The following is a 71304-nucleotide window of genomic DNA, read 5'->3' as shown; positions in this document are numbered from 1 at the left end:
AGGAAAATTCCCAGGATGACGATGAAGGGAAAGCCCAGAACAACAGCTGTGCAATTGGCTTAGTGAGCAACAGTTAAGATTGGAATGGGAGGAAGATTCCGGAGAAAAAACAAAATAGATGTATTTTACCTGATGAATGAATGGGGATTTACAGTTTGGGGAAAAATGAGTGAGATACGGCATGTAGAATGCTTAACAAAGACCTGAGATAGTGATTAACTCCAGGGACTAGACAGGAGATACAATCATAGTATATTACTCAGACCCACTGTGAGAAGTATTTTCAATGCATAATAATGTAAATTAAAAATTGATTTAACCCACGGTGTGGAGAAGATGAGTGTGTGTGGAGAAAAGGGGACCGAGTCGGTGAGAGACTGGTAAGAGGATACCACATGGAACGGGAAACAGACTGCCCCGTCCATAAACAAAGGACATTTCCCTCAGAAACTGCTCAAGTCTTGGACCCCCTTAGTCTGCGAAAGAACATACAAACGGGGCCAGAAGGGAAAAATGGAGGGCTTGGTTGGAGCGGTTCTTTGGAGCAAGGCTGCGGGATTGTGGACCCCCTCGTCTCCCGAGGAAGGGGCAGGGGTGCAACCCTCGACCCCGAACTCGGGGGCGGACTTCGGGCCGAGTGGCCGGGAAACTCGGAGCCCCGGTGCCTGCCCCGCGCCGGCTGCGACCCGGGCCGCCTCCCGCGGGGAATCCGTGGCCTGGGAGGCCAGCGGCCTGCGGGCGGCAGGGGAGGACTGGCGAGTTGGGCCCGGGCTGCGGCGCCGAGTAGCCGCGGGGACAGCACGGGAGCGGAGGGCGGCGCCCTGTCCGCGGGGCTGCGGCCGCGCTATCGACGGCCGGCAGGAGCCCCCCGAGGGCCACTGCGGCCGGGCAGGGAGGCGCCCGCTCCGCTCCGCCTCGCTTCCAGCGCCCGCCTCCGCCGCCGCGCCCGCTGGGCCCTCCATCCCTGACTCTGATCCTTGTCCCCTGACCCCGGCCCTCGGCCCCCCACCCAGACCTTCTTCGCCCGCTGACCCGGATCATCGTCCCCCGGGCCAGGCCCTGGGCCTCCGACCCTGACCCTTTCCTGCGACCCCAGCCCTCGCCCCCGCCCGATCCTCGCTCACAGATACCGACCGCCGCCCGGAGCCCAGTCCGCAGCCCTCGAGGGGTCTGGGGTGAGCTCGGGCCGGGCCAGAGGAGGCTGACAGCTCAGCCTGCATCCCGGTCCGGGTCCCGATGATGGTCCCTTGGCCCTGGCCAGCCTAGTTACCGCAGCGGAGGTGCTGGAGACTTAAGTGAGCGAAGAGAGGGGCCCCGATCGAATTTCCAAGCTGGGCGGGGTGGGTGACCCCGGGAACCAAGAGCGAGCAGAGGGAGTGGGCGGTAGAGTGGCGTTTTGGTTATACCGTGGTTAAATCTGTGCAACACACGGGTCATGCGTTTATTTAGAAATCTGGCGGTAAACCAGTAGACAGAGCTGAAAAAGTTGCACGTGGTTGCTTGCACAGGCGCGTTAGAATAGGAGAGAGGGGACGTGTGGGGGTAGGGGAAGGCTCTTTTCCTTTACATGTTTTAGAGTATTATTTGACTTTTAAAACTAGTTAGTTCAAAAAAAGGAAAAAAAGATAAAGAACCATTGGTGACCTTTAGTAAGCCTAGATTTCCCAGCAGACTCCCCCACTTACTAGCTGTGTGAACTTGGGCGAGTCACTTCACCTTCTGGAACCTTGGTTTGCTCATCTGTGAAATGAAGCTTCACCCACCCACAGAGTTTCAGTAAGGATTAGTGTGACAGGTAGGCAAAAATGCTTTGTCAGATTCTGTGATGGGCACAAGCTAGTTGTTCAATGAACCTTATGAATGGAGTTATTTTAGAATGAATAAAGGGGTTTGTAGCCAAAAGCAGCCTCTCTGCCACAATACCTGTGTGCGGAAGGGCTGGAGTGGATGTGATCCAATTTGAATGTGGGTTTTTGAGCAGACCAAGGCTGTAAAGGAGAGAGCAATAATAGAGCTGCTTGTGTGAACAACTAGAGGTCTTTTTACATGTTAATTTGTACCTGGACAGCTCCCAGGTTGTGGAAGCTTGGGGTGAGAAGGGGAGAAAAGGGAGCTGGATTTTGGAAAGCGACAGAATATGCCCTCTTTATTATGAGTACCTTATTAGCAAACAGATAGCTTAAGGAGTGAAATTACTCACCTTACAAAAAGTATTCCTCACATGAAAAATGGATCCTAAGTCCCTTAAGGCAGAATCTTCTCTGGTGTTTAAAAACAACAATGTGTAAAGTAAAAGTTGAGGTATTTCAAGCAATTGCTGTGAAGTCAATCAGAAGTTAAGATAAAGCACGTTTTCGTTTTAATATCCCAAATAACCCGAAAAAGATGATGCAGCTGGAATTTTGAACCAGAGTTTGATTCTGAAGCCTCTTTCATTTTTCTTTTCCCTCTATTGAAATGTTTTATTTAAATAAAAATGACAAAAATAATACACCTTTGTTATATTGCTCAACAATATAGTATGGTAGAAAGTCCCCATTCCACTTCTCAGAGGTAACCAATGTGTGAATGGTTTGGTGGGCAATCCTCCTAACTTTTTATTTTGCTCCTAACATGCACATACACACATTTTAAATGGCTTATACAATAACTGCTGTTCTGCAACTTGCCTTTTTTAGATCTAACAACGTGTCATAGGCCTATTTCCATCTCATTACATAACACACCCCTCATTCTCTTTAATAGTTGCATAGTATACCATTGTATGGACGTATTCTAATTCATTTAACCACTTCTCTGATAGACAATGTAGGATCTTTCCAATGTTTTGCTATTACAAACATTGCTTCAGTGACCCTGCTTATATGTATGTGTTCGTGCGTTTTCGTTAGTGTTTCTGTAGGATAGATTTGTAGATGTCAGAATGGCATCAACGGCTGGGCCTTAAGCATGCATGTTTAAAATGTTGGTAGATACTGCCAAAACGTACTCAAAATAACGCTGGTTGTCTTAACGGTTATGCCCCCACTGCCCCTTGAGCAAAGTAGCAAATGCATTTTGAATTAGCTGGCTTCCTTGGGTAGTGGCAGCTGTGTGGACCCATGGGAGAGGGCTACTCATGGAGAAGGAAAAAGAGAAAGATTGTGACCAAGTCTTTGAAGCAGAAAGCACCTTTCCTTGGGTGCTTTGTGTGTACCCAAGCCAATGGTAGTCCCTGAAACATAGCAAGGGAACTTGAGGTTTGTGGCTCTCTTGTGGTTCATAAATCCTCACTATTGAAAAGAATAACGCCTTTGAATTTCTAACAGTATGTGACTTTTCTGATAAAATGAATAAATACAAGATTGTTAAAAGTGACCCCATAATAATCTATTGCTGTAAATCCAGAGTTTCAAATCTGTTTAAAGCAAGGTACATTCACAGTGTAAGTGGATCCTGGCTTGCCACAGGAGGGTGACTTTAAGGGAAACCAAACGGCTCTGAAGAGAACATTCGTCCCTGTGCCTCCTAGTAAAGGTTCAAAGCTCAAAGGGTCAATTGCCAAAGGCTCTGAAGAACATCTCAAGTGTATCATTTGGTAGAAAATACGAAAACGCAATACTCTCACTCTTTGACAGATGACAGCAACTGTATGAACCAAGAATGGTATTTTAGTTAGGTTGAGGGTTGTAAATTACAGAGACAATCTCTTTAAGGCACCTCAAGCAATTGGGCATTATCGTAAGTGACACAGAGAGCAAGAAGGGGCCCAGAATTTCAAGAGTACTGGATTCAAAACAGTTCAAATGGGACTTCAATTGCCGGAGTCTGTGGATCCTCATTCCAGGGCGCTCTTATTAATGGGATTCAGGGACTCTCTCTTAGGTACTGTGTTCCTTCTCCCATCCCCTTTTATTTTGTATGCCTTTTCTATATTTCATAGTTTCTACTTAATGCAGTTTCTGCTTCCTTACAACTTTGCCTTGCCAGGCTCCTCAAGCTCCTATCTTTAATTCTTGGATTCTCTTTTGTTTTAACTCACACGTTCCCATCACGTAATTCTTTCTTATTTTATTTTTAATTAATTAATGTATTTATTTATGGCTGTGTTGGGTCTTCGTTTCTGTGCGTGGGCTTTCTCTAGTTGTAGCGAGCGGGGGCCACTCTTCATTGCGGTGCGCGGGCCTCTCATTGTCGCGGCCTCTCTTGTTGGCAGAGCACAGGCTCCAGACGTGCAGGCTCAGTAGTTGTGGCTCACGGGCCCAGTTGCTCGGCGGCATGTGGGATCCTCCCAGACCAGGGCTCGAACCCATGTCCCCTGCAGTGGCAGGCAGACTCTCAACCACTGCGCCACCAGGGAAGCCCCACGTAATTCTCTTTTTACTTCTTAATTCAGAAGCCAAAGAGGGAGAGTTAAGTTAATTCAATTCATCTTTTCATACCAGAGTACATTATAGGTTTTTGGCCAGCCAATGGATGGGTTGTTCTTGAGTCAGGAGCTTACTTGTGGTCTGAGCAGTAATGGCAAATTGCCCAGGGTCAGGTGGTAAGAAAAAAAGTAGCTGTGGGTAGATCAGTTTCCTGCAGGAAGGGTTTTGGGCATATTAAACTCTGCGAGTGACTCTTAGATAGTATGCATTAGTAGAGTTGTTTCTTTTCAGTGAATGTTTATTGAGTACCTAATGTTTTCCAATGCTAGGTTTTAGGGACTTCGAAGATAAATAAAATATTTGTTCTCTTTGTCATGGAAGTCACAGTATTATAAAGGGTAGACGTAGATTAAAGAAAAAAGTTACAGTACAAACGAAGTAGTAAACTACACAAATATTCATTCATTTATTCAACAAATAGGTAATGAGCACTTACTATGCGCCTAACTCTGGAGATTGAACAGCAAAAAATGTCAGCTCCATGGAGCTTCTGTTTCAGTGTAAGCTTGAGGAGACACAAATAATAAACACTACTGTAATATGTTGGATGGTGATCAGTGATATGGAGGGGAAAAAAAGCAAGAAGGTAGAATTAAGGATTGTTGAGGATAGGAGCTGCAATTTTAAATACGAAAAGTTTCCCCAAGAGAGTGATATTTGAGAAAGATCTGAAGGAGGTGAAAGAATGAGCCAAGAATTTATCTGCATAAAGGAATTCCAGGCAGTGAGAATAGCCAGTGCAAAGGCCCTGCATTGCCCTGTGGAGGGATACCAAGGAAGCTAATGTATCTGCAGTGGAGGAAACTAGAGCGGGTGAGAAATAAGGTCAGAAAGGAAAGGGAGGGGCAGGGCACCAGATCGTAGGAAGTTTCTAGGCTTGTGAAAGAGTTTTAGTTTTTACTCTGAGTCAAAGCCACTGCAGAGCTTTGAGCAGAGGAGTGATGTGGTCCGACTTATATTCTAACAAAATAACATTGGCTGTTCTTAAGAATAGACTCCCGTTAAGAACAGACTCAAGAGGGCCAGGAAGAAAGCAGGGAGACAAGAGTTGGAGGCTTTAGCAATAATCCAGGTGAGGGATAATGGCGGTGTACGCTAGCATGATTGCAGTAGTAATGCTGGGGAGAGGTCATATTCTGGCTATATTTTGTAGAACAGAGAGGACTGCTGACGAATTAGATGTGGAGTCAGGGACAACTCCAAGGTTTGTGGTCTGAGAAACTAGAAGAATGGAATTGCCATTAACCAAGATGGAGAAGATTACAGCAAGAGCAGATACTGGGGGAGAACATCAGTAGCCTGGTTTTGAATGTACTAATTTTGAAATGCCTGTAAGATCTGCAAGTGGAGATACTGAGTAGGCAGTTGGGTATACTGGCATGAGTCTGGAGTTCAGGGGACAGTTATGAACTGGTGGTAGAAATATGGAAGTCACATAGATCTATGCTGTCCAATGTGACAGCCACTAGCTACATGTGGCAATTTAAATTTAAATTAAATGACATTAAAAATTCAGTTTCTCAGTTGCTCTAGCCACATTTCACGTACTCAACAGCCACATGAGGCTTGAGGCTCTTGTATTGGACAGTGCAGATGTGGAACATTCCCATCATCACTGGAGTCCTATTGGACAGCACTGAAAGATGACATCTGATGTTATGGACCTGGATAAATTTCTTGTTTTATGGACCTAGAGAATTAGTGAGAATGGAGAAAAAGAGATTCAAAGACTGAACCCTTTAGTAGAATTCCCTGCAGTCCAGTGGTGAGGACTTGGCAGTTTCACTGCTGGAGCCTGGGTTCAATCCCTGGTCAAGGAACTAAGATCCCACAAGCCTCATGGTGCAGCCAAAAACAAAACAAAATAAAACAAAACAGGAAGACTGAGCCCTTTATATAAATGTATATACATAAGTACGCAAATTGGTGGTGATGATGGGATGGTGGGGCATTAAGAGCAGGCTTCCTTTTTTTTTTTTTCATGAACTAAATTTGCCAAGTGGATAAGGGGGACAAAGACATCCCAGGCACAGGCAATAGTGGGTGTTAACAGAAGTATAAAGCAGCACAGTATAGTTGGGGAACTATAAGAGAGCTGGCAGTTTTGGAGCAAGGCCATATTATTTTAGTATAGTTAAAAAAAAAACACACACACACAACTCCAAACCTCTTCTTTGCTTAAACAGTTTGGGACTGAGCATGTGATGCTGCAGCTAATCAGTCCAGGTCTAATTGGAGGGCAGAAGGAGAAGGGGAAAAAGAATTTTCCTGGTCATTTGTAAACTGTGAAGGGGAATGGATGTAAGAATTAAATTTAGAGAAATGGATACTACCTTGCAATAGATACTACCTGTTTCTTTCAGCGATAAAAATTAAATATGATATTAATTTTCCATCTTTTGAAGATTTGTTCCATAAAGACCTGAAGGATACTTAGCAGGGACTGGGGTTTCTATCTGGATTGGGGGCAAACTGAAAAAAAGTTGATGTAACTCATCAGCTATGGTTTTGATGAAATGTATTCATATACAAACAATCGCCAGGCCCCATCCTGGAAGCCAATCATTTCTGAACATGTTTTTTCAAGATGTTAGTTTGTTTTAATAGTAGGTTGTTATCCTCAAACTACCATATTCTTGGTTTTGTTTTTGTTTTTGTTTTTTTTCGAGTTTGCAAAAAGCAATAACTTAAGCCACAGGAGAGAAACCCCACAAAAATGCTTTTCACCAATTAAAAGAAACTCTCTCCATTTACATGTGTTTTGAACTAGAAGAACCTAAAATTTTTTAAAAGGAGTTCACTAGAATAAAAAAAAACTTTGAAAAGTAGAATCTATTAGACTCTCACGTTGTCATTCTCGGCTCCTGCAGTTAAAGACCATGTCATTATTTCCATTATACTTACCTCCTAATTTTCAGGGCTTATTACCCCGGCTGTAAAAACTTGCTCCAGTTGAAATTTGGCAAGCTGACAAGGCTGCATGCCAGAAGTAATTTACTATCCAGTGTGGTTCACAAAGTAAAAGAAGCTATATATGATAGAAAAAGAAATGAAAAGTTCCTGGTTCCAAATATTGTAATGTGTGTAATGTGTGTCACCTCAAACTTTTCAGCTTTGTTGTTAGCAACGTGAGGAAACATGAAAGGTTTGAAAGGTACAGATGCTTTGCATTCACATCAAACTGAGGGATACGATGTTCTTAGGCATCAAAGACCAGACTCTGTCTATCACTTCTGCTCTGACTTTGAAGTCTACCAGGGTTCTCTGTGTGGGAGAAGCAGACAGGGGACTTTGAACAAGGTAGGGGGATGGGATTCCAGGTGTCTCTCCTCTCAGTGTCACTGAAATTAGGTACTTCTCTTTACCTAATAATAATAACAATAATAATAATGAAAAAAAGAGAGGAATGTTTATTTTTCTGCTGTTGTTGCTTTTTTTCACGCGGCTTCTGGGATCTTAGTTTCCCAACCAGGGGTTGAACCCAGGCCCCAGCAGTGAAAGTGCCGAGTCCTAACCACTGGACTGCCAAGGAACTCCCTTTTCTGCTGTTTTTAACCACTGAGCTGTTGGTGAACTTAATCTTCAGACTTGACAATGAATACTCTAGGGAAGAGTTCAAGTTTACTTTGAAATTAACATTTAAATAATTTAGGGCTTCCCTGGTGGCACAGTGGTTGAGAGTCCGCCTGCCGATGCAGGGGACACGGGTTCGTGCCCTGGTCCGGGAGGATCCCACATGCCGCGGAGCGGCTAGGCCGGTGAGCCATGGCCGCTGAGCCTGCGCGTCCGGAGCCTGTGCTCCGCAACGGGAGAGGCCACAACAGTGAGAGGCACGCGTACCTCAAAATAATAATAATAATAATAATTTGAAGACCATAATAGAAATTTTAACTTGATTTGCAAACATCTGGTTACTGTTCATCTGCCAGACTCCTTAAAAGATTGTCTTGGGACCCTAACTGAGACCCCTCTTTACTATTTTCCAAACTGTCTCGCGAGCATTGCAATGGGGCCAAGTGTTCCTCTAACGTGGGGTGAGCAGGGTACATCTTTCTGGGATTAATCTTACTTGACAAGCTGGAAAAAAACCCCACAATAATTTATATTCAAACAAATACTAATCTATTGTGGGCTAGAATGCAAAATTCAAATGAACTCTTTCAGAGAGGGAGAAGGCTTTGGTCTTTCGTGTTTCAGTATTTTGACCCTGCCACACTCCTAAAAATAATAGTTGAAGCACTTGAAGAGAACAATATCCTCAGAGAGAGAGCTGGTCATTAATTTTTTCTTTTAAAGTATAATTTTCATAAAACGCACGAATCTTTTAAAAATAATTTTTATAACTTAAAAAAATTAATTAATTAATTTTATTTTTGGCTGCGTTGGGTCCTTGTTGCTGCGCGCGGGCTTTCTTTTACTTGCGGCGAGTGGGGGCTACTCTTCGTTGCGGTGCGCGGGCTTCTCATTGCGGTGGCTTCTCTTGATGTGGAGCATGGGCTCTAGGTGCACGGGCTTCAGTAGCTGTGGCACGTGGGCTTCAGTAGTTGTGGCTCACAGGCTCTAGAGCGCAGGCTCAGTAGTTGTGACGCACGGGCTTAGTTGCTCCGCGGCATGTGGGATCTTCCGGGACCAGGACTCGAACCCGTATCCCCTGCATTGGCAGGCGGATTCTTAACCCCTGCGCCACCAGGGAAGCCCCAAGTGCATGAATCTTAAGTGTATACCTCAATGGATGGATTTTTATATACGTATACATTCATATAATGGCCACCTAGATCAGATATAGAAATTTCCAGCACCCAGAAGGCTCCCTTGTGCCCCTTACCAGTCCGTACCTGCTTACTAATCTAACATCTGTGGTGAATTTTAAAGGTCAAGTAAAGGACTAAAGATATGTCAAGCTTTCTGAGGTACACCTTAGAACTCCAGACTCAAGAGCACTTTTTCTCAGGCCCTTGGGTCCCTTACTTAGAAGGTGTGCTCAGCTAAGGATTCTGAGACCCAGTGGCCATTATGCAAACACAGTTTCTTCTGCTGTATTGGTCTTTCTCTGTTAGGTGCCTTTTACCTCTTCAAGAGCTCCTTCTTGTGTTGATATTTTAAAATGTTTGTGATAGGAGTGGAAGAGTTAATATATAAGAAACTTAGAACAGTGCACATAGGAGCTGGGCACATAGTAAGTCCTAAATAAGTGATAGCTATTATTATGAGATACAGAAGAGACACAAGAAGGCTTTGCCCTTATCGTTATGATAATTCCTAGAGCAAGATAAACATAGAAGCTAAATTTGAAAATAAGGGAGGAAAGTGTTTATAGTTGGGTTGATTTGATGTAGTTATCTATCAAATTTGCCTTGAAGGCAAAGATTACAATCTCTCAGAGCTTGCTGACTCCTTTGGACCTAAAGAACATTTAGTACATTTTCTTATTCGGTCATGATTTTACTAATTGAGTGCTTATTATATTTTAGGCATTGTTCTAAGCGCCCAGTTATCGAAGTAGACAAAACAAACAAAAATCCCCTGCCCATATGGACCTTACTTTCTAGTGGCATTCCTGCTCTTACTGTTAACACAGGCCCCTAAGGACTTTCCTGTTACAAAGAAATTCCATCTTTGTTTTACATCCACTTCCCTCATCTCTTAGAGCTGAGGGAATCAAGAATCAAGCCAACCTTAGCCTAAATCCTGAGACCAGTGGAAAGGAAAGGCACAAAGGTCAGGGGTGGAACTCTTGCTAAGCATATATTCCTCTTTAATAAATCACACGGAGGATCAAGGTGCTAATGCCAATGTTGAAGTAAACAAGTCTAGCAAGAACTCCAGCTTTGGTTTTCTAAATCATCTTCCAGAACTTAAAAAGAACTGAGCCATGTAGTTAATATTTTAGGTTTAGTAATTACACCAGCAATGTCACTTTCAAGCTCGGTTGTCTGACGGTTCTCTTAGAAATGCTAAGTTGCTTGGGCAAAGGTTTAAGGAGGTTCTATATCTTATTGATTCTTCTTTGGGTAACTCCCAAACTTTTCAATACCAAGATTCCCTCTTCTAAAAAAATACAGTTTCTGATACCCACCCAGGGCCATATTTTGAAAGATTGCGTCTACAAAGCCAGTATAGTTTTTTAAGTAATAAAAATGTCTCCCCATTTAAAAATTAACCAGCCGTCTAATGGGCACATGGAAAACCAGTATCACACTGGTTTACTAAATCTAGTTGAAAGCAAAGACATAGTGTTTGGGACAGCCTGATCCATTTTAGCACCGCCTACAATTTTCATTACGCCTCAATGAAATGTTTACTATAATTTTATGATATCCTCTATCCTTTCCCCTCGGTTTGTTTGTATTTTTTAAAAAATATTTATTTATTTATTTAGTTGCGCTGGGTCTTTGTTGCAGCAGGCAGCCTCCTTAGTTGTGGCTTGCAGACTCCTTAGTTGTGGCATGCAAACTCTTAGTTGCGGCACGCACGTGGGATCTAGTTCCCTGACCAGGGATGGAACCTAGGTCCCCTGCATTGGGAGCGCAGCGTCTTAACCACTGTGCGACGAGGGAAGTCCCGGTTTCGTTGTATTTTGGTTCTTGGTGTTGGAAAGCAGAATAAAAGGAGACAATATCTTGCAGAAAATGCATTTCACGCCCCTTTCAGGTAACCGCTCTAGACCCGAGGTGATTTTCGCGATCCCAGATCCCGCGCACTGAGCCCCGCCCCCATCCTAGCCCCACCCCTCGACTCCCGTCCTCTTGAGTCCTCCAGAGAAGGGGGCGGTGCTCGCTGCAAACCCACAGTCAGTCGCCAGGGGGAGACAGCGGCTGCAAGAGCCAGGGGTCCCTGTCCAACGGCCAGGCGGCGGAAGCGGAAAAGGCGGGACCTGGGGCGCACGTTACGTCAGCACGTGCGAGCGTCAAGGCCGGGTCGTCGGAATCGAGAGTGGGCTCTTCCTGCGCGTGTTGGCTGTGAGAAGGTCTCTGCCGGGTTGTAGAGTTCGACCTCATGGCGGAGATAATTCAGGAACGCATAGAGGATCGACTCCCCGAATTGCAGCAGCTGGAGCGCATTGGACTGTTCAGTCGTGCGGAGATTAAGTGAGAGAGCGGAGGAAGAGGAAGGGCTGGGGCGGGTAGAGAGGGGAGGCTGGGGCGTGTGTGTGGCGGGGGGCAGGGATAGGGGGCACTTGGGTTGTGTTTATATTTTCTAATGTGGTAGAAGCCCATTTCCAGATTCTGGTGATGCCCAGAATTAATTTCTCATTCATTGCAAGGTGATCCGTCCATTTACCCCTCAAACATACTGACAGCTCTTCATGGAGGAGGTTTTGAGGCTATAAAGGGGATAAAACCAGGATACCCGCCCGTCAAGAGCTAGCTGCCCTGACACAGTATGGTGGGGGAGACAGACAAGTGAAACATTTTGATCACAGTGCAGCGTACTGTAAGTTGATTGTAGTAGAGTACTTCCCTAGAGATGTGAACAGAGAGCCGTGGGAGCCCAGGAGGAGTAGATAATTCTAACAAGACTTGAAGATGGGGATCATTTAATTCGATTTTATATTTTACCCCAGGGCTTAGCCAACAACTAGTATATAGTTGTTACTCATTAATTTGTATAATAGTTTTTAATGGTTTACTGTGACTATTTCTTCATTTTACAATGACTGCGAATGTCGTACTGTGGCTTTGGGAACCTTAAAGTAAACATTTGTTTATGAAACGCAACATATTGTGGACTCTTTAATAAGAGTGAACTCTGTATTTAGTTCATTCCTTAGCTAAATACAGTGAGTCTTCTCCCATAAGCCCTTTGCAGTAGTGGTATAGGTAGAGACAATCTAGGTTTTTTTTTTTTTAATCTACCTGTTGAAAATTCAGAAATAAGAGGAATTTAGGAAAGAAATTTGATTATTATTAAAACCCAAGTGACTTGAATTTGGAGGAAAAGAAATCTCTACTAATACCACATATAAATAATGTAAAGTACTACTTAACAATATTTACTTTGCTAGTGGGAATGTTAGTGGTCCTGGCAATCGATTGAGGTGATTTTCATGAAAAATCAGGTACATCTTCATGCCCTTAAGACCACAGAAGTCCTGAAACTAGTGTATTGTAAATCAACTATACTTTATAATAATAATAAAAAAGAACACAGAGGTAATTATGTAAGAGAATATGGGGACTTCGCTGGTGGTGCAGTGGTTAAGAATCCGCCTGCCAATGCAGGGGATACGGGTTCGAGCCCTGGTCCCGGAAGATCCCACATGCCGCGGAGCAACTAAGCCCGTACTCCACAACTACTGAGCCTGCGCTCTAGAACCCGCGTTCCACGACTACTGAAGCCCGCGTGCCTAGAGCCCGTGCTCCACAACAAGAGAAGCCACCGCAATGAGAAGCCCCCGCACAGCAAGGAAGAGTAGACCCCACTCGCCACAACTAGAGAAAGCCCACAGGCAGCAACGAAGACCCAGTGCAGCCAAAAATAAAAATAAATAAATTTATATTAAAAAAAGAATATGTACTTGCTTATGAAGGATAATTATTTGGGAATTACATATTTTGGCAAATAGATGTTTCAAATATATTAAAAATAAACTTTAAAAATTCCCAAGTTATTTATTTAACTTCTTGCTTCAAGTGTTACATTTTAAATGGCTTTCTCCTTAGGGCTATCATTAAAAAGGCTTCAGATCTAGAATACAGAATACAGCGAAGAACTCTTTTTAAGGAAGACTTTATCAATTATGTTCAAGTAAGTGAATAATTTTATTACTTTTTAATCCCCTCACAAATTTAAAATCAGTTATAGAATAGTGAGCTTGATGTCAGTTTTCTACAAAATTCTGGAACTGATGATTAGGTAATTTTTTTGTGTGTGTGTGGTACACGGGCCTCTCATTGTTGTGGCCTCTCCCGTTGCGAGGCCAATGCAGGGGACACGGGTTCGAGCCCTGCTCCGGGAAGATCCCACATGCCGCGGAGCAACTAAGCCCATGTGCCTCTTACATGTATACCCCCTCTGCCTGCACACAACCATATATACTTGCTATGAGACATAAGTGGCATTTTATATTGAGGTTCTGATTATCCACATTGAAAAAATAAAATTAGATCCCTTCCTCATGCAAAAATAAATGCCTGTGGAATTGATTTAGTTTTCCCACCACATGACACTGATGGGGTACAACAATAAATTAAGCAGACAGAAATAATGGCCTTGAGGAGCTTACATGTTAGTGGTAAAGTTCCTGGATATATCCACAAGAAGATGTGTACAAGAATATTAATTGCAGCTTTTTGTAATAGAAAAATTGGAAACAAATACGCATCACAGGAGGAAGGATAGGTAAATTGCACGTTCGTATAATGAAATGCTATACAGCAGTTAAAATGAATGGACTTGAATTCTACATGACAGCAGGGATATATCTAAAGTCATAATGTTCAGTAAAAATATGGAGTGATGGGTTCAGTACGATACCAGTTGTATAAAGTTTAAAAGCATTCAAGACAGCATTACAATAAAGTTTGAAGTCATGCTTGTGAACGATAAACACCTGAGTCAAGATCATCATTTCCTCTGGAGAGGGAGAAGAGTGGAATCAGACATGGGGGCTTTGCCTTTATTTGAAATGTTTTATTTCTAAAAACGTTTTGAATCAAATACAGTAAAATGTAGGCTTTGACATAGCTGTGTGGTAGCTGCATGGGTGTTCTCTATGCTTCAAATATTTCATAAGACAGTTTTAAAATGAAGCATGCGATCTTGTAAGGTTCTGTGCCTTGTGTCTCTAGTAGTCTTCAAGCTTGGAGAGGAATTATATAGTAGTGGTTTTTAGAGAGTCTTAGAGGTTCTCAGTGGTCCTTTGGAGGCAAGGGTAGGGAGAGCCAATTAGGTGCCCTGTTTCAGCTAGTACAACCCTGTTTATCTGCTTTATTTGCTTGTGCGTCAGCTAAAATTTTTGAATGGTTAGTTTCCTAAAAGTTTGAACACACTGTTGTAGACGAGGAAGTTAGATTGATACTGTAAATCTTAGAAGTCTTAGAGTTTTAGTAACATGCTTTCTTTGTATCTAAGATGTTTAGATGCATGCTAATGTATGTATTTTTGAGTTTTGCAGATGTAAGGTGAATTTTTAGTGAATGCTAGACATTTACTGTAAATTAGGTTTCTTGATAGCAAATTATTTTCTGTTTCATGTTCTTGATTTTTATTTACTTTATGGTTTTGACTAAATGCATCTCCTCTATATAGAAGGTTATACATTTTCTTGTTTTCTTTTTTTTTTGTATGTTTTTCTTTCATAGTATGAAATCAATCTTTTGGAACTGATCCAGCGAAGACGAGTTGTAAGTAGATGATTTTCTGGAAGTTGGAAAAAAATATAGAATTAAATAGTGTGACTGCAAAGCTAGAACTTGGGTTTGGGAAGTAGTTGGCATTGATAATTGTGTGGTGGTGTGCTCATAATGATACTTGTAATTATTTGCTTTCTCTACCAGTACTGTTTAAAGATCAACTGGGAATGCTGCTTTGGATAAATGGGATTAAACTGAGGCTTTTTTTTTTAATGTCCCTTTTTAGCGTATTGGGTATTCATTTAAGAAGGATGAGATTGAAAATTCTATCGTACACCGGGTACAAGGTGTCTTCCGACGTGCGTCAGCCAAGTGGAAAGTAAGTGTTCACAGTGCCCTTAGCTGTAAGGGATGTGAAGATGTGTATTATACGTATTATGAATATGGATATTCAAATGTATGGTTGTGGATTCTTGGGTATCTCAATACTTATTCTAATGATAATATCATGACTTGAAACCACTTAATGAAACCATTAAGAAAATTGATCACATTACCTTAGAGTCAGTCTGTGAGGATGATGCTGAAAACAGTGGATTTGATTCATATTTAAGGATCAGAAAATTGTCTGGGATTTGGATATGTCTCTAAATAAAGTACCCCCAGCTGGGGTACTTGGAGGTGGAAGATAAGGTTAGAGTAGGCGCAGCACCTCAGTAACTTGGTTTTCTTCAAGTTTGATTCTGGGACCGGGATATATTATATGGGAAGTACTTTGGATTCTTGGGAATGACAAATTTTAGTTTGTTGCCTCTGATTGAGACCATTTCAGAAGTGCATTGAACAAATTGGATAGATGACAAATTTTGTCTTAGATCATAGTAGGTGGGAGTGGGGGGACGGAACAAGTTGTCATGGTTAAGAGATCTGAGGCGGGTAAGGAACAGCCTAATAGGCTGAGGGATGTGGCACATTGGATTTTCTGAAATCTGCCTCTGTTGCAAACAAAATTAATGAGTGCAAAGGTGTATTGTATATAAAATTCAAATTCAGGCAACTTACTCCATTGCTTTTCTTGCAGGATGATGTTCAACTTTGGCTGTCTTACGTAGTCTTTTGTAAGAAGTGGGTGAGTATTGGGCAGCCCTGTCTCAGTCCCTCTTTCCTGCTTTTGGTTAGTCTGCATTTTAAACCTCATACTTGACTACTGAACTCCATGTTTTCTCCAAAGGTGTGTAAGGTTAACAAATGGGAAAAGAACCCAAGAAGGCTGAACTTCAATGTAACAACATTTGCATATTTGAATGACTATATAAATGGCTTCCATATCAGCTGAAAAGAAAAGGGTCTTTATGCATATATGTTCAGTAAAGTTGAAAACATTTTTTAGATATTTAAAATGTTTATGTTAAGTGGTTTAGGTAGAAGAGAACCCTGAATGAATCTGTATTTGTTTATATGTCCTTAGCAATAGCAGATGTCGCCTCATTGGAGTTCACAGTTGGTGAGGGTACAGTGCAGATCACTTAGAGTTTAATAGCAGTAACTTTGCTGTGCAGGAAGTAGAATTTTTCTTCTTTTACAGGCTACCAAAGTTCAACTTAGCAAGGTATTCTCTGCCATGTTGGCCCTTCATTCGAACAAGCCAGGTATGGTGAAATCCTTGTCAGTTCTTTTTCTACCTTTTTTGTAGACTCAAGCCATTTTGGAATTTATTTTGCTTGATAAACCTCAGAGAATTATTTTGAGAACTTGAGCATATGAACTTGGCCTCAGCAGTTTTTATTCCTGAATAGCTGCCTCTTAGTTCATCCCTGCTACTGTGAACTAGTTACTGTGCCAGGCGTTGTATCTGTGAGCAAGAAGGACTAAGTTTCTTTTTAGCTGATGGTGAAAGAAACTCTTCAGTCCTTTGAGGGGAATTCTGTTTGGAGGCACTCAAATCTGAGGATTTCAGAAACATAAAGGGGAAAATATTAATATAGATTTTACAAGAGCGATTAGCACAGAGTAGGTACTCAAGTTTTGTAAGAGAAGGACTTCTCTTGTGAACACTGTGTAAGCAGTACGATATTTTATAGTGAAGGTGCTTCAGTGTCTGTTCTGGAGTATTAGGTTTACAGCACACGAGACTCAAAATCGGCTACATTTGGCACCGGTTGATTCCGAAGGATACAACAGGACAGTGTTAGTACTGTCAGCTGTTCGGAGGCTTGTCTTTGGTGGGAGGGCATGAGAGCATGGGGGTGGGCAGAGGAGCCACACTGGCGTAGAGGACCCCTGGGTGGGTGCAGCTTCCAGGTATTGTATCTGTGAACTGTGCTCAGTTTCAGGAGTCACATGCTCAAGAAAGCCCAGAGCAGTGGCTCTCTACCATTCATAGCCCTCCTCGTCCAGACACAGTTACAAACCGTGGGTCATTTTTACCAAAAGCAATCTTGCCTGGTAATAGCTGATCTTTTTTTTTTTTTAACATTTTATTGGAGTATAATTGCTTTATAATGGTGTGTTAGTTTCTGCTGTATAACAAAGTGAATCAGCTATACATGTACCTACATCCCCATATCCCCTCCCTCTTGTGTCTCCCTCCCTCCTTCCCTATGAGCTGATCTCCCTGTGCTATGCGGCTGCTTCCCACTAGATATCTGTTTTACATTTAGTAGTGTATATGTGTCCATGCCACTCTCTCACTTCGTCCTAGCTTACCCTTCTCCCTCCCCGTGTCCTCAGGTCCATTCTCTGTGTCTGGTAATCGCTGATCTTTATGAAGTTTCTAGGGAGATAGCTAGAATGTTACCTCAAGGTTAATTTCTTATGTAGAAGGACAAAGGTTTTTTGTTTGTTTGTTTGAAGACTTTATTCCCAGTAGGTACAATAAAAAATTTACTTTAAAAATTGAGTCATTTGAAAAAAACTTATCAACTACTTTAAATACAGAGAAAAGAGCAAAATAATTTATTTCACTGACTCTAAGATGCACAATTTTTTCCAGCATTTTAAGACATTAAAAATTTGTGTGTGAATTAATGAAGATGTTGACCTTAGATCTGATGGAATAGAGTAACGGGCACATAAGTACCCACTGATGTTAACATTTCCAGATTTGGTTTAGAACACTCTAAATTTTAGATAAAGCAACAATACTTTACAGGCAACCATTAGAAATTCCCTATCTCCTAATCTTCCTCTTTTGGTAAGATTTAAAAAAAAAGATCTTTGGGTATCAAAATTGGAACATTGGTCTTTTCATACCTGACTTGATTACTTTATTGAAATGAAGTCTGATGTTTTTCACTTACAGCCTTGTGGATTATGGCGGCCAAATGGGAAATGGAAGATCGCTTGTCTTCAGAAAGTGCAAGACAACTATTTCTTCGGGCTCTGCGCTTTCATCCAGAGTGCCCGAAACTTTATCAAGAGGTGAGTGTGAACATAAGGTGAGAGAGTCATGTCTTAGTTTGGTGCTCTGGAGACGTATATACTTTATTAAGTTAAATAGGCTTCGATTTATGGAGACTAGGAATAAGTAGGGGAGCTGCTGGGGAAAGGAGGTCAGAAGAGTATTTCTTGGCCAATAGTAGGTGTTGACTTTGCTCATCTTCCAGGTTTTTAGTGAGAGATTGGAACTCCTACCTGTCCATTACCGTGGGGAGGGATAGGGAACTGGACCCTACCTTTCTTTACTTAAGGGTCAGGGTTCAGCCATCTTTATATCTTTGTATGTATGTATTCATTCATTCATTCATTTATTCCCCTCCCCTTCTCCTGCTCTCCCCTCCCATCCCCTTGCTGCTTCTTTCGGCTTCCTTTGCTGTTTTTCCCATTTTCTTCTCATTCTTTTCATCTAGTTTTCTTGAGATAGATATTTCCTTCCCTTCCTGGTGAACTTATTCCCTCTTAGAGGGGTGCACTAGAGCAATGAATGATAGCCAGACTTAATTTAAAAAAAACCCAACAAATGCTAGAAATGACATATTATTGAAACTGCACCCTTTTCTGAGGTATTTGTCAGAATAAGGGAGAAAGTACTGTTGAGCCTTCAAAGGAAAATTAAGCGCTATGTGATGAGGGGGACCCTCATTAAGACCCCTATGTGTGATGGGTCTTAAAGCTAATAGGTTTTGTAGCTGTCTCAACTGTATTTTGGTTTTGTAGTAATTTAATGTTTTATAGCCTTGCGTCCTTTCTCTTCATATTCTGTTAGACAGTTCTTTGTGGCCTTTATTATTTTTGTTGAGAAATATTATAAGAATCAGTCGTCCCTGCTATTAGAGCGCTATTGTATGGTGTTATTGTTTATGTTTTTTGGAGGCTTTCACAATTGCCTAGACTTGTATTTTCTAAAATGGAAATAGATTTTTTGCTTATTCTTATCAAAAGTAAATAGAATTTCTTTATTATAAATGGTTCAGAGAAAGCAGTTTTATGAAAAAAGTAACAGAAAAAGTACTCATAATTTTACCTCCCATACTTTTATGCATATTACAGATATTTAAAACAGGCTTTATTCTGAAAAGTGGGATTCTACTACAGATTTTTGTGTTCTATATATATATATATATATATTTATATTTATACATATATATATATATATATATTTTTTTTTTTTTTTTTTGCGGTACGCGGGCCTCTCACTGCTGTGGCCTCTCCCGTTGCGGAGCACAGGCTCCGGACGCACAGGCCCAGCGGCCATGGCTCACGGGCCCAACCGTTCTGCCGCATGTGGGATCCTCCCGGACCGGGGCACGAACCCGTGTCCCCTGCATCAGCAGGCGGACTCTCAACCACGGCGCCACCAGGGAAGCCCTGTGTTCTATATTTTTACGTAATACATCACGAATATAGTCCCATATTAGTATATATTAATTTATATTAGTGGTATTCAAACTTTTTCGTCTTGGGACCCCTTTACAATCTTAAATTACCGAAATCCCCAAGGATCTTTTGTTATATGGGTTATCTGTTAATTTTTTTTTGAAAATTAAATATTTAATTGAAGTTTAATTTAATTGAAAATTAAAACCAAGAAATCTAAAAATATTCACTTAAAAATAATAAACCCATTACATGTCAATATAGGTTACTTATTTTTAAATGAAAAAAACTCTTCTAAAACAAAGTTTAAAGAGAAGAATGGCCTTATTTTGCATATTTGCTAATCTCCTGAATATCTGACTGAATAGAAGAGAGCTATATTCTCGTCTCTACTTTTGCATTCAGTGTGGGTGATAGCACCCATCATATAGCCTCTGAAAAACCTTAAACTCTTGACAGAATAAGAGTGAAAAAGGCAAATAACATGTTATATTATTATGAAAATAGTTTTAACCTTGTAGACCCCCTGAAAGGGTTTTGGGAACCTCTGGATATCTCCAAGTCACATTTTGAGATATACATTATCTGTTCTGGTAGTTGCATTTGTTAAAAAAAATAAAGATTTTTATTTTACACTCTAAAAGTAATATGTACTTTGTAGAAAATCTTGGGGAAAAAAGCCAGAAAAGCACAGAAAAGGAAAAAGTATGACTGATTGAGGACAAATACTATTAACATTTCTTCATAGGCTTTTTTCCTGTGTACATTTTTTACATAATGGTAATTGTGTTATATGCAAAATTTTATAGCCAGTTTTAAAAACAAAGTAGAATATCACTAGAATTGTGGTGCACCATTACTAAATTATTGTAACGGTTTTATGGCCGCATCACCAGTCTGCTTCTTTTATAATATATTTTACTTTCCCTACTTTTAGGCACTTAGATTGTCTGCATTATTTGCTCTTATACCCTTGTGTATGAAACTTCTAGGTATTTAGGATTATTTCCTTATGATCGATTTCTGGAAGCAGAATTTTTGGGTTACTGAATATAAACATAGTTTTTAAACTTGTCATTTTAATATGTCTTGTAACATAGAATTCAAAGTATTAAAAATTCTGGACAAATCCAACTTTGTATTATGTGTTAACCATATGTTTGTATAGAAACATTCGGGAGAGGGAATTCCCTGGTGGTCACAGCGGGGACCTGGCTTCGATCCCTGGTCGGGGAACTAAGATCCTGCAAGACACATGGCGCGACCAAAAACAAAAAAAAAACATGCCTTGTCAATGTCAGCTAGTTTCATAACAAGATAGATTATAACACTCCCTCCACACTTCCCCAGATCTGATATTTATGAGTAAAAAGAGGCATGTTATATATTTCTAATTAAAAAATTATCTCCAAAGGTTTTCAGTTCATTATTTCCCTTCTGTGTTAGTATTTTAGGATGGAGCTGATGCATGCTGAGAAATTGAGGAAGGAAAAGCAAGAGTTTGAAAAAGCCAAGATGGATGTGGTAAGATCCTAATGTATTGTCACTTGTTAACAAGATATAGCGTTTTGAACCTGCTTAGGAGTAACAAAATCTTTAGGAGCACTGTTCGTGACTTGCCGGTCTGCCCGTGGCTGGCGGGTTCCATTCCAGTGCCACAGCAATTCCAGCACCACGCGACTGACTGCCTGGTGGCTCTTGGTTTCAGGTCTTGGAGACAAAGTGGGAATAAAAAAGAAAACCTTTAGAATGTACTTTTCTTTCCAACTTAATATTTTGAAACTTTTAAATGTCTTGCATTGATTTAATTAAAATGGGCTTAGTATTAAAAATGGAATTTTGTGCTTTAAAAATAGACATTTGGACTTATTGGAGTGGTCCTTGAAATTATTACTGATGGAATGGCTACATACTGTTCTTTATGATCTCATTAAAATGATATATGTTAATGGGTCAAAGGAGCTCAAGAAAGGTTGTGAAACGTGTGATTCCTAGCCTTCTTTCTTTTCCTTTTTATGTAATTTTTTACGTGACAGAGTAAGTTTAAAGAAACAAGTTTAAGAATATTAGAGCTGAAAAAGGAACTTCACTATCACCTGTTATTGTGGTTCCCAGCTCTGAACTTTTTTATCCAAATAAAATCTTACACAGAAGGGTGAACGTGGCATGTAAAACTTGACCTATTCTGGTCTAGGTAGAGAGTGAGGCCTTAAGCCGTGTAATCTTGCTACAACTCCAGGAGCCTGAGAATACAGTTGGAAGATCAGTGATCTTATTCAAGCTGTACATTTTACAAGTGAGGGAACTGGCCCAGAGAGAGACGTGATTTGCCAGAGGTCATGTGGCACAGGTAGTCTAGGATTGTTAATTTTCATTCTAGCGCTATTTCTACTTACTGGCATTACCCGTTCAGTTTTTTAATATCATACTCTTTAGGGGAATCTCGAGTATGCTGAAGAAATCCTTATGGGCGAGTTGGCAAGGATCATCTACAAAAATTCTGTAAACATAATTAAAAGTAGGTATCCTTTGAAAATTTATTTATGGTGGGAAAGTGAAACATTCAATTTATAATGAGGAACCTTTAGCCTATTTTGAAAATTTCTGTTAGAATGTGTATAAAACTCTGATTGTAGGAAATAGTGTCCTGATTCTTTCAGAAAAGGCTTATTTCCCCTTAGATTATAACTGAACATTTCAATAAGTTTTTGAGTACTTAAATCATGTGGGGAGTTGAAAAGAATAAATGATTTAGTACATTCTTTTGTGTCCTAACGATGCTTAGAATAAAGTCTTTAATGAATACTCAAATATTAATAATGACTTTGCTTGTATAGTGGGACCATGGGTGATTTTTTTGTTTTATCTTACTTCCCACTTTATAAAAAAACCAAAACTAACTCCAGGACTTTAAGAAAGTGCTCCTTTAGAGTCTTACTCCCCTCCCCCACTTTTTAACTTTTAGGTGCAGAATTTCATGTGTCACTGCTTTCAATTGCACAGCTATTCGACTTTGCCAAAGATCTGCAAAGAGAAATTTATGATGAGTAAGTAAAATAGTGGAAAAGTGAATATGTCTGTTTTGATCTTGTGGTAAAGTTTTGAAGTTGGATATTTAGGAAGGGGGAAAGAAGATACCATACAAAATCCTTGGAAGAAAGCTGTTTTAGGACTATTGTATAGTATTTTATGTATACATAAAAAAAGTATTTTTGGAGAAGTTGTTTGACTCACTTACTGGCTTCCCTTGGGAAATAGTTTGCCTTTGTTCAATAAGAAATATGTCCTATGGTTTATATAAAAATCTATATTCCTGCTTTCCTGGCATGTCTTTTGTCCTTAAGATGAGAGTTGTACTCATGAATGTTTATAGTTGAGAGCTGCAGGTAATCAGACATTATTCTTTTTTTAAATTTATTTATTTAATTTATTTATTTTTAACTGCATTGGGTTTTTGTTGCTGCGTGCGGGCTTTCTCTAGTTGTGGTGAGCAGGGGCTACTCTTCGTTGCGGTGCACGGGCTTCTCATTGCAGTGGCTTCTCTTGTTGCAGAGCATGGGCTCTAGGCGCGCGGGCTTCAGTATTGTGGCACGTGGGCTCAGTAGTTGTGGCTTGTGGGCTCCAGAGCATAGGCTCAGTAGTTGTGGCACACGGGCTTAGTTGCTCCGCAGCATTTGGGATCTTCCTGGACCAGGGCTCGAACCCATGTCCCCTACATTGGCAGGTGGATTCTTAACCACTGTGCCACCAGGGAAGCCCCAGACATTATTCTTTTAATGTCTGGTTATATTGTTGAAGAATTATTTGCAGCCTACCTTGTGGCTACTTCACCCTTAATAGGACTCTTACTTTCATAGGAGATAAGAGAGAACTGGGATCAGTTTGTTCTGTGGATACCTTTAGGGTATCCTTCTATTAGAGAAAATCAAGAGTCTAGATATGATAAGGTTTTCTTGGGCTCGAGAACCAGGTATCTTGTCAACATACCTGCTGGTTTGACTTTGAGAGCCAACCTACAAGTTAACATTTGTGAATGATGTCTGAAACAATCTGAAACTAACAAGTGTGTGACAGCTCTGATCCATTGACAACATTTACATAGTGAGGGTGAAGACATCTGGGAAGCCTGTTGGGAGATGACTCTTTTGGTGCTGGAATTGTTAAAGGGGTGTCCTGGGTACATTTTCAGAGCATTGGGACTGTCTCTCTGTTTGATGTTCTGAGTTAGTCTCATGTCCTAGGTTGATGTCAGTATTTTTCAGCCTTCAGGCTCTGCATACAGACGACCCCCTCACTTGGGATTATGTGGCCCGGCGAGAATTAGAGATCGAGTCACAGCCAGGAGAAGAGCCGCCCACAACGAAACAAACCAAAGTGGCAGAGGTGGGCCGCCGGGAGGAGAGGTGCTGTGCTGTGTATGAAGAGGCGGTGAAGACTCTGCGTACAGGTGAGCTTCACCAGGCCCTGTGTGCTGAGGAGTAATGGTGTTCCTGAATACGAACCTGAAGCTCCATTCCCATAACCAGAATCCATTTCTGGAACCTCTCTGTGGTAGTTTACAGTGTGCCTGGCTTTTCCAACTTGTTCTTTCTCTTTTATGACCTTCCTCGATAGCTGTGGCATTTGTTCATTTATTTGGGGAAATAAATGATACTTAGGATGTGATCATTCAGAAGGTTGTTTCATTATCATTACTTAATTATCTTCTGTTATAGATTTACTTGATAATTTTGAAATATTGGAAAATAAAGGTAAAGGGTGCATGACATGGATAAGACTTTTAATTTTTGTATTTATGTCACTACTCAGTTGTTTGCCCTCAGTATTTGAGATGTTTGATAGGCTGTAATCAGAATAACTTATATTTTTCACCAGACTAGTTTAAACCCTTCCTCAGAGGAGTTTTCCCTTTAAAGAAAATATGTACGATGACTGTTCAACTAAAAGAATTGCTGGTCTGATCAACATAATCTCTGATTTTTCCAGAGGCCATGTGCAAGTGTTACATCAACTTTTGCATGGAAAGGTTTGCTAAGAAGACAAGCAGTCGGCTCCTCAGAGAGAAGGTATTGACTTTGTTACGTGGTTACAGTGGCTGACTAGAAAGTGTCTTCTGAAAGATGAACATAAGCACAGGTTTTGGGGCTCTGAGACAGCTTCCAAGAACTTGTTGCGTAACCACGCTTTGTCCTGTGAGTGACCTGTCATTCTGAAGGTCTGAGTCTGCTTTGCCCTAATTCTGGCCACCAGGTAAGGAGGTCCTCTCTTACTGGGCTGTGCTTGGGGCCACTGCCCAGATCATGTAATCATAAGCGAAACCACCTCCATCCCTTCTTTCAATTCTCAGAAAGGTGTAGAACTGCTTTCGTTCCTGTCAGAGGCCAAAGACCCCTGCTGGGAGCTTTGTGATGAACTGAGAGATTTTTTTCTGATTTCAGAGGCTGGAAAGAACCATGGTTGCATTCAGGAAGGCACATGATCTCAAACTTGTACCAGAATTCCAGTACAAGCAGTGGGTAAGGACCTGGACAAATTCAGTGTCAATTACACGTACTGAATTCTGGTTGGTTCAGGCTGGTGTCCTGTGTTTTAATGTATATAGTTTTATGACTAAGCACATTTGGAAGATTGGCATGGTAGATGTAGAGGGTGTTTATTATTTGGCTGTCAGTATTCAGTGTGTGCCAGAAATGAAATCTGTACCAGTAGAGGGAGGAATATTGTAATACATAGTGGAAAACACTCAGAACAGAGTCACAACTGGGTGTATTTTGTTTGTCCATCCATTCGTGTTTTCCTGAACCTATGCTTGGCTCAGATTAACCGTTGGTACAATAAAGACAAATTAGATGTGTTCATTGTTTTAGAAGCTGACATTCTAGTAAGAGGCATATTAACCCATCCTTATACTCTGAAATAGGTAAGGATTATTATATAGAGACCAGAATAATGTAGTGTGGGAATACACAGGTCTAGGCTGGGTTTTGTGACTTAATAGGTAGGTAATGGGCAAACCACTTAACCCTTCTGAGTTGGTTTACTTGATTTTAGAATAATGATAGTGATCTTTGTTTTTGCCACCTCACAAAGTTGTTGAGAGCATTCCATGAGATGGCGAATGTGTTAATGTATTTAAATACTTTCTTAGTGGAAAAAAAAGGACAAAAATCTTTATATTTATTGAATGCCTTTTATTTGCATAACTCTTAACCTCTTTTGATTTATATAATTTACACAATTTTTATGTAATTGCAGTTAATGTCTTGCTGTTTTATACTGTGTTGTACTGTTTTTACATTAACATTTTTTCTATACTTTATATGTAGATCGACATAAACTATTGATATATATTAGTAGCGTATTGTATTGTACCACGACTGGGTACCCTTCTTCCATTATGGAATCTATCTGTGAAAAATCCCAGGTCTGATGAGTTCAGCTGCTCTGTTGGAGCTACTGAATGCTGCTGGCAACAGTCCGTCCCACCCTGTAAATTCAGCTGGGCGTGGCTTAGAGTGCCTTGGCAGTCCTGCTCTCTTTCCATTATTAGTTTCTTTTGGCATTCTGAACTTGGATTTCCTTTCGGATCCAAGCTTTCTATCATCTTCAGCTTCTTGCACATGCTGGTGGGAGAGGCTTCTCTTTTCCTGGGGATCTCTGCTTTCACCTAATGCCTGTTCTTCCTTAAGTCTTAGCATAGATGGGGCTTCCTTTCTGGGAGTCCTTTCTCATCACTGCCAAAGATTCTGTTGGGTGCTTCTGCTTTGTACTCCTGTAGCATACGATTCTTTTTCTGTGATGGTACTTATCAGACTCTCTGCTACTAAATTGGAGGCGCTGTGGGCAGTAGGGAATGCACCTGACCTCCTCATTATTGAATCTAGACTGTATAGCGTGCAATTAACATGCTTGCTGGGCTTCCCTGGTGGCGCAGTGGTTGAGAGTCCGCCTGCCGATGCAGGGGATACGGGTTCGTGCCCCGGTCTGGGAAGATCCCACATGCCGCGGAGCGGCTGGGCCCGTGAGCCATGGCCGCTGGGCCTGCGCGTCCGGAGCCTGTGCTCTGCAGTGGGAGTGGCCACAACAGTGAGAGGCCCGCGTACTGCAAAAAAAAAAAAAAAAAAACATGCTTGCTGAATGAATGGATTATATACTGCCATTTACTTGCTTTTTCACAGTTTTGTAGAATTGGATTGGTTTTAGGTTTTTCTTTCCCTGTTACAGTAGTGTGGACAGAAGCATTTTTAAACAGATATTTCCTCCTGTTCATTTATTTGTTGGGTCATATTTGTTAAAGTAAAATTCCCAAGTTTGTGCATGAACGGTCTCATGACTCTTTTCAGAAAAATGGGTACCAGTTTATAGTGTGCCCAACTCTGTTTGAATGAATAAACTTGTTTCTTTACCATCCCACAAATACTGGTGGTGGATGTGGGTTTTATTATAGTGAACTATTTTATTAAAAATACGACTTTCAACCTAAATTATTTAGGCCGTCTGCTTTTCACTTATGTTTTTTTGATAGCCCTTGGGGATAGGAGCAGGGAATGGAGGAGAAATTCCAAATTTTTTACTATGTGCCTGTTTGGCCACCATGGTGAAAGGTTTAGTAGAAAGGCTGTTGAATCTATTGCCTCGCATGAGGTCTTTATTTGTCCCCATTTTCATAGATAATGTAGCTCTCAGTAGATACTTTTCCAATGACCCTTTGTCTTATCCAGAGCGAGTTGTTGCTGCACCATGACTTCCTTACGGAAGCTCTGGAGGTGGCAGGAGCGGGGATGGAATTGTTCAGAGGCTCCGTGATGATGTGGCAGGTGAAGCTGCAGGTGCTGATTGCCTCAAAGAGCCCTGACGTAGCCATGCTTTTTGAAGAAGCCTTTGTGCACCTGAAACCCCAGGTCTGTGAGTTGTGTCTTTTGTATTTCATTCTGTTTGGGAAACCTTTTAAGGCTGCAGCCAAAGCTCATTTGGAGTAGACTTGTCTAAGGAAAGCTGGCCCCAGAGTACATTTGTGATGATGGTTCAGGGATCATGGGTGGAAGAATTACTTCCATTTACCAGCCTATTTCTAATTCATTATTTGAAAGTCGACTAAATTATGTAAACTTTTCTATTCCTGTTTATATATCTTATAAGTGAGAAATACTAATAGAATATTATTTCTAAACTTTAAAAGACTAAACCTTAAAGCTTTGCAGTGAATCTTTTATACTAGTAGGAAAAAGATATTCCAGGAGTTAAAATAGGGGGAAAAAAACCATAGTTATTTTACCGCTCATTTGTATGTGCTGCTGGGACATGAACAAAGGCTAGATAGTTCAGCCTAGATTAGTCAGCACTTGTGTTGTGGTCCTACACAGCAGAGACGTGACCTGGGTAGCTTGGGTCTGACTAGTTTTGGGTTGTTAAGTGCTTAACTTACTGATAATTGATGATAATAACTTTAGGCAGTATTCCCCAACAGGGGAAGTAGAATTAACAGGAGAGTATTGCTTTGGGCAACTGGGTCCGAAGGCTGTCTGTGTTCTGGTGTGCCATTCCTGTCAAGCACTGAGAGTTCCGTACAGTGGGGCAGACTGGGAATGACTCTGTATTGCACATATTGATTATCTCAGGAGGAACCTGTCTTTATAGTGACTAGTTTTCAGAGCATAGTGCTAAGATGTCATTTTCTAACCTTTTTTTTTTTTTTTAAATTGTGAGCAGATTTGTCTGCCATTGTGGATTTCTTGGGCAGAGTGGAGTGAAGGTGCCAAAAGCCAAGAAGACACTGAAGCAATCTTTAAGGTACAGGTCCCCTGTTGTAAGTCTTGTGTGTGGGGAATGAGCAGATAGCCCTGCTAGTTGGCTAGCTTTCAAAGGGTTATTTCTAAAGCAGGTGCTCCTTTTAAAGCACTGTTCATTGCATGGCCTGGGATGGTTTTGGGAAAATTTGTTTTGATATGTAGACATTTCCTCATGTAGCTTGTTTCTCTTTTCTTTTAAATTTTAGAAAGCTGTCTTAGCTGTCACGGGTGGCGACTCAGTCACTCTGAAGGATAAGTACCTGGATTGGGCTTATCGAAGTGGTGGCTACAAAAAGGCCAGAGCTGTGTTTAAAAGGTACTCACAGACACGCATAGCTATTATGAGTCTCTCAACCCCCTTCTCAGCCCCTCGTACCCAGATTATATGAATCACAAATAGATGGAGGAATAAATCCAAGAGCTGTTTAGTTCATACCCATTGTGGAAAATTTTTAAAAAAGAGAGAGGTAACTAATAATTCATTGTAATCCTATCATCAAGAGAAAAAGCGTCTTAATGTATCATTTTAAAATTTGTTTTTCACATATCTGAGCTTATGCTATAATCGCACGTGGTGTACCACTTTTATTGATGAACATTAGACCGGCCTTTTTCCTACCAGTTACAATTCTTCATCAATAACATTTATTAAAAACAGCTATATGATATACCACCCTGTGGACATGCCATGATTTATTTGGCCACAGTAACTGCTTTGATAAACCTTTGTGCCCAAATATTATTTGTCCATATTGGAAATTATTTTCTTAGAATATGTTCTTAGAAATGGAGTTCTTGGTCTCCTTCAAAAAGACCTTGAGATGAAGGAGAGGGAACTTAAAACCCTGAGAGTGAGAAAGAAGAGAACAGGGAGAGAACTGGGTAGGTGTTTGGTGGTGGTGAAGAGTAAAGGCACTGGAGATTGAAAATGGTGAGTGACTGGTGGCCAGGTCCAGTCGCCGTGCTGAACTGCAGCCAGGACTTTATCCAGCTACGTGTGGCGGAGGCACTGGCGCAGGTGTTTATATTCATGCGATGTAAGAGGCTTTCTTCACTGTGGAAGATAACGGTTCCCCCTGTTCCTTTCTAGTTTACAGGAAAGCCGTCCATTTTCAGTTGATTTTTTCAGGAAGATGATCCAATTTGAAAAGGAGCAAGTAAGTGTCCTGTCTATGCACTTTTTGTCTGGGAAAATGGATTAGTGCTAACTAATCTATGGCAGCATTTTGTTATTTAAAAAGCTCTCGTTATAATACAGTATTTCTGGTCCCTTCCTCCAACCCCTTTTTCATAGATGTGGTTTTAGGAATGGTAATCAAGCAAAGAAGAAAAGGTACATGTCTGGAAACTAGACAACTCAGATGTCACCTCTTACAGGAAGTCCTCCCTGCCAGGCTGTGTGAGGTGCTGCTTTTCTGCCTCCAGTGCCCTGTCTGTCTCTTGTTTTGGGTTGTGAGGTAGAGAGTAGGCACTCGTAACTGTTTCTGGTGTTTTTAACTGAACTTGTGAATGAGAAAAAATACAGGAAAGTGTCAGTTAAAAAAAATTATACATGAAAATCCAAATATATCTGTAATCCCCTCGCAATAACACAACCGATCATATTTATTTTTATTTTTGTTGTTTTCTTTAATCCTCATTTACATACATGTGCACAGTTTTGTGACGTTTTATTTCTGACTTACGTGACATGTGGAGGTTCTCACTTTTTTTTCCTTAACATCATTTTGTAAACACATTCTTGTGTTTTTACCTGGCATCATTTTTGTTTTGTTTTGTTTTTCGGTACGCGGGCCTCTCACCGCTGTGGCCTCTCCCGTTGCGGAGCACAGGCTCCGGACGCACAGGCTCAGCGGCCATGGCTCACGGGCCCAGCCGCTCCGCGGCATGTGGGATCCTCCCGGACCGGGGCACGAACCCGCGTCCCCTGCATCAGCAGGCAGACTCTCAACCACTGCGCCACCAGGGAAGCCCTACCTGGCATCATTTTTAATGGTTGTTGTATTATTCTTTTTTTTTTTGGCGGTACGCGGTCCTCTCCTGTTGCGGAGCACAGGCTCCGGACGCGCAGGCTCAGCGGCCATGGCTCACGGGCCCAGCCGCTCCGCGGCATGTGGGATCCTCCTGGACCGGGGCACGAACCCGTGTCCCCTGCATCGGTAGGCGGACTCTCAACCACTGCGCCACCAGGGAAGCCCCTGTATTATTCTTAAACCTGTAGTTTTCTTAACCATTCCATTAGGTTTAGGTTGTTTCTAGATTTTTTGATATTGAAAAACAGCGCTGCAAGCATTTTGCTTATATAGTTTTTTTTTTTTTTTCCTTCTCTTTTGAGGACTGGAGATACTGGCTTTTTTTTTTAAAAAAAAATAAGTTTATTTATTTATTTATTATTTATTTTGGCTTCATTGGGTCTTCGTTGCTGTGCGCGGGCTTTCTCTAGTTGCAGCGAGCAGGGGCTACTCTTTGTTGCTGTGCGTGGGCTTTTCATTGCAGTGGCTTCTCTTGTTGCGGAGCACGGCCTCTAGGCGCATGGGCTTCTGTAATTGTGGCATGCGAGCTCAGTAGTTGTGGCTCATGGGCTCTAGAGCGCAGGCTCAGTAGTTGTGGCGCACGGGCTTAGTTGCTCTGCGGCATGTGGGTTCTTCTGGGACCAGGGCTCCAACCCGTGTCCCCTGCACTGGCAGGCAGGTTCTTAAACACTAGACCACCAGGGAAGTCCCTATACTGGCTTTTTAAATGGTTCTTTACATATTGCCAGATAGTTCTCTAAAAGTTATACTTATTTATAGTGATAATCACCATATATATATATATATCTCAGTATACCTGTTTCCTCCATACCTTCTCCAAGTGTTCAGTTTCGCCTTCTCTCTTTTATTTTGGTATTTTGATTGGTGTTTATTTTTTTACTTTTTTTATTTGCCACACTGTGCGGCGTGCAGAACTTCCTCGACCAGGGATTGAACCCATGCCCCCTGCAGTGGGAGCGTGGAGTCTTAACCACTGGACCACCAGGGAAGTCCAGGGATTGGTGTTTATTATTTTTATTTGAATTTTGAAAAATAAACAGTGAAGTTGAACTCTCATTTTCATAGGTTTGACCATTGTGTGGGTCAGTGATCTGTTCTTGTCTTACAGTATAGGACTTAGTCTAGCATAATAATTCATAGCCAGGCTTTGGATTAATAACACAATGGTTATGTGCCTTGGGCAGGTCACTTAATTCTAAGCTTCTACATCCTTATCTGTAAAGGAGGTTGGAATACCTGTTCCAGGGGTGTGAGGGTTACAAGGCCAAATGGGAGACTGGATGGAAAGGACTTTGCACAGTTCCATGCACACTATGAGCCCTTCACAAAGTGTGATTCTGTTTTTCATGCATGTGTAAGATGTGAGGTTAAACTGGCTTGTTATAAAATAGTACAGTCTCAGCGAAGAGAAATTGGAATGGGGAAATAGTTATTTGACTACACAAAAAGATTTTTAAACTGAAGATGTTAATTAGTCTGCTTTGAAAATGAAACAAAGAGAATACGTTTAAATGGAAGTAGAGACGAAGAGTTAACATTTATTGATTGTAAAGTTAGCACTGACTACTCTGCTTGGTGCATAATTCATCAGCATTTTAATTGAATCCTTGTAGTTGTCCTAAGAGATATTATTGTCCTCATTTTATGGGTGAGGAAACTTAAGGTCTGTCTGATGGGCTCAGAAAACTTCCTGAAGTTCATTTAAGTAGTATTTATATATATTTTGCCTTGATATAAAAAGTTTTAAGGTGGGTATGGCTAACATGTGCCAGAGCCCAGATATTCAAAGGAAGAAATCCCTTACCATAGGGAATAGAACCTTCCCCATTTATTTATTTAAATCCTGCTCCTCCCTCAGGGCTTTCACATATATTTTCCCGTGGAGATGCCCACGTTCCCCCAGGTGAGAATTAATTAGGCTTTTTCCTTGCCACCAGAACAAAGTGCTTTTATCACTGTTTGGCGTTTACTTCACTCTGCCGTGTAGTGTCTTTGACTTTTCTCTGGATAAGTTCAGAGTCAGGCTGTGTTCATTTAAACCTATGTCTCCTCCCCTTCAAATGCCTAATAGTTGATAGCTGCTTAACAATACGTGTGAAATGAATTTGTGACGTTATAAATTAGGCTTTTGAGGCAAGATTGTCTGATTATTTTTGTTAGGAATCCTGCAAGATGGCGAACTTAAGAGAATATTATGAGAGAGCTTTGAGAGAATTTGGATCCGTGGATTCTGGTAAGTAAACTTCAGTTATAGACACATGGGTCTGTTTGCATGTGTGGTCTGTAACCTATGATGGTTAGAATAGTGGTTCTTAACTGCTTTGGGGTCATGGGCCTCTTTGAGGATAAAACTTGGCATCCTTCCCCTGCCTCCTCCCTCACTCAGTGCATAAATGCTGGCAGACGTAATTTTGCTTATAATTTCAAGTTCACAAGCCCAGGTATCCATGGGTCTTCTGTTAAGAACTCTGGACTAGGAGGAGATTCGTTTGGTTTGGTTTTCTTGAAAAATGTGATATTTGTAAGGAAAAGGTTAATAATGTAGGTCAGAACAAAATGGGGTGGGAATTACAGCAGAAGGGTAGTGGGATACTAATTGACAAAGATTGTCATGGGCTGTTGCCACATTGTCTGTGTCTAATTTATAGGACTTGTAAAACATACTTCTCGGTGTAGGTAAGTCATGTAAAGTCTGTTTACTTGTGAACTCAAAAACTGACATGTAGAGTTGTTAAACTCAGATTTAAAATGATACATTAGCTTTTTCAAGGTTTCAGCAGACCTTCTGGTGAAATGAATGAATGTGGCATTTTTACTAACCCAAACAAGTTTTATTAAGCAGGCTGACAAGGTCCTAATGAACTCATTGAGGTCTGTTTCACCTTGAAAGAGACGCAGCAAAATCCTCCCTCTACAATATTTAGTATTTTTGAGTTTATGAAATATATAGACTGTCATGATTTTTTTTTAAAGTGAAAGCAGTTTTCTTGAGAGATACACATTCTATAGTAGAATGTGGGCTGTGCCAGAAGCTGAGAGCACTAGACTGTCACGATCCAAGTGAAGATTTCTACTTTAAAAAAAAAAAAAAGGCTTTGAAATACCATAGTGTAAAGAAGCTGAGAGAGGTACTGTTTTACATAGGGTTCTAGGAAAATAACAGCAAGAAGTTAAGTTTCTTAGAAATCTTGCATTGAATTGATATTAAATAATTAAGTTTATGTAGTAAAGCCTTGTCAGTTACCTAATTGTATGTTTACAGTAATTTTTGGGGTTCCCTTTAAAGATCTTTGGATGGATTACATCAAAGAAGAATTGAACCACCCCCTTGGTAGACCTGAGCACTGCGGACAGATCTACTGGCGAGCCATGAAAATGTTGCAGGGAGAGTCAGCAGAGCTGTTTGTAGCTAAACATGCTGTGCACCAGGCCGGCCAGTTGTGAAAAGAGGAAGAACACAGCCAACTCTGAAATAGTGTTGTAAGCCCTCTGCATAGTTTTGTATTATGCATTCATCTGCAGTTTGCTGAGATGGCAGACGAGGTGGTGTCTGATTTTGAGACATGCTTTAATTTTGTTAATGTGCTAATCTTTAATGCCAGAAAAGAGAGCTGCTGTTTAGTGGCCAGAGGCCAATTGTTGAGGCCAGACCTACCATAGGTCCTAAATGTTTTCCAAAATACATGGAAATCGTATCACTGATCTTCTTTTATTACCAGCGGTCAAACTTGAGTATCTCTAATCTAGACCCAGGGGTCAGTTAAGATAGAGAGGAAAGTACAGTTCTGTTTGTTTATTGTCTCTTTATTATAAAAGCATATGTGGTATGCGTTTGTTGTCAAAAATATGGGCGGAATAGAATAATGTGGAGAAGAAAATAAAAGCATCCTGTAATTTTATCATCTGGACTAAAATCACTAATTTGATTTCCTTTATGAGAATTGGATTTATACTGTTAGATCATTTACTCATTCATTCACTCACTGAGTGCCCATCATAGGCAGGAAAGAAGAGAAGCTTTTTGGGATGGAGGTAAGGGTTGGAGGAACAGAGCTGGATGTCCTGAGTTGGTTGAAGCAGCAGAGAAGGATGCTGGGTATTGGGGAAAAAGTTGTCCTTTAAGAAGATTTAAGCAATTATAAAAGCATGTTCTATCTCTGGGACCGATCTGCAGAGAAGTGTTTACATTGGGGAGGCCCAGCAACAAAAGAAGGGCAGGGGTAGGGAGTAACTCAGAAAGAGAAGGGCTTCAGAGGCGAGGATGGAGGATGGCTTGGAGGAGAGGAGGGCGTTCTGGGAGCAGGGGAGGCAGTTGTTAGTTAGAATTGTACCCCCTGTAGCTTAACATCATGATGCTGTCACTGGGAGAAGCATTCAGTTCAGTTTACTTACTGTTATGTTTCACTTACTAGTGTGTTATTTTTCCATGGCATTAAATAGCCTTAAAAAGATTTAATGAATTCAGAACATGCCATTGTATAGATGAGGCATGACTTATTTTACTAATCCCCTCTGGTTGGACCTTGTCATTTCTAATTTTTTCTTGTAAGTACTGTTGGTGAAGATTCTTGTAAATCTTTGTTAACATCCCTGATGATTTCTTTAGGAGACTGACATCTGACAGTAGAATTACTGTATTAAGGGAAATAACTGTTTTAAAGAATATTGATAAGTATTGCCAATTTGCAATGTATGAAAATACTTTCAAGCACTGCGGGTATTGTATTTCTTATTTTTACCATTTTAATAGGGGAAAAATGATATATCCTTGTTTTAATGTGCATTTCTTTGATATCAGTGCAGTTAATGCATTTTTCCTGGCTCTCATGTCTTTTCATGTTTGACTATTTTTTGACCTTTTTTTTTTTTTTACTAATTTATAAGAGTTTTTTATGTACTAAGAATAGTAATCTTTAGTTCGTCTCTTCTTTTTTGCAAAGAATTTGCCCCCAGCTTTTTTGTGTGTGGTGTTTTTTGAGGTCCAGAGGTTTTTTTTTTTTTTTTTTTTTTTTTTTTTTTGCGGTAGGCGGGCCTCTCACTGTTGTGGCCTCTCCCCTTGCGGAGCACAGGCTCCGGAGCACAGGCTCAGCGGCCATGGCTCACGGGCCCAGCCGCTCCGCGGCATGCGGGATCTTCCCAGACCGGGGCACGAACCCGTGTCCCCTGCATCGGCAGGCGGACTCTCAACCACTGCGCCACCAGGGAAGCCCCAGAGGTTTTGTATATATGATTTCTATCGTTGAAAACCCTGCCTCTTGCTGAGGACAACTCAGTATTTTTTCCCCCATGCAGTTAACTAAATTTTCCACAACACCGTTTGTAGCCATTTTTGTCTCTGCTGATTTGTAATACTACCTTTATTATATATTAAATTCCTATGAATATTAGAGTCTATTTTAGGGCATCTTTATTATGAGCTTTTGTACCCAAAATGGTGTTTGTGTGTCATTTGTTTTAAAATAAGAAAAATCTCCTCTTTCTCCGCTCCGTTAAGTCCCAGGAAGTTCAACATTTAAATCCTTAAAGGGCTTTTTTATTTTAGGAAAGAGATACATGTTGCACATGAGAGATGAGAGTAAAGAGGGTGGTGGGTGATTCCTTAAAGCAGCAGTCCCCAGCCTCTTTGGCACCAGGGACCGGTTTTGTGGAAGAGAGTTCTTCCACGGATGGGGGCAGGGGCGTGGTTTGGGGATGATTCAAGTGCATTACATTTATTGTGCACTTTATTATTATTACGTGGTAATATATAATGAAATATTTATGCAACTCACCATAATGCCGAATCAGTGACATCCCTGAGCTTGTTTTCCTACAACTAGATGGTCCCATCAGGGGGTGATGGGAGACAGTGACACGTGAAGTGTGTGGCTTATGTCCAGTCTACTCTGTAAGATGCAGCTTGTCACTTGCCACTCACTGATAGTTTTTTTTTTTCTTTTTTTTTTTTCCGGTACGCGGGCCTCTCACTGTTGTGGCCTCTCCCGTTGCGGAGCACAGGCTCCGGACGTGCAGGCTCAGCGGCCATGGCTCACGGGCCCAGCCGCTCCGCGGCATGTGGGATCCTCCCGGACCGGGGCACGAACCCATGTCCCCTGCATCGGCAGGCGGACTCCCAACCACTGCGCCACCAGGGAAGCCCTCTGATAGGGTTTTTTTTTTTTTTTTTTTTGCAGTACGCGGGCCTCTTACTGTTGTGGCCTCTCCCGCTGCGGAGCACAGGTTCCAGACGCGCAGGCTCAGCGGCCATGTCTCACGGGCCCAGCCGCTCCGCGGCATGTGGGATCTTCCCGGACCGGGGCACGAATCCGCGTCCCCTGCACGGACTCCCAGCCACTGCGCCACCAGGGAAGCCCTCTGATAGGGTTTTGATATGAGCCTGCAAGCAACTGATTTATTACGGTCTCTGTGCAATCAAACCTTTCTGCTAATGATAATCGTATTTGCAGCCGCTGCCCAGCGCTAGCATCACCACCTCCGCGCCACCTCAGATCATCAGGCATTGGATTCTCATAAGGAGTGCACAACCTAGATCCCTCGTATGCGCAGTTCACAGTAGGTTCCTATGCGAATCTAATGCCGCTGCTGCTGTGACAGGAGGTGGAGCTCAGGTGGTAGTGCGAGCGATGGGGAGCGGCTGTAAACACAGGTGAAGCTTCGCTCGCTGGCCCGCTGCTCACCTCCTGCTGTGTGGCCCGGTTCCTCACAGGCCACGGACTGATGCTGGTCCGTGGCCCGGGGGTTGGGGACCTCTGCCTTAAAGCAAGGCTATGAAGGTGGGTCACCCTGGGGTCATCCCGGTTCTCACCATTGCAGGTAATGAAAATGCATGTAGCCAGTTGACCTAGAGCTGCACTGTTAGGGTGGCTTCCAGCCACGTGTGGGAACTTAAATGTATCGAAATTAGATGATTCAGTTTCTTGTTTACACCGGCCACATTTTCAAGTGTTCAACCAGCTGCATGGTTACCATACTGAACATCACAGATAACAGAACTTTTATTTCCACCATCAAATAAGGTTCTATTGGACACTTGACCTAGATCCAGTTAGATTTGGGGAAACTAACTCATGGGTCAGAACAGAACACACATTGATTGGTCACATTCTCTTCCTTGTAGGAAAGTCTACGTAGAGAAAAAAACGTATGAACTTTTAGGCTAAATTTTTTCAAATGTGTACGTATAAACAACACACTCTTTGAGGGAGATGAAGGAATAGGCTAATGTCTCAGATTGTCATAAGGTGGCCTGGTGAGCAAGGACTCCCAGCTTCCAGCTTTTCTGCTATTTAAAGGTTAACATGAATATCACACCTTGAACAGATTTGTTATTGGAGATCAGACAGTGCAGGGAAGGGCAGGGAAAGCTGTCGTTAGAGTTTGGTTTATCCCTAGCCCAGGCGCTGCCTAACCTCTGCTGGTAGCGGCGCCCAGGTGAGACTGTACCGGCCCAGCACAGAATGTTTAGGGTTACTGTGACCAATTGTCGTAGCCTATAGGGTGTCTGGAACGTTTGAAGAGTTTGTTTTGATCATCCAACCTGGTTTCTAATGGGTTAACTTTAAGAACTGACATTAACTCAAGGTGGGGAATCACTGGGCTCCTGAGTTGCCTCATCCATTTGTGGGTGAGTTATAGTCTTAATTCCAGACCGAGTTCTAGAGAAACCTGTTTAAAGAGTGAAATGGGGTTAGAGCTACAGTTGCATGAAAAGTTTTGAGAGCTGAGTTTTACACACTATCAGGTAGACACGGGTAATCAACTATTCTAACAGTTTTTGAAGCGGAAGCATGCGCAGTGTGGTGGGGTAGGGATAACACAGTATTCCAGACCCAGCTAGTCGTCTAGCCCTGGGATCCGCATCGTCAGGAGCTACAAAAATCAGATTCCGGGACCGGTAGGGAGGGAGTGGGGGCTTTCGCAGTCGGGCGCGCTCCGCCCCGTGCTCCGTCCCGCCCCTTGCCCCGGCCCCGGCTTCCTCGTGACCCCAGCGCCCCGCCCCCCGGCCGGGAGCACCCCCGGCTGATTGGCCCTCCGCGGCGTATCCTCCGGCTGGCAGCCAGGCCGGCGTGTCACGTGGCCGAGCGGCGTCCGGGGCGCCGAGCTGCGGGCGTTGGGCATGGACTCTCAGGCCGCCGGGGCCCCGGCACTGGGGGCGGCGGAGCCGCCGCCGGGTCTGCCGCTGCTGAGCACGCGGGAGGCGCCCCCCCGTCCGGGGGTGAGCGCGGCGCGGGGCCTGGGCGCGGCTACCACCTGCGGCCCGGTGCGGGAAGTTGCGGGGCTCGCGGGGTGGGCTGGGCGGGGGCCGCGGGGAGCCGGGGAAGCGCCTCGGACCCGCCTTCTGCAACCCCGCCGTTTGGGCGCGCGCCCGAGCTGGAAACGGCCGGGCTGTGGGGCGCGGCACCCCGAGGACGTGGGTGGGCGCGCCGGGCCGGGAGGGCTGGCTGTCGGCCGCAGGGCGACTGTGCGTCCTTGCTAAATGGGAGGTGATGCTGCTGACCCAGAGCTGGAGCCGCTACTGGGGGGCCTGGTCTGGGGCCAGGTGAGGGCAGCGAGGAGAGCGACTTTCCCTGAAGGGTCCGTGTCCCTTGGTGGGGATGCTCAGCTAAGCCTGAGCACCAGATGATGTCTCATGCGCTCTCGCCTTTTCACTGAAACCAAAAGGCCGCGTTTGACGCAGGGTTTCCAGAAACTTGTTTTCATTTGCGCGCTAGACAGCTCCTGGCTTTTCAGAGACCGTTATTACAGTCATCTGCCCTTGTTTACAGTCAGCAATCCGTGTTAGAGGGTGAGCTCCTTGAGGGTAGGAACCCTCTGTTTACTGCTGTAAACCCGGCGCCTAGCATCGTGCCTGGCACCATAGACACACATATTAATTGGATGGAGGAATGGAATGCTTGTCTAAGCATCAGAGATATCATATCTTAAGCAAAATATGAAAAATGTAGTGATAAGCTTATAAGGAAAATTACTTTAGGGTGCGGGTAGGATAAAACTAATTTTGTCAGAGCAGAGCAGGAAGGTTTGTGCGCTTTCTCTCCAAGATGAGACGGTGGTGGTCCTAGCAAAGGCGTGGAGATGAAGAAATGCGGGGCAAATGGCTGGGAGCTTGGGTCACGGAGCTGGGAGAGAGAACTTTGCTGCAGAGGTTGATGGAGCGTGAGGGGGAGGTGTGGATGCCACGGCGAATTTTGTGCTCCAGCAGTGGAGGCCTGTTGAGTTTTTCATCAGAGGAGTCATTAAGCGTGTAGGGCTGCGCAAGATGGGTGAGTGGGAAGTCAGTTAGGGAGCTCTTGAGGTGGAAGAGATGAGAGGTCAGCAGGAGTGACCAGGAGTTGTCGCTGACTACAGGAGATGGAATTGACTCATTAAACCCAGGTAGGACTAGATCGTGAACTAATTGGGGCAGGTGCCAAACGCAGTTTAGATGTAGGGGCCGAGAAGGTGGATTTCAATTCAACAGATGTTATATTCCTGCTGTGTTTTCATAAATGTTATCTCATTATAAACCTCCTGCAAGGTCAGAACAGTCATCCCCAATTTCCAGAGAAGGAAACCCAGGTGTGGTGGCTGAAGTGATGTGTCCAGGGTACACACTGAATGAATGGGATTGATTGAAATCAGGTCTTCTCATGCAGGCTGTGAACATTTCTCATCCCACTTAGAAAGAGGTCTTAACAGGTAATAGGATTTCAGGAACTTTTGAGTGATGGGAGCAGAGAAGCATATGGGTGGCTATGGGAGAAGACGATTTCCCTTCAACACCTAAAGCTCTGTTGTCCCCATGTGTCAGGAGACAGAGAATTTGATAAAGGAGCTGTTAACTAGACAAAAAGTTAAGTAACTGAAAAGCTAAAAACAGGGAGGTAGCCACTGCGGGGAAACAGCGACCTGCCCTAGGGCTGACGGAACAGAGGGGTGAGTTTGGAATGACTGAAATGTACAAGCTCAAAGGAGAGGCTTTGCAGGGAGCTGAAATTCCAACCTCTGAGGAGGGGGCACTGTCCCGGCTAGTGCTAGAGTCTCCGAGCTTGGAGGAGGGGTCCTGAGGGCCCGAGACTGAGACCAGTCAAGACAGGGCTCGAGAGGAGGCTGGCTCTTCACGTGCTGGCAAACTGTGCACTGGATTCAGTGGCCACTCCAGGAAGACAGGCGATCCTGCTGGCAGGGCTGATGCTGACAGGAAGAGGAAGCAGCAAGGCCCAGTCGAACAGGGCACAGCAGAAATGTGGGTGGCAGAGTCCCTGCCCCAGCCTCACAAAGGAGGGTATGGAAGGGTGGGTGTGGGGCTGAAATACTGGCCGTACCCGAGATATCCAAGTCCTGGGTAATTGTTTCTTCTTCCCGCAGGCTGCCTTTGCCCCAGCTGGCCGCTCCGGTCAGGAGAGAGAGACTGAGAAGGCTGCGGATCGACTAGGCAAGTAGGCAGCAGAGCCTGGGGTGGGTGTTGGGAGACACCAAGGAGGTCTGTATTGTGATTATCATCTGCCAGAGGCCCTTTGCCTCAGTGGCATTTAAACTACCTGAAAACATAAACTGTGCCTGCCTTCTCATGTGAATGAAAAGAGCTGGTAATTAACGGCCTTATTTAAGGCAAAACATCTTACTGAAAGTAAATGATCAACCCTACTTCTAAAACTGGAAACAGAACAACAATTTTTAAGTAAGCGCTCCGGTGGCTGAGGAGCTCTGCACACTTGTTACTGCTGCCCTCTTAGTAAGTCTGCCAAAAATCTCCCGAGTGCACGACCAGGCCCTCTCTGGTCTGCCAGTTATTTGAAGACCTTCTTCCTTTTGTCGATTTCTTAGCCAGTGGAGCACAGAGCATCCCTCATGATAGTCCTGCCCATGGTGAGGGCACCCATTGTGAAGAGGAAGGCTTTGCTGTGGATGACGAGGATTCTGATGGGGAACCGAATCCCTGGGAGCTGTCAGAAGGGGTGTCCGGCTGTCCCCCCAGGGAACAGGCTGCTGATCTTTTTAACGAGGACTGGGACTTGGAGTTGAAAGCAGATCAAGGGAATCCATATGGTAGGTGTGGGGTTTTTGGGGTCCTAGGCCAGGCTTCTGAGACCCTCCTACACATTAACCCCTAAACAGTTTGGAAGAGGGACCCACATCCATGAGCTTAGCCTGATAGCTCTCATAGGTCTGAAACTTCTGTGACAGCTTCTCTTTCATATGGGGGGGGGGGGAGTGCCAGTTTTGCATTTTATTATATAATGTATTGGTCAGTTTTAACATTGAAACAGTGTTACCGTCTCCAAATATCTTTGTGTGAATGGAGCGGCTGTAGACAGAAGTGCTGTGTTCACCAGTTGCTTCCTCTGCGCTGCTAGGAACCGGTGTCTGAGAAGCAGGACTGTGGGTGGCGTCAGAATGAAGGTGCTTGGGATTCTCCACCAAAGGAGGACTGTGTGTGTGTGTGTGTCTGTGTCTGTGTGTGCATGTGTGCAAGCAAAGACAGTGCAAGTGTCTGTCCCCTAGACATTTTTGGCTCTTTTCACTCTCCCTCCTTTCTTTAATCTGTCTTTTAAAACTGCCTGCAGATGCTGACGACATCCAGGGTTGCCTTTCTCAAGAGGTCAGACCCTGGGTGTGCTGTGCCCCGCAAGGAGACATGATCTATGACCCCAGTTGGCACCATCCACCTCCACTGATACCCCATTATTCCAAGATGGTCTTTGAAACGGGACAGTTTGATGATGCCGAAGACTGAGGGCATAGCTTTTGCCTGGTGAGTGGGTGGGCCCTCCAAGTCAACGTCTCCTTTCTTTGAGGTGAGGTGTCATATCTGAGGAAACATTCCCAGTGATCCCCGAGTCGGGCACACAGACTGGTGTTAAATAAGGTCCTCTGTCCCCCAGTTCTGTTGTTGTTGTTTTTAATGAGCTCCTCCTTGGAATGTGTGAGTGTTTATGTCTGTGTCGGGAAGGAATGGTGTTCTTTATAAATAAAAGTAGAAAAAAAACCAGGATGCTTTTGCCTACTTTTTTTCCCTCCTTTTTCATTAGATACTTCTGAGCAAAGCCTCACTCCTTCATTTAAAGCCCCTCACTTACATTTTCAGGATTGACGTTGTCTGAGATGAAACTGCTCTGTGAAAGAAAACGATACTTTAGTTTTTGCCTCTGTAGATCTGGCCCTATTGATCAGAGATTGGAACCCAAGAGACACTGGTGACTTTGCGGCTGACTGCTATTCCTGGTGATGGAAAATTGACCATTTACTTAGTTAACAAGGACTTTCTGTAGGCTGGAAAATGAAATGGCAAATTAATTAAACCAGCAGTTGTATAGCCCTCAATTGGCATGAAAGGATTTTACACTCTACTTTCCTTTTAATCCGTACAATTACTTACATGTCACTTAAATTTTTTTTTTTAACCTCATTTGGGAGATGAGGAAAATAAGGCTCAAAATGTTTTAACCTCTTCCAGATCACACAGCCAGGAAACGGCAGAAATGCTACCTGAACCCTCCCATGACGCTGAAGTCTGTTTCCATGGTTGCCCGTGTGTGTGTGTGTGTGTGTGTGTGTGTGTGAGTGAGCCTGGAGGTGGGACCTGGGGGCCACACCTCGGCAGGTCTGTGACACACCAGACCATGTCACCATTGCCTCTTAGGCAGGCTGGGCACCTCCCTGCCTCCGTATTGAAACTGAATCAAGAAAAAGTTTCAGACCTGAAATCCACGGCAGTTGGATGAACAGTTAACCATTTAAGCTATTTTTCAGAGACCCCATAAAATGTGTGAATATGGCAGCACCTAATGAGAGAGGGCAGTAGCTTTGGCCGTGAGGAACCCTCATGGCCAAGGTTGTCCTAGGGAGAAAAAATGGTCCCTTCCGCTGTCCTTGCTGGAGAGACAGTCGTAGACCACATCCCCACACCACTCTTGCTTTACCCTTCCCGGTGCCATGGCTGATTAGACCATGAGTGTGTCGGACGTGAAAAGAGGAACTTGAGAAATTGAGCTAAGAAACACTGAGGGCTTGAGGAGCTGGCAGGGCTGCCAAATAGAAAGGTGGTGTTATGGACAGGCTACGTGGGCCCACGTGCAATTATGAGGCAGCTGAAACCGAGTAAAAGGAGAAGTCACGAGGCGGGGAGATTACACGTATGTCAGAGGGAGGGACGGAAGAAAGGGTAAGGAAAGTACACGTGCATGAGTATCTGAGCAAAGAAAATGTACCAGCTGCCGCTGCTGGGATCCATGGAATGGTGGTGAATTTAGACTCCTGCTTTTCAAAAGTTACTCTTTGCAGTTCCTCCCAGTTCTTTCCAGCAATATTCTCTTAGAGTTAAAGACATCAGAATGGCTTTCACAGCCAAAAGTTGTGTGTGTTAGGAGAACAAGAAGAGTGGGGAGGGGCTAGTCAATTGTTCTGATTTAGGTATCGTTCTGGTGCCCCTCCTAGGGTGGATCAAACAGATAAGGATGGAGACGGATAACTCCCCAGGCTGTGAACACTGGTTCACAACTTGGGGAGTTAAGTGGGGTGAAGAGGGGGTGAAGTGCAAGTAAGAAAAAGAAAGTAGGGACGTGGAAAAATACTAATGATATAATAAGTGAAAATATAGACTATAAAACCACTCTGATAATATTGGAAACATGAAAAAATGGCATATGTAAGTGATAAGGATTAATATGGACAAATGGAAACAATTTGATTAGATGGTGGAGGTGTTGGCAGTTTGCTTTTATATTTTTGTTATTTTAATATAGATTTTGCAATGAGGTATTTAAAGGCAAGCTGTTATCCTAAAACAGAGTTGCCTCCTCTGCCTAGTCTTCCCCATTCTCTCTGACAAATATCCCAACACTTGCCTCCCTCTGCTGCAGTCACCAGCTTACGGGTCCACCTCCCTCCTTAGGGTGAGTGCTCTTTGAAGGCAGGACTACATCTTACTCCTCAGCACCCGTGTTTCATAGCATGGAGCCCAGGATGAAAACATTCAGTAAACCTGGCACAAATTCAGTCTTCTTCAGTAATGGTGCAGTATTTGCCCAGGCTGTGTTTAGGGTTGACTGACAACATCCCAAGCTGGTGATGAAAGAACAAGGTAGGGACTCCCCTGGAGGTCCAGTGGTTATGACTCCGTGCTTCCATTGCAGGGGGCACAGTTTTGATCCGTGGTTGGGGAACTAAGATCCCGCATGCTGCACGGCATGGCCGAAAAATAAAATAATTACCTCAGAAGGAGCCCATTCATTGCTGGCTAGTGCTACTTGTTGGAAGAGTCTCTCTTGTATGGAGTTGGAGTCTACCCATTTGGTGGTCGTGGTCTGCTCTGTGGTCCTGACACTCTTTCCAATGTAGGAAATGAGCACTCTTATCCTCTCTCTGGCTTTTCCTTTTCTAGGCCGTTGTAAACATGTGTCTGGAATCCGGGGGCGGGGGGTGGGGAAGGAGGTGGAAGGGGAAGGGAGAGGGGACTGTTTTGGGGATTTTTGAGGTTTTGGCAGGCGTTGCAGCGTTGAGAGAGGTTGAACTTGTTCAGCGAGGGCTTGTGGAATAGAAGAGGGCCAAGGACAGCGCCCTGGGGAGAGTTAGCGATTACAGGGTAAACGGAAGAATCGGATCCCAAGAGCAGGCTGTGGCAGAGGAGGAGGAAAACCAGGTGAGTGTAGACACCACTCAAGCCAAATCTAAGGAGAAGAGAGTTTTAAGGAAGAGGGAGTGGCCGTGTCTTCTAGAGAGAGGCAAAGTAAGATGCAGGCTGAAAAGATATTTTGGGATGTGGGAATCAGAAAGTGCTCAGAGAATGTATTGACTTGGCGCAGGTGCAGGGATGGGGACAGGGCATTGCAGGCTAACACATTTTGGGGGATGCACCTGAGCCCTTGGTGCTACTGTTTCTCTTGGCTGGGGGGCAGTGGTGACTTCCGGCCAGCTTCTTTCAGAATGCACAAGCCAGGCTGGAAGAGGCAGCCATGGGACAGAAAAGGAGGGACCAGGGAAAGGGACAGAAGTGGGCAGAGGCTGCTGGAGAAATAGAGGCACAAAGGGACTGTTCGGAGGGTCAGAAGAGAAACTCTTATTCTGGCGTTTCTTTCAGACAATGTCATTTACCAGGAAAGAAACCACAGCTGACCACTTTAAAAATCTTGGGTGATGAAAAGAGAGGAAAAACGTGTTTATCGTGTGGCTGGATGACGTTTCAGATATACCCTCATTTCTCTCCTGCCCTCTCTCCATGCAAGCAGGCTCATTGCCTTAGTGGAGGCATGTGACGGAGTTGAAAACAGCCAAGAAATTTTTTTAGTTTTGGTTTTACAAAAAGGGATTTTTAAATTAAAAAAAAATTTGTTTTGGTAAGGAGGCAAGGGAGTTTGGGGCCAACAGACTATGAATCTTGTAGGCATTTGGGAAGAAAGAATTTCCCCCAGGCCAAAAAAAAATCCCCTGGGCTATGAGAAGGAAGATGGAGAGAAGAGAGAGAGAGATCTGGAGACGCTAAGAGCAGATGGAATGATGAGCTCTGCTTCTTGGTGTGTCCCTGGGGAGTTAGGTCCCCAGAGACTGACAGATGTTGGTTCTTCTAGGCGGTCAGGACCATCTGGCAAAAGGTGCCCAGGCCTTGAGCATGCAGAGAACCTGATGGACCCAGAGGGGCCATGGGACAAGGAGGACCTGTGAAGATGGATATTGGATGACATCATGCACTGCTTGAGGAGGTGAGAACCCCAGAAGGCCCAGATGGAAGCTCGGGGTTGGAAATTGGGATGGTCAGAGAGACGACAGTTTTGCTTCTTGAACCCCCAAGATGCAAGAGATGCAGAGTTAACAGAAGCCTAGATGAGAATGACTTACTGCTGGGGGCAGGGGACCAGGCCATCAGGTAGGTAGAGAATGGCGTATTGAAAGTATCATCATGGGTTGATTCATATCAGAGTGTTGATAATTTTTTCTTCATTTTTATTTTCTATCTGGATGAAAAACTTGCCATTTTTGTACTGTGGCAGAACAAACAGAATTGTGCCATTCACAATTTGTATAAGTGGTTTTGGGTATTATTATTTTTTAAAGTTATAAATGCATTGGAAGTTTCCTGGGTACTCTTTTTAAATTTTATTTATTTTTATTTTTGGCTGCGTTGGGTCTTTGTTGCTGTGCACGGACTTTAGCTGCGGCGAGTGGGGGCTGCTCTTCGTTGCGGTGCGCAGGCTTCTCATTGCGGTGGCTTCTCTTGTTGTGGAGCACGGGCTCTAGGCGCGTGGACTTCAGTAGTTGTGGCACGCGGGCTCAGTAGCTGTGGTGCACGGGCTTACTTGCTCCCTGACATGTGGGACCTTCCCGGACCAGGGCTCGAACCCGTGTCCCCAGCATTGGCAGGTGGATCCTTAACAACTGCGCCACCAGGGAAGTCCCAGTTTTGTGTATTTTTGATGGCTCTGGCGTGTTTCTGTCTGTTATAGCTTTCTTCCCTTTGGGAAGGTCTGGGGGAATGTACCCTTTCACCCCACCTCTAAATTAGTTTGGTGCTGTTTATAGTGGGGACAGTTTGGTCATCCTGAGACCCCAGGGCGGGGATGGTAGATGGTGCTTCCCCTAGCTTTCTCTCAGATGCCTGGGGGGCTGGGTGGGTTGACAGTGAAGGCTGCAGGGACCATTCTCTTTATATAAAGAAGCAGCTGGTTGGACTCTGCAAGGCTCCAGTGCCCTGAGGAAATCTGAGACTGTCTTCCAGGGGAACGGAAGCACACTCACTGGCTAAGTAAATATCTTGGCGCTGCACTGCCCTTGGTTTTCCGGAGTTTGCATTCTTGGGCCCAGCTTTTCACAGGATGGTTGGAATATGGAGAAAGAGGAAAAAACACAAAAAACAACCCAATACTCTGGCTGTAGCCCATCTGGATTCTGCCTCCCAGTTCTCCCAGAGCAAATTCCCCACCCAAATAGCAGAATGCTGGGTCTGGAGCACTCTGTGTGAGCGTGCACACGTGTGTGTGAGTGTGGCAGGCCCAGGAGAAGTTGGAGGGTGTAACAGGAGGGCAAGCAGCACGCTGGCTCCCGCTTTGTTGACTTAGTGAGTCTGGCTGCAAAGCCAAGGCCTTTGGAAAGAACGGCCTCTCAGCTTCCGGCAGTTTCTGTCATGCTGGTTCCAGGACTGAGCTAGATCCTGCAGGTGCTGATGGGCAGGAGGAGAGTTCAGTTGGGTGCCAGGGCACCAAGGTTTGGAGAGTTCCACCACGATTTGTGCTTGCTGCGGGCCTGGGGAATAAAACACAGCCACAGGGCTTCCCTGGTGACGCAGCGGTTGAGGGTCCGCCTGCCGATGCAGGGGACATGGGTTCGTGCCCCGGTCCGGGAAGATCCCACATGCCGCGGAGCGGCTGGGCCCGTGAGCCATGGCCGCTGAGCCTGCGCGTCCGGAGCCTGTGCTCTGCAACGGGGGAGGCCACAACAGTGAGAGGCCCGCGTACCGCAAAAAAAAAAAACCAAAACAGCCACAGTTTCAGAAGGAGATATTTCTCTCCATCTTACAGGATTCTCTGGTCCTCCCCTTTGAGTCAGAGAGAGAAATTTCCCCAGGAGGCATGCTCCCACTTTCTGACCATTGCAGGGTACAGTCGGCTTTCCTTTTTTTCTTCTTCTTCCCCCCTACCCCGTTTTCTGGTGAGGTGATCTTGATTTCAAAAGCCATTTCCTCTGACAGCTTCTCATTAGCCGTTGAACAAATGTGGCAGATATAAGTCAGAGCCATGTGTTTGGCAACTCAAGGCAGGCGCGCCTGAATTGCTCCTGGCTGCCGCCTGTAGCGTTTTTCCATTCGTCCAGCAGGTGGCAGTAAAGACCCATAGCCGCTCTGTCTCCTGCGTGACCCACGGGGAGGGAAGAGTGAGGGGCCCTGGAGGAGATGCTGAGCTTGCTCAGGGTTACCTTCCTGTCAGTGGGCTTCCTACTGGTTGGCAAGCTCACCTGTGAATTCATGGCAGGATTTACTCCTGATTTTATAGATGGGTTTTCTCAGAAAAAGTTACTGTGAAATTTAGGGTAAGAGTCATCATTATCCCCGCCTCCCCTACCCCAGCACCTACCCCAGAGTCTGGCATGTAGTAAGTGCTTAACATATGCTTGCTGTGTAGATTTGATCTTTAGTCATCAATTTATTTCTGAACACCTGCTGTATACTGTGTACTCAGGATGGACCTGGTTCCTGCTTTCAGGGACCTCAGAGTCTAGGGGGAAGTTGATGGCACATAAATGGACCCTTATGTTAGCACAGGAGAACTACAAAAGCCCAGGGTATGGTGGGAACCCAGAAGAAGGGATGGAGGTCAAGGAGACCCCTCAAAGCAGACAGCCTAGAAGCTGAGTCCTGGAGGACTTGGCCAGGAAGTGGGATGGGGGATCGCCCAGGCAGACGGAGCTGTGTGTGCAAAGGCCCCCAGGTGTGAGAGGCCTTGTGTGTTTGGGGATGTGGTGAGGGATGGTCAGGTAAGCAAGAGTCCTTGGAAGCTATGCCAAGGGGCTTTCAGGGTTCTTAGCAGGAACGTGTCCTGGGCAGATTTTCACTTTCGGAAGAACTTTCTAGTTCCTGGTGGAGACTGGTGGGAGGAGGCTGAGACTCAAGCCAGGGAGGTCAGTCTGGGGGCTGTAATCTAGTAAGAGAGGATGGGGACCTAAACTAGGGTGATAGCTATGGAGATGGAGGGGAACAAACAGATTGGGACTATTTATAGAAGTGGGGACAGATTGGCTGTAAGGGTGGAGCAAGAGACAGGAAAGGGTCTGGGATGAGCTTGAGGTCTGTCCTGGCTTGGGCAACCAGGTGGGTGAAACAGTCTCTTACGAGTGAATGATCTTTAGATTCATAAGACCTTTCCCAGCCAGTATTTTAAGAGAAAGGTGCTCCCTGTTCCAGATGTTCAACTTTGCTCTCAGGGTTTGGAGGACTCCCCGCGGCTGTGTAGCCCTCCACCTTGAACTTCTCCTGTGAAGCTCACACGTCCAGGGCACCCTCTGTCTTTCCTATGCCCGGAGAGCAGATGCTCAGGAGATGGAACCTTCTCGCACATGGTGTGTGGGGTGGACTCTCTGATTGCCTCCCTTACATCCGTTGCCCTCCTCTTGATGATCACCCCTTTCTTGTGTCTCTCATGGACCTTGGGGAAAGCTAACCCCACCCCTGGACATAGGGGTGGAGCATGGGGGTCAGGTCTAAGTTGACCTGTATATCTCATCTTCTGTATGAGTCTCCTAGGCCTGCTTAACAAATAACCATGACTTGGTGGCTTAAGACAACAGAAGCTTATTTTCTCGCAGTTCAGGAGTCCAGAAGTTCAAAATCAAGTTATCGGCAGGGCTGTGCCCCCTCCAGAGGCTCTAGGGGAGATTCTGTTCCTTAATCCCTTCAGCTTCCGGTGGCTGCCGGAATCCTTGGCTTGTAGCTGCTCAGCCCAGGCACTGCCTCGCCTTCACAAGCCTCTCCTATTCTCTTCTGTCTCTTGTAAGGATACTTGTCATCGGATTTAGGGCCTACCTGGGTTATCCAGGATGATCTCACCACAAGATCCTTAACTTAATCGCATCTACAAACATCATTTTTCCAAATAAGGTCACATTCACAGGTCCAGGGATTAGGAGGGAGACATATCTTTTGGGGGGCTGCCATTCAACCCACTACAGCCTCTGTGTGTGGCAAGACGATGAAATTGGGACCGTGATGACATCATTGAGCCCCTATGGACCAACCCCGGAAGCCTGTCTGCTCCAGGACTTCCAGTTATGTAATTCAGTCAATCCTCCTTATTGCTTTGACATGACTTTCTCCCGTCCCCTGCTGCTGAGTGCCTCCTGACGGATATATGTGCCCATTTGGAGTCCTGCATGCAGGCAGTTGGGTGTGAGGAGAGATTGCAGCAATTGGAATTCTCCTCTGCTGGGCTCTATTGTTGACACTCTGTGTGACCTTGGGCAGACCACAGGCTCCCTGACCATCGGTTTGAATGCATAAATGGGGCCCTTGTCCCTGCGAAAGGCTCTTCAAAATGGAAGCCACTGTGGTTTCTCTTGTTATGGCCTCTGCATTCCAAGAAAGACGTAATAGAACTGGAAAGGGGCCAAACAATGGAGCGATGAAGGGCTTTTTACCATCAGGGCAAGCTCCACAGTGAGAATTCTCCAGCCGGGAAAGACGGACACTGAGGAGAGGCAGCACTAAAGTCCTTTATATGATAAGGCACATCCGCAAGGCGGAACGGACTTCTTCCTCGAATCCCAGAGTCCTTAGAAGTCTAGGGGGGTACTCCTGAAGCTCTGAGAAGTTGTTTCAGGGCAAATGACAGGAAGCGCTCTTTTCAGCGGTGGAAAGGTGGACTGGAGGCATGTGGGCAGCGCGGTGTCCTGCACGCGGCATCGGGGAGACCTGGGTTCCACTCCTGGCCCCAGTGGTGTGAGGGTGAGCAATCCTCTTTTCTCCCTGAGTCTCAGGGTGCTCGCTGGTAAATTGAGGGGCAATAAACCTGGCAATAAGCCAGGAGTGAACTTCTACAGACTCACCACTGCTCTCCCCACCCCCCAGCCTTGACGCCCCTGAGATCAGCTTCCTGCTTGTTACTAGTTTCTATCATGGGCTCACTGCAGAACCCCTGTGCATGCATGAGGTCTTCTCTCCTCTCAGAGCCACTTAAGCAGTTCTCTCCTACCTTCCCTACATCATCTGTTTCTCCCTCTTTACCACTCTCATTTCTCCCATCTGAAAACAACCCGCCCGTAATCCCACTTCTCTCTGTAGCTCCTGCCCACTTTCTCAGCCCTACTCTGCAGCAAAACACCTTGCAAGAATTGTCTGTACTTGTCTCTTTTGCTCAATGAATCTTTACAAAATGAACACACGCATGTAACTACCATCTAGGTTTTCGAAAAAAAAGGAATATTATCAGTACCTCAGAAGCCCTGTCCTCCTCCCAATCACTTACCCCTCTCTGCACCCCAGCATAACAACTATCCTGACTTATAACACCATAGATGAGTTTTATCTTTTTTTTTTTTTTTTTTGCGGTACGCGGGCCTCTCACTGCTGTGGCCTCTCCCGTTGCGGAGCACAGGCTCCGGACGCGCAGGCTCAGCGGCCATGGCTCACGGGCCCAGCCGCTCCGCGGCATGTGGGATCTTCCCGGACCGGGGCACGAACCCGTGTCCCCTGCATCGGCAGGCGGACTCTCAACCACTGCGCCACCAGGGAAGCCTGAGTTTTATCTTTTTTATCTTATTGCAGTAAAATACTTAAATTTATCATCTTAAACATTTCAAAGCATACAATTCAGTGGCAGTTAGTACACTCACAGTGTTGCACAACCATCACCGTGACCTAGTTTCAGAACATTTTCATCACTTCAAAAGGAAACCCCATCCCTATTAGCAGTCACTCCGCATCCTCCATTCTCCTCAGGCCCTGACAACCACGAATCTGCTTTATGTCTCTACGGACTTGCCAATTCTGGACATTTCATATAAATGGAATCACACGATATATGGCCTTTTGTGTCTGGTGTCTCTCACTTAGCAAAATGTTTTCAAGGTTCATTCCTTCTTTACAGCTGAATAACATTCCATTGTATTTCTACACCACATTTCTGTATCCATTCATCAGTTGATGGACATTTGGGTTGTTTCCACCTTTTGGCGATCATGAATAGTGCTGCTATGAACATTCGTGTACAGATTTTTGTTTGAACACCAATTTTCTCTGTTTTCAAACTTTAAAATTGGCCACATGATTCATATTCTTTTTTAAAATATTAATTATTTTAAATTGAAGTATAGTTTACTTACAATGTTTCAGGTGTATAGCAAAGTGATCCAGTTATGTGGATGTATTCTTTTTCAGCTTTTTTTCCATTATAGGTTATTACAGGATACTGAATATAGTTCCCTGTGCTATGCAGTAGGTCCTTGTTGTTCATCTAGTTTATATTGTAGTGTGTATCTGTTAATCCCAAACTCCTACTTTGTCCCTTCCCCCCCTTTTCCTCTTTGGTAACCATTTGCTTGTTTTCTATGCCTGTGAGTCTACTTCTGTTTTATAAATAAGTTCATTTGTATCATTTTTTTTAGATTCCACATATAAGTGATATCATATGATATTTGTCTTTCTCTATCTGGCTTACTTCACTTAGCTGCAAATGGCATTATTTCATTTTCTTTTGATGGCTGAGTGATATTCCGATGTACATGTATACCACATTTTCTTTATCCATTCATCTGTCGATGGACATTTAGGTTGCTTCCATGTCTTGGCTGTTGTAAATAGTGCTGCTATGAATATTGGGATGCATGTATCTTTTCAAATTAGAGTTTTTGTTTTTTCCAGATATATGACCAGGAGTGGGTTTGCTGGATCAGATTCATCTTCTTTTTCTGTCTGACTTCGTACTTTGTGAAGATTATATTCTCTAATGAGAGATTCATCCACATTACTGCATAGCAGTAGCTCGCTCATTCACATTGCTCGATAAAATGTCATGATGTGAATATATCACTTTTATCTAATCTGTTGTTGATGGGTCATGTCCAGTTCTGGGCTGTTACAAAGTATGCTGTTATGAACGTTCTCGTTCATGTCTTTTTTTTTTTTTTTTGTGGTACGCGGGCCTCTCACTGTTGCGGCCTCTCCCGTTGCGGAGCACAGGCCCCGGACGCGCAGGCTCAGCAGCCATGGCTCACGGGCCCAGCCGCTCCGCGGCATATGGGATCCTCCCAGACCGGGGCACGAACCCGCATCCCCTGCATCGGCAGGCGGACTCCCAACCACTGCGCCACCAGGGAGGCCCTCGTTCATGTCTTTTGGTGAACACATGTAGAGATTTGCTATCAGACATATAGCTAGGAATGGAATCACTGGGTCATAGATGCTGCCAAAGGGTTTTCCAAGGTTGTTGCAATTTTCACTCCCCCAGAAGTGTGTGAAAGTTCTACTTGCTCCACATCTTCACTAACACGTGACACTTCCAGCCAAATGTTTAATAGATATCTCAAACCCAGTAAGTCCCAAACTTAACTCTTCTGTTCTCCTATAAACCTGTTCCCTCTTTAGTCGATGGCAACTTTGTCCTTCCAGTTCCTCAGGCCAGAAACCTTGGAGTCACCACGATCTTCCCTTTTTTGATACCTTACATCCAGCACATCCAAAATATGACCTCATCCTTTATCCTGCTGCCATCCTTGCTGGAGCCATCGTTTCTCACCTAGATTCCTGGAATGTCTTCCTATGTGGTGTTCCAACTTCCATTCCACGTGTGAGCACAGCAGCTGCCAGGGTGATCTTTTAAAAAAAAAAATTGTGGTAAAATATACATAACATAAAATTTACCATTTTAACGTGTATGGTTCAGTGGCGTTAAGTACATTCACGTTGTTGTGCCACCATCACCACAGGGTGATCCCTGTAGTGCATAAGGTAGACCATTTTAATAATCTGCTCAAACTCCTCCAATGGACCCACACTCCGGAGGAAGAGTCCAAGGTCTTACAACAGCATGTCAGGCCTTGGCCAACCTGGTCTCCTGTTATTCCTGTGATTTCATCTCCTTCTACTTCTCCTTGGCTCTCTCTACCCCAGCCCCTTGGGCCTTCTCGTGTTCCTGGAACAAGCCTGGCATGACTCTGCCTTAGGACCTTTGAGTTGGCGATAACCTCTGCCTGCCCGGAATGCTCTGTCCCGGAGAGTCTTACGGCTAACTCTCTTGCCTCCCTCACCGCCCCACCCCACCAGCCCCCCAGAGTCTTGCTCAATTAGCTTGAGGATTTTTGCCCACTATCTCTGAATTTAAATATAAGAGCTGGGACTTCCCTGGCAGTCCAGTAGTTAAGACTCTGTGCTTCCAGTGCAGGGGGCACGGGTTCAATCCCGCATGCTGTACGGTGCAGCCAAAAAAAAAAAAAAAAGGGAAGTTATCTTTAAAAAAAATATATAAGAGCTGGCTTGTGGTTAAAGAATTCTCACGGTAAAGGTTTTTGTTTGTTTGTTTTCCTTCCCACCTGCTTCCAATGTTTAACATGGGCAATTTTCCTTGCTCCTGTGGGGGGAAAAGGAGTTTATTTCTCGCCCACTCTTGTACTGAAGATGGGGCCCAGCCTTATGGGAAGCTCTCCATTTAATTCTTCACCTTGACCGGGCCGGGGTTTGTCTCCTTGTCTACGCACTCTATGAGGCCTTGAAAACCAGTGCTCAAGATCACGTGGGTTTGACACAGGTCCTCAGGGAGAAAGCCAGCTTCTACATTCTCTCCGGTTTCCTGCTTTCCCTTCCTCTTTGGCCTCTGACTATTCTTAACCCTTTATGCCAGCTCAGTTGGTGCCTTTAAAGGACTGAAAATGTTTTGTCCAGCCTTTTGACTGTTTCAGCAGGAAGTAGTTTGAGGTATCTAGTCGGCTCTGTGGCCAGAATCAGAAGTCCGTTCAACGTCAGCTTTAGGGAGACAGCACATTGTAGGAGAAAAGACTGGGGTTCAGGAATCCTTGGTCCCAGGCCTAGCCCTGCCTTCAAACTAGCTGTGATTTTAGACCAGTCACATCACACGGACCCCCTGGGCCTCAGCTTCTCACCTGATAAAATAAGAGCTTAGGGGCGGGTGGCCTCAAAGATTCTGTGATTCCACCTTAACTGACAGACCATCTCTGTTTCGCTGGAGCTCATGACTGAGAGGGGAGAAAGCTCCCAGTTCAGGTGGCCTTTCTGTGTGCTCTCAATGATCTGCCAGGCCCCGGGTCTGGTTTGGGAGAGGAGATGGCAAATGTGGGATGCCAGGGGTAAGAAATATGAAATGAAGGGCAATTTATCAATTCCCCAGAGACTGGGGGAGGGGCAGGGAGGAGGGAAGAGACTGACATCGCACACGGGAAAAGGGCCACGGATGCTGGGTGGGTAGTGGAGACGAGTATGGACATGGTGAGTCTGTGGGTGAGGATCTGCCCTTTTGCTGGTAACTTGGGTCCCCAGAAGAAGGTCCTGAAGACAGAGGCTTAGGGCTTGGCCAACAACCCCCCTTCCCCTTTCCTCCTTCCCAATCAGTACATTGTTTAGTCTGGAGAGTTTTTTGGACTTCTATTAAATGAAACCACACCGTATATATTATATTGTGATTTCCCTTATTTGTTTAACATTGTGTTTATGGGATTCACTCATGAAGTTATAGCATATTTATTTTTATGGCCATGTAGTATTCCCTTGTATGAATAGAGAATATTTTTATTTTTATTTTTATTTTTTAATTAAAGTATAGTTGACTTACAAAGCGTTACTTTCTGCTGTACAGCAAAGTGACTCAGTTATGCGCATATATACATTCTTTTTTATGTTCTTTTCCATTATGGTTTATCCCAGGATATTGAACATAGTTCCCTGTGCTGTAGAGTAGGGCCTTGTTGTTTATCCATCCTGTATGTAATAGTTTGCACCTACTAACCCCAAACTCCCAGTCCGTCCCTCTCCCTCTCCCTTACCCTCGGCAACCGCAAGTCTGTTCTTGAATAGAGAATGTATATGTATTAACCCATTCTCATGTCCTCGGGTGTTTGGACTGTTTGCAGCTTTTGTTTTTATGGGCAGTGCTGCTATGAACATCCTGGGGCCCATGTGGTGGAAGAGATTCTCCAGGTGCATTATGACAGGTGGAACTACCTGGTCGTAGAGTGTGTGTACTGGGTAATGCCAACCTATCTTCCAAATACTTGGGTTCACTACTCCTCCCAGCAGTCTATGAGTGTTCCTAACACTCCGTATCCTCAGAGCTCTCCTCAGTGCTGGTCTGTCCGCTCAGCTGTGTCCACATCTCAGAGGCCCCTTGGTCTCACTTGGCCTCTGGCCTGAGTCCCTCTGGTTTGGTCCCGCCCTCCCCCCACCCCCAGGCTGACCTGAACTTCCTGTTTCCCAGAGAGTTGGAGCCCTGGCTCATATTGTTGGCTCAGCCTCTGGGTCCAGGCATAGGGTCCTGTGGCTCCTGGGGGTCAAGTAGGCTAGACATCACTTTCTCTTGCCAAACCAGGTGGCCCTGGAATTTTCCACCATGGAGGAGGCGGTATTGTCTCCCCACACCTCCCAGAACCAGGAAACCTTAAAGACAGCTTTAAGGGCTTTTCTTGAGGCCTTTGGGCAGATTAGCACCAGCCCTGTCAGTGCCGGCAGGAGGACGTGACATGTGTGCTGGCCGCAGGCCAGGCCACGCCACACGGATGTCTGTGCACAGCGCCAGCTCATGCAGCCGGGGGCCTCAGGTGTGCAGTGTGTGCAGAGCCGGCCCTGCCCAGCGGGGGAGCCCGGGAGCCCACCTCCTCCTGTTGCATTCACCTTCCTGCCAGGTGCTTCCTTTTTGACAGTGGCTGCACCAGGGATGGTGCCCTGCATCCTGGGCTCGGAGGGTTTGGGTTTTTCCTTGTTGTGGGAAGGCACGACAGTCGTGGTTCCCAACACAGGCCAACTTGGGTTAGAATCCCAGTTCTGGGACTTCCCTGGTGGTCCAGTGCTTAAGACTTTGCGCTTCCACTGTAGGGGGCATGGGTTCGATCCTTGGTTGGGGTACTAAGATCCCATATGCCCTGCAGTGCTGCCAAAAAATATATTAAAAAAAAAAAAAGATTCTACCTCTTACCAGCTGTACTGGTGACTTAACCTCCCTCAGCCACTGTTTCCTCATTTGTAAAATGAGGACACCATCTACATCTACAGTGTTATTAAATGAGAGAATGTGTGTAAAGCATTAGTACTCTCCCTGGTACACCCTGGACCCTGAGAACTGTTTTGCGTAGTTATTGTGACAATATAATGGTGGAAAGAACTGAGTTTAAAGCTAGAAGGACGTGGGTTTGAATCCTGATGCTGTCACCTCTTGCTTGTGTCATTTAGCCAGTCTGAGCCTCAGTTTTCCCCATCTGCAAAATGGTATATAATAAGAATTTCTATTTCACTGAAGTCATTGAACTAAAATGTGTAAAGGGCTTGGCAGAAAGTAGTTGCTTAATAAATGTCAGTGACCGTTATTATTACATGAGAGGAAGGAGTTTTATTTTCAGTTAACGGAACTAGAGACACGATAACATAGAGAGTCATTATTTCCTGTGGAACAGCCCAGACTTCAAATTTTTACATATTTGAAAATATATTCTTAAAAATACATTATAGGGCTTCCCTGGTGGCGCAGTGGTTGAGAGTCCGCCTGCCGATGCAGGGGACACGGGTTCGTGCCCCGGTCCAGGAGGATCCCACATGCCGTGAAGCAGCTGGGCCTGTGAGCCATGGCCACTGGGCCTGCGCGTCTGGAGCCTGTGCTCCGCAACGGGAGAGGCCACAACAGTGAGAGGCCCGCGTACCGCAAAAAAAAAAAAAAATAATAATAATAATAATAATAAACATTTTGGAAAAGAGAAAAGGAGAAAAATATCAAGAATTCCCCCAAGGTCCCACCACCTGAACATAAGCACTGTGACCATGTTGGTGTAAAACTCTTCTGGGATTTTTCCACATGTATTTTATGAAGCAGTTGTAATAGTAGGATATACACTTTTCTGTATTCTTTTTCCTTCACTTAACACTGTATCATAAACATTTCCCCATGTTGCTACATGTTATTCGTAATTGTAATTTTTTATGATTGCATACCATTCTTAATTAAGACCTTTATGTGTAAACTTCTCCGGTATTTCAGGTTTTTTCCTTAAGATTCCAGAAGTCAAATTACTGGGTCATGGGGCATAAACACTCTTTATAGCTTCAGATTCATGTAGCCAAGTTGCTTTCCAAAAAGGTGGTATCAATTTGAATGCAGTAATGTCTGAAAAAGCTCATCCAACTGCATATCCATTGGTACTGGGTATTATAAATACAGTTTTCTTGAGACTGATTTATGAACTAGGTCTTGTCTTTATCGGCAGCAGTTGCCAAGCCCAAAAAAGTGAAAAGGAGTTAATAAACCACAGCAAACTTCATTAATGCAGAATCATGGAGTTGAAAAGTTAATACCTCTTGTCTCACCTGATTTTACCTTCTGCATTTAGACTATAAAGATGGATGGATACTATATTTTAATTTAACACAATTTTTTAAAGTTTATTTTTTTCTGTTACAAGAGTAAAATGTGATTATTAAACACATTTTGGAAACGACAGAAAAAGTTGAAAAATAAATCACTCTTAGTTTCAAGGGTAACATTTTAGTACATTTCCTTATTTTCTTCCAAACGTTTTTCTCTTTTCACATAACTGAATATACTCTATGAATAATTTTAATTTCTTTTTTTGCTTGTTATAATATAGATATTTATATAACTGTAAACATATATAGATATCCTTTTTTAGCCTATGTATTGTATTATTTTTATTGTCTTTTTTTTTTAAAAGGAAATACATACCCATGATTTTAAAAAATTCAAATAGGGCAGGGTGTACAATAAAAAGTCTCTTTCCCACCCTTGACCTCAGTCATCCTCTCCAGAGGAACCATTGTCCTAATTTTCTTGTGTATCCAGAGAAATTCTATGCATATTCAAACATACATGGGCTTTTCTGCACAAATAATAGAGTGCCAGACATACTAGTTTGCACCTTGCTTTCTTTCTGTTTCACTTAATGTATCTTGGAAGTCATCCCACAAAAGCACATATGATCTTGACATGATCTTTTTAATGGCTGATAAAATATATTTCATGGATGTACCATAATACATTATCCAGTCTCCTACTGAAGACTATTCCTTTCTTTAGTTCCTATAGACAATGTTTCAAGCAACAGTGCTACCCTTCATGCACGTGTCAGTAACATCTGTAGGATAAATTTGTAGCAGTGAAATTTTGCTAGGGCAGCTGATGCATTTTAAAATGTACACCCATTAAATTTTGATAGATACCATCAGATTGCCTTCTATAGGACTTGTACCCAATTAAACTCTACCCAATAACATATAAAAGTTCCTGTTTCGGGGCTTCCCTGGTGGCGCAGTGATTAAGAATCCACCTGCCAATGCAGGGGACACGGGTTTTTTGAGCCTTGGTCCGGGAAGATCCCACATGCCGCGGAGCAGCTAAGCTCGTGCGCCACAACTACTGAAACTGTGCCCTAGAGTCTGTGAGCCACAACTACTGAGCCTTTGTGCCACAACTAGTGAAGTGTGCACGCCTAGAAGGGTAGCCCTCGCTGGCCGCAACTAGAGAAAGCCTGTGCGCAACAATGAACACCGAATGCAGCAAAAATAAAAATTAAAAAAAAAAAAAGGCTTCCCTGGTGGCGCAGTGGTTAAGAATCTGCCTGCCAATGCAGGGAACACGGGTTCGAGCCCTGGTCTGGGAAGATCCCACATGCCACGGAGCAACTAAGCCCGTGAGCCACACCTACTGAGCCTGTGCTCTGGAGCCCGCGAGCCACAACTACTTAAGCCCGTGTGCCACAACTACTGAAGCCCGCACGCCAGAGCCTGTGCTCTGCAACAAGAGAGGCCACCGCCATGAGAAGCCCTCGCACCGCAACGAAGAGTAGCCCCCACTCGCCACAACAAGAGAAAGCCTGTACGCACAGCAACAAAGACCCAACGCAGCCAAAAAAAAGATAAATAAGTTTAAGAAAAAAAAAGTTCCTGTTTCTCCATACCATCACCAGCACAGAGTGTTAACGATGTCTTTGATCTTTGACAAACTGAAAGGTAAAAATTCCACTTTTAACATAATTTTTTTTCATGAGAAAGGCTGAATAATCTTTTTTTAATAAATTTATTTATTTATTTTTATTTTTGGCTGCGTTGGGTCTTTGTTGCTGCGCGCGGGCTTTCTCTAGTTGTGGCGAGCGGGGGCTACTATTTGTTGTGGTGCGCGGGCTTCTCATTGCCATGGCTTCTCTTGTTACGGAGCACGGGCTCCAGGCGCACAGGCTTCAGTAGTTGCAGCACGTGGGCTCAGTAGTTGTGGCTCGTGGGCTCTAGAGTGCAGGCTCAGTAGTTGTGGCGCATGGGCTCAGTTGCTCCTCGGCATGCGCGATCCTCCCGGACTAGGGATTGAACCCGTGTCCCCTGCATTGGCAGGTGTATGCTTAACCACTGCGCCACCAGGGAAGCCCTGAGTAGTCTTTCAAAGCCACTTATATTTTGTTTTCTGTGAAATGACTAGACTTTGTTTTTAATGACTGAGAAATATCCCATGGGGAGGATTTGCTGTAATGTATCTAACTGTTCCTTTATGTTGTTTCTAAACTTTCACTGTTATAAATAATAAGCATAGTGCACATCTTTTTTGTATAAAGCGTCTTCAGCACTTTGTATTGTTTTCTTGGAGTGGATTCTTGAAAATGAAATTTGTGGGTCAAAGGGTATTGGCATTTTAGAGACAGGATTGCCAAATTGCTCTTGGAAAGGCTTATACTAGTTTACAGTCCCACCAACAATGTACACGTGTGCCCAATTCACTTTTCCATTGCCAGCATTGGCTTGTCGTATTTAAAGGATCCCCCAGGACGCAGCTTCTGCAGGTTTACTTTGTGCTCTAAACCAGTGTTAGCCTAACCTTTAAAGCCAGCAGACTTTCCTTCTTTGCATCACAAACCCCAATACTTCCTGTCCAACTGAGGCTCAGCTTTGTGGAGGACTCACAGTTTCGCATCAGAGATGTCAGTGTCTATTTTCCTCTCTCTGTAAAACCCCACTGCCAAGTTTGTACAAATCACTGTAGTAGAAAAACATTCCCATTGTTCCAAGAAGAGCTCAAATGCTCCTCTCCTGGATTACCAATCAGAATAGGTTACCTATGGCCCCGGAGATGTGGGGCAGCACAGGATGCCGGGCTCTTTCTTGGGGGGTGGTGCCATCCGATTCATTCCTGCTGGGATGTGGCAAAGTCAGTGAGCGTGACCCTGGGGAAGGTGCCCTGTGTGCTGGGTTCCATCAGCGCAGGTGTTACCTGGAAGAGTAGACATTTGTTTTTATCTGCTCAATACCTCTTTCCTCTTCTGATAATAGGGGCTTCTCTTGCTATTGCAAACTGCTGTATCATGACCTAGCCCTGGCCTAGTGGAATCTCCTTTCCTCTTGGCCAGAGTGACCAACTCAGGGGCAAACACTTGACCCAAGAAAGATCAGTCACAGTCCTTCCTGGAATTTGACCTATGGGTGCTGGGAGAACGAAGTTTGTTTGATAAGCTGGGATGATTTAGGCTTAAGGCTGTGGTGGTCCTCTTCCCCTCCATGTGGAAAATTCTGTCTGCAATAGAAGTCTGGGAATGTGGAGCTAAGGAAAGACCCACAGAGGTGAGGCAGGAAACGTGGAAAGACACTGTCTTCATGCCGGCTATTTGAGTGCTTGTCTGAAATGGATGACTCAGCCCTTGTCATCAGAAAGATTTATATTAAAACACAAGTGGAATACTATTTTTACCTTTCAGTCTGTCAAAGATCAAAGACATGGTTAATACCGTGCTGATGATGGTTTGGGGAAACAGGTTCTTTTATATGTTATTGGGTAGAGTTTAATCTGGTACAAGTCCTATAGAAGACCATCTGATGGTGTCTATCAAAATTTAAAGTGTACCTTTTAAAACGCGTCAGCTGCCCTAGCAAAATTTCACTGCTAGGAATAGATCCTACCGATATTACTGACACATGTGCATGAAGGGCACTTACAATGCAAAAGTCTAGTTCACCTGGAGAGGTCCGAGAACTTGCACCTTTGAGGTGAGTGCAGGGAGTTCTGGAAAGAGGGAGCCAAGGGTTGGTACTAGAGGAAAATACCAGGCATCAGATTCAAACATTTCAGGTGTTTGAGATGATAGTCAGGAGGGGGCAAGGTAGGGATTGGTGGCTGGGAATATGAGAAGCAAGTCATTGTATATATGTGGTACATATATACAATGAATATTACTCAGCTATTAAAAAGAATGAAATAATGCCATTTGCAGCAACATGGATAACCCTGGAGATTGTCATACTAAGTGAAATAAGTCAGACAGAGAAAGATAAATATCATATGATATTGCTTTTATGCAGAATCTAAAAAAATGATACAAATGAACTTATTTACAAAGCAGAAACAGACTCACAGATTTAGAGAACAAACTTATGGTTACCAGGAGGGAAGGGTGCGGGGGAAGGATTTATTGGGAGTTTGGGATTGACATGTACACACTGCTATATATAAAGTAGATAACCAACAAGAACCTACTGTAAAAAAAAAATTAAAAATAAAAAAAACCATAGATGAGGAAAAGGCCATTAAAATAAATAAAAATGGATGCAGAAGAGTATTAGAGTCTAACTGTTTTGGACTGGGAGCAAGGATGTACTCATATTTTTTAACATGATATAGATGGAGCAAAGTCTTATGCAAACTCTAATCTATACTGGTAAAACCATACTCTGAGAATCATATTCATTTATAAGTGCTGTAACTGAAGAGGGTGTTTGCCAATCCAAAGCACATAAAAAGGAGAACAGGTTGGATCATTAAAGAGATTCAAAATGCTTTACATGTAAAATAACTGATATGATTGGAGCTATTTAGAAAAGATCAAGAAAGCAATTCCAACTGTTTTAGAAGTTCTTTAGTAACTGTGATGTACAATAGGGATGCTTGTCAATTTCTGATGAAAAAGTGGATTAAACTAGGACCAAAGAATGAATGTGAAAAAAAAAAAAAAGAAAAGGGCTTCCCTGGTGGCGCAGTGGTTGGGAGTCCGCCTGCCGATGCAGGGGACAAGGGTTCGTGCCCCGGTCCGGGAGGATCCCACGTGCCGTGGAGCGGCTGGGCCCGTGAGCCATGGCTGCTGAGCCCGTGCTCCGCAACGGGAGAGGCCCCAACAGTGAGAGGCCCGCGTACTGTAAAAAAAAAAAAAAAAAAAAAAAAGAACCAAGTCAGGAAGTACAAAGTCCAAGATAAGAGAGTCGATTGCATTCATCTGGGCACAAGATGATCCTGAGCTACGCTGGCAGTGGACACGGTGAGGAAGAAAGCAAGAATTGCAAAGATAAGAGTTGACAGGATTTAGTGACTGGCTGGCTAACTGTATTACAGTAGTCTGCTCGTGCTGTCATAACAAAATACCACAGACTCCGTAGCTTAAACAACAGAAATGTATCTCCTCATAGCTCTGGAGGCTGGGAGTCCAAGATCAAGGTGTAGGTGGTATTAGTTTCTGGTGAAACTAATTAGTTTCTCTCTCCCCAGCTTGTACATGGTGCCTTCCTGCTCTGTGCTCACGTGGCCTTTTCTTTGTTTGTGTGCACAGGGAGAACTCTGGTGTTCTTCCCTTCTTATAAGGTCAGCAGTCCTATAGGATCAGGGCCCCACCCTCATGGCCTCATCTCACCTTAATTACCTCTTTAAAGGCCCCATCTCCAATACAGTTACACTGGGGGTTAGGGCTTCAACATACAAATTTTAGGCGGGGGGGTGGGGAACACAGTTCACTCCATAACACTAACTGAGTAGAAATAAGATTTTGGGATAGGATGATTCACTTAATTTGTTTGGGCGTATTTTTTCTGGGGCTTTAAAAAGAGATTTGTAATCATAGGTACATGTGAATGTAAAAATTCTGGTCCTTTCACTTATCCTTTTAAGCATTTCCTTGAATTGCTATGTAGTGTTCATAGCTATCATTTTTAGAGGCTACCTTGCATTCCTGGTAGTACCCTAGTATTATTCCTGGTCTTAATCTTAACTAGTGTCCCTTGGCCAGCTAAACAGCTGCAAGCCCTATCCATCCTTTCTTTGCCAAGCTCATTGTAACCATTCCTTTCTCCCTATCTGATGGCCAGCACCCACCATAAGCCCACGTCATTGTGTGCCATGGCCTTCCTCACTGGTCATCTTGTCATTGGTTGTGTCTACTGCATTCACCCAACACAGAGGAGATAAATGAATCTTAAGGCTGTTTGTCACTCCTCTACCTTACCATTAACTGGAAGATAAAGTCCAAACTCCTTTAACTAGGCATTAGAAGTCCTCCACAATCCAATATTAAGCTAACTTGGTTACTACTCACCCACGCTGTTTCTTTTCTAGAGTCTGGTAGGCCCCTCACTGTACTTCCAACATGCCGCATCACTCCCAGGTCATTAGCTTTGCTTCATTTAGATGTCCTTCTTGATCATCTAGTTTTATCCAAGTTGAGTTATCAAGACACATCTATGTGCATATTTGACTTTCCCAGTAGACCATGACTCACTTCTACAACTTTGGCACTGGCTTATGGCCCAATGTGTAGACCCAAGTTTCTCCAGATTCAAATCCTAGCTCTGTCATGTACAAATTTTATGGCCCTGGATAAGTCACTTAACATCAAGCCTCTGTTTCCTCATCTGTAAAATTGGGAAAATACTAGTATCCCATTCATCTGACTGTTGTGTATAACATGTATTGTACATGGTTATATGTAAAAGTCACCTCACCAGGTCCCGGGACATAAGTGCTTAATAAATCTTAGCTATTTTGATGATGATGACCACGATTAGCACTCTGGAAATATTTGTTGAATGAATTTCAGCTTTGCTCATGAACAGACAGAAAGGAGAAATGGCTTTCCTTTTTGTGATCCCCAGCCTCGTCTCTAGAACCTCCTGCAACAAACGCCCGTCTTCCAGCCCTGACTCAACATAGCCCCAGAGTGAGAGGCTTTGAATGCTTGTTTCCCTCTTGGCAGCTTGAGTAGGTTTGCCCTGAAGGTCCACTAGCTTCCTCCCAGGAACAAGCTTCATGGAGTTTGATTGACGTTTCCAAACAGGACAGATATCCTGATTCACCTGGGCTGGCGCCCACTGAGACAGTCTACAGAAACCAGAAATGGGTTCCTTGCCCACAGCCAGGACCACTGCAATGCCTCTCATCAGGCTTGCCCTTAATGTCAGAGGATCCCATGACAAAAAGGCAAAAGGAGGCCCACATGCCATCTGTCCAAATACTTAAAAGTTGTGAATCAAGCCAACAAAGTGCTGTATGTATTCCATCCTTCTACCTTGACAAACGCACCTTCTTAATGGCAGGATCAAAAAATACATATGTGTAGATGTGTATAAAAATACGTGTACAGCTATGTAATTCCTGTTACTGAAACTGGCAATGTAGTAAATATGACCGAATTTAATTATAATTGTTTCTGTCTGGATACCCTGTAGATGGGCCAGCAATGTTTGAATGAATATAATAAAAATATTTAAAAATTAAAATAGTTTTTATATGTTTCCAAAGAGTTAATTTTGAGCATTTTAGAAGAAAAGTATATTAAAATTAAAAAATACCCATGAACCTCCCCATTTATTTAGATCTTTAATGTTTTTCAAAAGTTTTATAATTTTCTCCATAAAGCACTTACATAGTTTTTGTTAGATTTATTCATTTCAGTTTATATTTTTGCATGATTATCTTTTTAATAATTACTTTTTTATTTGTTACTGATTGTAGAAATTCATTGACTTTTGTATATTAATTTCTTATTCAGCCACCTTGCTGAACTCTTACTAAAACTAATAATTTCTCTAGATTTTTGTGTTTTCCATGTAGCGATAATATATATGAATATTGAACATTTGATTTATTGTTTTCCAATCCTTATACCTTTAGTTCTCTTTCTACAATACACTGCTGAATGAAAATGTTAGCAGACATTCTTTTTTTGGCCTCAAAGGGAAAACATTCAATGTTTCACATTAAATAGGATTTTTGTTGCCCATTTTCTGTAGATACTCTTTAGGGGCTGAGGAAATTCTACTAAATTTCTAAGGATTTTTTTTATATTTATTTTTTTCATGAATGAATATTTAAATTTATCAAAAATTTTCCATTTACTGAGATGATCATATCATTTTTCTCCTTTAAATCTTTGAATTATATGAATTGGTCTTCTAACATTAAAACAATCTTGGATTCCTGCAATAAGCTGAACTTAGTCAAGATTGTTTTATACGTTGCTGGAATTGTTTGCTGATTTTTTAAGAAGAGTTTTGTGTCTATGTTCGTCAGTGAAATTGTCTCATAATTTTTCTTTCGTGCACTGTTCATATCAGTTTTGGTATTAATTTTAATATAAAATAAATTGCGGAGTGTTTCTTCCTTTACTGTAATTTTAAAGAGTTAATATTGGAGTTTAAATATTGGAGTTATTGGGCTTCCCTGGTGGTGCAGTGGTTGAGAGTCCGCCTGCCAATGCAGGGGATACGGGTTCGTGCCCCGGTCCAGGAAGATCCCACATGCCACGGAGTGGCTAGGCCCGTGAGCCATGGCCGCTGAGCCTGCGCGTCTGGAGCCTGTGCTCCTCAACGGGAGAGGCCACAACAGTGAGAGGCCCGTGTACAGCAAAAAAAAAGAAAAAAAAATTGGAGTCATTTTTTCCTTGAATGATAGAAGTTACTAATAAAACCGTCTGGACCTGGCATTTTCTTTGTGGTGAGATTTTAAACTACTGATTCAATTTCTTTCTTTTTAAAAAAAAATATTTATTATTTATTTATTTTAGCTGCACCGGGTCTTAGTTGTGGCATGCGGGATCTTTTAGTTGCAGCATGCAGACTTCTTAGTTGCAGCATGCATGCAGGATCTAGTTCCCTGACCAGGGATCAAACCCAGGCCCCCTGCATTGGGAGCACGGAATCTTACCACTGGACCACCAGGGAAGTCCCTGATTCAATTTCTTTAATAGTTATAGGATTATTCAGATTTTAAATTTCTTCTTGAGTCAGCTTATTTTTCTAGGAATTTGTCCATATGTTTCTGTTTTCAAACTTATTGGCATAAAATTGTATATAATATTCTCCATCTTTTCAATCTATGTGGCACCTGTAGTTATATACCATTTTTCATTCCTAATATTATGCCTTCTGTTATTTTTTTCTTGGTCAATTTTGACAGCGATTTGTTAGTGTTATTAATCTTTTAAAATAACATAATTTTGGGACTTCCCTGGTGGTCCAGTGCTTAAGACTTTGTGCTTCCAATGCAAGGGGAGCAGGTTCAATCCCTGGCTGGTGAACTAAGATCCCACATGCCATGCAACTAAGATCCCAGATCCCATATGCCACACAGTGTGACCAAGAAAAAAGGAAAAAAAAAACCCCATAGTTTTGGTTTTGTTGATCTTTCTGTGTATGTTTATTTTATATTTCATTATTCTCTGCTCTTATTTGTATAATTCCCTTTCTTCCAACTTTCTTTGGGTTTGTTCTACTATTAGTTTTTCTATCTATTTTAAAAAACTTATTATGTAATAAAAACATATAAAAGTATACATTTCCTACTAGCACAGTAATGCTTTAGGTAAACTCTATAAGTTTTAATATGTAGTACTGTTGTTATTGTAGAATTCTAAGTATTTTTAAAATTTCCACTGATTTATTATTTAACCCATGACTTTAAAAAATACGCCTCTTAATTTCCAAACACGTTTATTCCCCCTAGTTTTCTGTTTGTAATTGAGTTCAAACTTAATGGTACTGTTGTCAGAAAAAGTGGTCTACAGGATATCAAACTTTTGAAATTTGTTAAGACCTGAATATAATTAAATTTCTTAAATGTTCCATGTATTTCTGGAAAAATGTATACTCTAAAATAGTTGGGGGGACTTCCCTGGTGGTGCAGTGGTTAAGAATCTGCCTGTCGGGCTTCCCTGGTGGCGCAGTGGTTGAGAGTCCGCCTGCCGATGCAGGGGACACGGGTTCGTGCCCCGATCCCGGAGGGTCCCACGTGCCGCGGAGCGGCTGGGCCCGCGAGCCATGGCCGCGGAGCCTGTGTGTGTCCGGAGCCTGTGCTCCGCAACGGGAGAGGCCACAGCAGTGAGAGGCCCACGTACAGGAAAAAAAAAAAAAAAAAAAAAAAAAAGAATCTGCCTGTCAATGCAGGGGACACAGGTTCGATCCCTGGTCCAGGAAGATCCCACATGCCGCGGAGAAACTAAGCCGGTGTGCCACTGCTGAAGCCTGTGCACCTAGAACCCATTGCTCCGCAACAAGAGAAGTCACCTTAATGAGAAGCCCACGCACTGCAACAAAGAGTAGCCCCCACTCGCTGCAATTAGAGAAAGCCCACGCACAGCAACAAAGACCCGACACAGCCAAAAGAATAATAATAAAAATAAAATATTTGGGTCCAGTGGTATACATAACTTTAAAAAGTTAAACACCTTATGGATAAGAAAACTTCCAAACTGTTTTCTAGAGAGTTTGTACCATTTCACATTCTGACTGGCCTTGCGTTTGAGTTCCAGTAGCTCCACATCCTTGCCGACATTTGGGATACTCAGTCTTCTTAATTTTAGCCATTCTAGTGGTGTATAGTGGGATCTAATTGTGGTTTTAGTTTGAGTTTCCCTGACGACCAATGACATTGAGCATCTTTTCATCTTTTCATGTGTTTATTTGCCATCTGTATATCTTCTTTGATGAGGTGTCTATTCAAATCTTTTGCTGTTTTCTAACTCAATTGTTTGTCTTATTGAATTATGAGTTCTTTATATATTCTGAGTTTAAATTCTATATATTATTATGTATAATATATTCTTCATAATATATTTAATATATTCTAGACACAGAACTTTAAAGAACTTCATCAAATGAATTTGTTGCAAATATTTTCTCCCAGTCTTACGTCCACTGTAGCCATGTGACTTGTTCTCATCAATGACATGTGAGTAGAAGTGACGTGTGATGCTTGTGGGTCAACTTTTAAGAAGCAATGAAGCTTTTCCACTTTTTTGTTTTCTTTCCACTTGCCACAAAGAGGCCCCAGGGGATGGTAGGGCCACAAGATGGAAGGAGCTTGGGTTCCTATGTCACCACATGGAGAAAAGCTGCCTGTCCACCAGGAACACTGAGATTAACTGAGGTGAGAAATAAATTCCTACCATATTAAGCCACTGACATTCTGGAGTTCATCTATTATAGCAACTAGTGTTCCTCTAACTAATACCTGCCTGCCTTGATTGAATTGGAGACTAAAAGTGAACTTCTAATCAGAATGATATATGTGCCTCCTCTTCAACAGATTTTTGTGTCAAGACCATCTGAAGCTATTTCCAAAATCTGTTCTTCTAGCCAGGTCAATTTATTTGTTATGGAATGATTGCTAATGTGGTTTGAGAAACTACTTAAGTGAACCTTTTATTAAGTCTTTCCAGTGTTTCTTTACAATGTTAAAATAATTTTGGTGAGTTCTTTGAGTTCACAACCAGGTCCACAGTAGAAAGGTTTTTAGTATTGTTTGGTTGGTTGGTTGGGTCAATGAAGTTGCTTCTGGGGCTTTAGGAGGGCTGTGTCTGATATGGCCTCCATTTAGCGAGGGCTCCATGCCAAGCACTTTGCATGGTTTCTCTTTCAGGCCTCATAACACCATCAGGAGGTAGGAAGTATGACTCCTATTTTAAAGACAAGGAAATTGAGGCTCAGATGAAAGCAAGTCACTTGCTTAAGGCTGCATTGAGACTTGAACTTGGGTGTGTCCAGCCCCAGACTTGCATTCTGCTGTCCTGGTGGGAATCAAACTGAACAGGAGGCCATAGATCCACCTCATTTTTCCCAGAGCACCCTGTCCTGGGCTCCCTGCAGAGGGTCTCAGCCATCAGCCAGATTGTCCTCATGTCCATGGCCTGGGGCTACCTCAACAACCAGTTCCTTTTTCCTTTTGCACTTCAACCTGCAACAGAGCCACAGGGATGTTATAGACCCTCAGCAGGGGGAGAACCTGTGTGTGCTCGTGTACATGTGTGCATGCATGTACACGTGTGCCAATGACCTGTGGAATCATAGACAGCCATTAGCCTTCTCTCTTCCTACTCTCCTTCCCCTCTGCCACCATCCCAGCTCTTCACACCCACTGGAGAATGGATGCTTCCTACTCTGGGGGAAGCATGGCTGAGCATCCCAAGAGAAATCATAGTGTCTGTCTTGCTCTGGGCATTGCCAAGGAGGTTTCTGGAAATATGACTCCTATTTTAAAGCTAAGGAAATTGAGGCTCAGATGAAGGAGGTTTCTGGAAGTCACTTTTGGGACTTGTCCAAACACTATGGTTACAACTAGATCTAAAAATAAAGTCCTATAAAGAAGAAAAGAAATGGGATTATGAGTTTTTTCTTTAGTTTCAAATTTTTCTGTGATGTGGTTTTATTTTTATAATTAAAAGTGATGAAAAATGCAATGAATTGTGCAAGCTGTATGTTGCTTCTCCATGTGAGAAACACCTGCAGGCAGCTCAGCTGTGCTCCCTGCCTGTGTTTAAGTAGTAACACTGCATTGACAAGGAGGTTTTAGAAATTCTTTGTTATTGTGGTAAAATCTATGGAGCATAAAATTTACCATTGTAACATTTTTAACTGTACAGCTCAGTGGCATTAAGTACATTCACACTGTTGTGCAACCATCACCACCATCCATTTCCAAAACTTTTTCATCATCCCAAACTGAAGCTCTGTGCCCATTAAACGCTAACTCCCCATTCCCTCCTCCTTCCAGCCCTTGGTAACCTCTGTTCTACTTTTGGTCCCTATAAACTTGACTATTCTAGGTACTTCATGTAAGTGAAATCATATAGTATTTGTCCTTTTGTGTCTGGCTTATTTCACTTAGCATGATGTCTTCAAGGTTCATCTGTGTTATGGTGTATATTGGATTTTCCTTATTTTTTTTCAGCTTGAATAATATTCCATAGTATGTATATACCACATTTTGCTTACCCGTTCATCTGTCAATGGCCATTTGGGTTGTTTCTACCTTTTGGCTATTGTGAATAATGCTGCTGTATGGGTGTATACACATGGGTGTATAAATACATGTTTGAGTCTCTACTTTGAATTCTTAGGCATGTATACCTAGAAGTGCAATTGCTGTCAAGGAGGCTTTTATTTTTTATTTTTTTAAATTTATTTATTTATTTATGCTTGCATTGGGTCTTCGTTGCTGTGCGTGGGCTTTTTTCTAGGCTTCATGGCATGTCGGATCCTCCCGGACCAGGGATCGAACCCGTGACCCCTACATTAGCAGGTGGATCCTTAACCACTGCGCCACCAGGA

General features: G+C 43.5%; 2 protein-coding genes and 1 long non-coding RNA gene across 3 annotated transcripts; all 3 read left to right on the top strand.

Moving 5' to 3' along the window:
- The first annotated feature begins 11343 nt into the window (after window positions 1–11343).
- UTP6 (UTP6 small subunit processome component) lies at window positions 11344–34183 on the top strand. Its single transcript, XM_079725088.1, has 19 exons — window positions 11344–11497; window positions 13073–13157; window positions 14714–14755; window positions 14991–15083; window positions 15786–15833; window positions 16290–16353; window positions 18006–18124; window positions 20966–21043; window positions 21956–22037; window positions 22485–22566; window positions 23782–23966; window positions 24506–24585; window positions 24958–25035; window positions 27241–27420; window positions 28229–28309; window positions 28515–28624; window positions 29399–29465; window positions 32502–32574; window positions 33628–34183. Exons 1-19 carry the CDS (start codon window positions 11406–11408, stop codon window positions 33783–33785), a joined length of 1797 nt encoding a protein of 598 aa, XP_079581214.1. The 5' UTR covers window positions 11344–11405; the 3' UTR covers window positions 33786–34183.
- Window positions 34184–35213: 1030 nt separating this feature from the next.
- On the top strand, window positions 35214–35728 carry LOC307067534. The gene is made up of 2 exons (XR_013811415.1): window positions 35214–35328; window positions 35557–35728. It is a non-coding gene; the product is annotated as an uncharacterized lncRNA (long non-coding RNA).
- Window positions 35729–39600: 3872 nt separating this feature from the next.
- Window positions 39601–42302, top strand: COPRS (coordinator of PRMT5 and differentiation stimulator; the record flags this gene model as incomplete). Its single annotated transcript, XM_079725584.1, has 5 exons — window positions 39601–39615; window positions 40522–40566; window positions 40689–40755; window positions 41148–41369; window positions 41888–42302. 5 exons carry the CDS (start codon window positions 39601–39603, stop codon window positions 42055–42057), a joined length of 519 nt encoding a protein of 172 aa, XP_079581710.1. The 3' UTR covers window positions 42058–42302.
- Between the last annotated feature and the right edge of the window lie 29002 nt (window positions 42303–71304).

Source organism: Hyperoodon ampullatus (genome assembly GCF_949752795.1).
Source record: "Hyperoodon ampullatus genome assembly, chromosome: 19".
Lineage (NCBI taxonomy): Eukaryota > Metazoa > Chordata > Mammalia > Artiodactyla > Ziphiidae > Hyperoodon > Hyperoodon ampullatus.
This window is presented reverse-complemented; position numbering and strand designations above follow the sequence as displayed.

What these genes read in the sequence shown, in the direction of transcription:
- UTP6 (XM_079725088.1), top strand. Translation starts at nt 11,406, where the DNA reads ATGGCGGAGATAATTCAGGAACGCATAGAGGATCGACTCCCCGAATTG. An exon ending in ACTTTATCAATTATGTTCAA is followed by an intron (nt 13,158 to 14,713) that starts GTAAGTGAATAA and finishes TTTCTTTCATAG; the next exon opens with TATGAAATCAATCTTTTGGA. An exon ending in GTCGGCTCCTCAGAGAGAAG is followed by an intron (nt 24,586 to 24,957) that starts GTATTGACTTTG and finishes TTCTGATTTCAG; the next exon opens with AGGCTGGAAAGAACCATGGT.